The sequence below is a fragment of the Astatotilapia calliptera genome, chromosome 17 (genome assembly GCF_964374335.1).
Source record: "Astatotilapia calliptera chromosome 17, fAstCal68.1, whole genome shotgun sequence".
In the NCBI taxonomy this organism is placed as follows: Eukaryota; Metazoa; Chordata; class Actinopteri; order Cichliformes; family Cichlidae; genus Astatotilapia; species Astatotilapia calliptera.
In genome coordinates, this window is record NC_137438.1 from 3447122 (window position 1) to 3508069 (window position 60948).

Genomic DNA, 60948 nt, shown 5'->3' on the forward strand with positions numbered 1-60948 from the left:
GGGGATTCCCATGATGCATTGAGTTTTTCCTTTCCAGTCACCTTTCTCACTCACTATGTATTAATAGACCTCTCTGCATTGAATCATATCTGTTATTAACCTCTGTCTCTCTTCCGCAGCATGTCTTTTATCCTGTCTTCCTTCTCTCACCCCAACCAATCACAGCAGATGGCCCCGCCCCTCCCTGAGCCTGGTTCTGCTGGAGGTTTCTTCCTGTTAAAAGGGAGTTTTTCCTTCCCACTGTCGCCAAAGTGCTTGTTCATAGGGGGTCATATGATTGTTGGGTTTTTCTCTGTATCTATGAAGCGCCTTGAGGCGTTTTTTGTTGTGATTTGGCGCTATATAAATAAAATTGAATTGAATTGAAAGCCCTCAGCCAAGTGGCGGAGGGCTTTCGCTTTGGTGGCCTCAGAATCTCATCTCTGATTTTTGCAGATGATGTGGTTCTGTTGGCTTCATCGGGTGAGGGCCTCCAGCTCGCACTGGACCGGTTCGCAGCCAAGTGTGAAGCAGCGGGAATGAGGATCAGCACCTCCAAATCTGAGGCCATGGTTCTCAGCCGGAAAAGGGTGGAGTGCCCACTCCGGGTCGGGGATGAGTTCCTGCCCCAAGTGGAGGAGTTCAAGTATCTCGGGGTCTTGTTCGCGAGTGATGGGAGTAGGGAGCCGGAGATCGACAGACGGATTGGGGCTGCAGCTGCAGTAATGCGGACGCTGCACCGGTCCGTCGTGGTGAAGAGGGAGCTGAGTGTAAAAGCGAAGCTCTCAATTTACCGGTCGATCTACGTCCCTACCCTCACCTATGGCCACGAGCTGTGGGTAGTGACCGAAAGAACGAGATCGCGGATACAAGCGGCAGAAATGAGCTTCCTCCAAAGGGTGGCTGGCCTCTCCCTTAGAGATAGGGTGAGAAGTTCGGCCATCCGGGAGGGGCTCAGAGTAGAGCAGCTGCTGCTCCACATCGAAAGGAGTCAGCTGAGGTGGTTCGGGCATCTGACAAGGATGCCTCCTGGGTGAGGTGTTCCAGGCATGTCCCACCGGGAGGAGGCCCCGGGGAAGACCCAGGACACGCTGGAGAGATTATATCTCTCGGCTGGCCTGGGAATGCCTTGGTATTCCCCCGGATAAGCTGGAGGAGGTGACTGGGGAGAGGGAGGTCTGGGCCTCTTTGCTTAGGCTGCTGCCCCCGCGACCCGGCCCTGGACAAAGCGGATGAAGATGGATGGATGGATGGATGGATGGATGGATGAATTGAATTGAATTGAATTGAATTGAACTGAACGGTAATATAGATATATATAATGTCAGTGCTTCCCAGCTTTAAACACTGAATGGTTGTACTCTCTCCCGCACTCCATATTGTTGTTGATCTGACTCGTATGTCATTGTCATGAGACACTCTCACAAACAAAATCACGGTTTAGTAACACAGTAACGCAGTGTGCTAAAGGGAAAGTAACAGTAATCTAATTACTTTTTTGCTATAGTAATCCCTTACTTTACTCATTACTTGAAAAAGTAATCGGATTACAGCATTTCTGCCTATCTCCGCTGTCCACTGGGTAGCCATGGCTCAGGAGGTAGACAGGTCATCAACTAATTGGAAAGTTGGTGGTTCGATCCCTGACTTCTCCAGTCAGCACATGAAGTAGATAGAAAACACAAAGATGTAGAAAAACGTGTGAGATCACAGGTAAATGAGGGATGCTGTATAAAACACTTTGTGTGCCCAAGCACAGTAGAAAAGCACCACATAAAAATCAGCCCGTCATAACCTCTAAACTTGTTTTTCATCGTGTTTGAGAATAGACCAAAGCATGGACAAGCTCATTTTTATTAAATTGCCAGGCCCAGCTCCACTCAGCCCTCTCGGATTCATGGAGGGCTCTGGTGAAATATCGATCTGAGGCCTGAGCTGACCGCTGCACAGATGACAGTAACTAAATGATGAGTCTTTCGATAGAATCCCTGAAGAGGGTATTTAAAACAGATATCTGCTGTCTTCCGGCCACAACTAAGTGCCGGCAATGGCCTCGGGGATGTTAACTCTTATCTATGATGTATCAAGGTGGATTCGTGATTCCTAGCAAAGTGTTATAGCCTGTGTTCTGGCGCCCCAGGTTATATTTTCGCAGACTGTTCGAGCTGCAGACGTGTTCCTCAGATCTGCCTTTTTCCTCCACTCTCCTCCCATCTACCTGTCAAACACTGCAAGCTCCTGCAGTACAAGCCAACACAAATGCCTGGTTGCTGCTGATGGATAGAGACAGCTATAGTGCAAATTCAAATGTGTGAGCACACACTCACACACACACACACTGTTTATAGAGGGTGCAACCAGAGCCCTGGAGCAGATTAACGACTTTACTTACCAATTAGCCCACTCAGCAGTAGAGGAAATGGCTCTAACTGGCCTTCTGCTTCCTTTCTTCTGTGTTTGTGCTTCCCCCTATGTAAGTATGAGCGTGTCGGCTCTGTCTGATCTAATTCTGGAGTGTTCGCCGCTGCTCCCTGACAGCTGCCTGCTGGCCAGTGGCTGTCACATGTTGCCTTCACTTCCTGTTCATGTTAAAGCTCTTCAGAGGCAGAACAGGTCTGGAAGCTGGGGAGGGGGGTTACAAGTTGGATGTATATAAATGTGTTTGTGTGTGCCGTGTGACACACAGTCACACAGCAGTGGATCTTTTCCAGTATTTGATTATTAAATTATTATTGACCCTGCAAGACAGAATCTTTACTTTTTCCACTGGAAGTTTTTCAAAAGCCACATTTGTAGTGACCTAAATAGCAGATCTCACACCTAAGCCAATCATGTGCTAGCTGCTAAAAAATATAGAAGCAGCTTCCTCTTTCAGCATTTCAAAAAGGTGGTTTTTTATTGCAGGTAACCAGTGGTGGGTATATTACTTTTAACAGTAACTTACCACATTACACTGTAACAAAATACATTTAAAAAGTCTTCAGAACCTACTGAGAAAAGCAATTTGTTTGTGTAATGAGCACTAGTGGTGTGCAATACTGCAAATACCAAGTACCGAGTACCAAGTAAATACACAGCCAGTATTACTTGTACTAATACTGATACTATTACTTTTAATTTGTCATGATTTATGAGATGAATCATCATCACTTTGCCAAATCTAAACACAATTTAATGGCATCCATTGGAGTAGGAATGCATGTGGATGTCAGATAGAAAGAAAAAAGTTATTGTGTGAATAGGTGAATGGGCCAAGTTGTATAAAGTGCTTTGAGTGCTCAGATAGAGTAGAAAAGCACTATGTAAGAACCAGTCCAACACATTTACCTGTGATTTTCACTTTCCATAGACATAAGTTAACACATCTTTCAGCTTTTCATGTATTCAAAGACCTGGAATGTAAATGTGCCTGTCTTTACAGCACTTTGAGTTAACGTCTGTTGATTGCACATGTTGACAACATAAAAAGGAAATTACATTCAGATATTTTTAAATATAGTTGTTTCTATTTGGGGTAATTAATTAATTTCCAATAAAATAACTTATTTTAATGTAGTAAATTAAAACAATTCAGTTGGTTGAATATATTCATTGAATTTCTATGTAGAATCAGCTGTAACAACTATGATGAGCAATAACTAATGCAAGTAAGAGCTACCTGGTTATTCTTTGCCTCTCTGTCTCTGACTGTGACAGTGGGCTCTGTCTAATTACTGGGGTCTGTGTGAGGGATTTCCATCTTCCTCTCTTCCTTTCTTTGCTGTTTGTTCTGGGCAAAACCCTCTTTCTCATGGTCTTTTGTGTCTTTATACAAGTCGATGGTGTTTCCACAGTGGAGAATTTCCTTCCAGCATGTATCGTTGTTTCCAGTTTTTTCCTTTCACATCCCTGAAGCATAATGCTTTGCTTTCTCACTCACTGGAGCCTACTGGCGGCTCAGTGCCACTGAGTCGTGTGGCCGCACAACTAAACACAATGAAGCAAACTATGAATACATGGGAGGAGTGGTGTTTGCACAGACATGTCTACTTTCTGATGAGTGGGAAAAAACTACTGAACTTATTGGAAGTAAAGTATTGACCCTATGGTGCTAGTATCGGTCTGATATCATCATTATTTGGCTCAGTCGGCCCACCCCTAATGAGCACCTCTTAGTGGTTCTGCTAGAATAACCGTTAAACTTACTGACTGTGCTACCCATATCAGTAGCATTTCTTTAGAGTCGCAACTTTAAACCTCCTAGGACCTGGCGTCCACATATGTGGACATCACATTTTGGATTATTTAGACCAAAATACTGAATTTTGCTCTACAAGGGCCTGATGTCCACTTACGAGGAGATAATGCTGCCACTGTTCTATCAAAATTCTAACAAATATCCTCATTTGTGGCTCTCATTTTTCTTAGAAACAAAAATCAGGTAAAATAAAAATAACATTTGATAATTCTTTGTTTTTACATTCATCGGGCCCCAATATGCCCAAAGATCAAAGAGAAATTAAAAATGCATGCTCTGGAAGAGTTCGGGTCTTAGGAGGTTAAATGAGCTAAAAGCTCTCTTTCAGAGCTGTAGCGTCATTATTCTCTTCTTCAGTAGGCCGTGCCACAATTGTTATGGAGCTATTTTTAGCTCGCTGGTACTTCTCCAAATATGAAGTACGACAGAAATCTGTATGTTATTCTATAATATCCTGCTTTTGTTTTCTTACACGTTTTACATAATGTGACTGTTTCCGTGACATGCAGGCTATCCTGTCAGAGTTTCATTTTTGTGGGCTTCTGTCACATCATCGTAATCGCAGGAATGCCATAATTGATATCCCACAATACATCTGCAGAGGAGGATATGTTCAGCTCTCTTAATGGTGACAAATTTAAAGGAGACAAACTTTTTGACTACAGAAAAAAAAATCAGATCTGCATTTGTTGAATTAGAGAGCAGGTAGAAGCAAAAAAATAAAAATCCTCTGAGAGCTGCTCTCTCTGTGGTGCAGAGAAGCTTGAAAAGCCACTGATACACTTCCAGTGTAATATAAGCTCAGCCAGAGTTAGCAGTGCTCAGGCAAGTCATGCTTCCCAGTGACTCATATGCTTAATTTTCATTTCAACAGTTTGTAGCGACTGTGTTACACAAACACAGTGGTGTGTTTACTACAATAAAGAAACTCATTAAGACATCTGTGATCATAACAGATGCAAGTTTGTTCTGTGCATATGTTGGCAGCACAAAGGATCAAAAACGACTTCAGAAATTTACAGACTGCACCAATCTGATGTTCATTTCAGAGCTCTCTCTCTCTCTGAGACCCCCCCCCCCCCCCCCCCCCCAGTTTGATTTTAACTAGCTTGTTATCAAGTGGGCGGATATAAAGCTGAGAAAACTGAGGACAGGGGGGGAAGGAAATAAAAGTAATTAAAAGAAGACTAGAGACACTGCTCAAAGAATTGACCACTAGAATAGGAAACAAATTGCATCTGCAACACAATCTGAGCCAAGGACTAATGTAAGAGACATGTAAAGTCTAGCTGGTACCGTGTTCTCATCATATTCGTCTTGAGATACTTGGAGTTTGTGAGTGTTGCAGGTGTAATCACTCTCACACACTGATATTTGCAGAAAAAGTCCTGTGAACAACTAAGTACACCCCATGATTCTGCAGCTTGGAGAACCTCCTTTATTGCAGTAACACAAAGTAAGCCTCTTACATTACTGTGGAAGAATAGTGGCCTATGCTTCAGTTCAGTGAGCTCCATTTATGCATAGGTCTCTGAGGTCAAACAACAGCATTTCAGTCAGACGGCAGTCTGGACTTGGACTGGGCCTTTCCACCACCCTGAGTCTTTTGTGTGTGGGTTCACTGTCCTGTTGTCCTGCTCAGCAGAGCAAAGGGCCTGAACATTGTAACTACATAGATCTAAAACATCATCTTTAGATAAACATTTAAATGTATTTTGTTTTCATAGAGCATTTTAGATTTATAACCACCATAACCGCCACGTAATGCAGAATTAAAATTTCTAGGGTGAAGTTTAGTGTGATGATAAGCAGCTGGATAAGCAAGTTCCAGTTCTAGCTGCACTTGATGAGACGGGTCGGGGGAATGAGTTATCACTACTGCTGACCTTCAAAGTGTTCTGTTTATCGCTCCACTCCAAGGTTCTTACATGTCTCAAGTGTTTTAGTTTACATTAAAAACATCTGCTTGACTCCTGCTAACACTCTGGGTTCTCCTTTCTGTCAGACCAGCACCAACTGCTGCTACCAACTACGATCAAAACCTCATGCCATTCATTTGAGGAAGTGAGTCATTTGAAGAACCTAGTAATTTAATTGGAAACTGCAAATTATTAATTTGAGGGAACAAATTGCTACTTTGTGCACGCAATTATAAAAAATTGTACCCTTGATACCTGATGGGCTGTGTACTTTTCAGCCTCTCTGTCTCGCTTTGATAATTAGCCGAGTGAAAGTGCAAAAAGACACAGCACTTTGATATTAACATGTCTGCAGACTGTGATTTTTTGCTAGGTTTGCACTTCCACTGAGCACTAGATCTATTTATATGATATAAAACTGAGAGTCAGATTTGACTGATATTGCATAAGGTCGGCAAAGAGCTTAGAACAAGCTTGAATCATGCAGCTCTGTTTCTCCTGAGCTCTCTTTCTCTAACCAGTTCCCTGTTTTCTTCCTCCTTTCTGTCCTCCCTGTGGGTATTCTCCTACCTCTCAACGATCCCAGCCGCTCCTGTGCTGTCTGCTTGACAGTGCTCTGTCAAGCCCCAGCATCATCTTCCTCCCCTTTAGTTGCCATAGAAACCGATGGCTGTGGAAAAGTACAAGTGAGTGGATTCTCTGGGTAAAGGACAGCGATATTTGGCCATGCCACACTGCGAGGCAGCTGTGAAAAAGGGTCTGAGGATCCTTGGGGTCTACTGCTGATGTCCAGATAATCAGAAGGTTCTGGAGGTTTTAGAACATTAAAGTATGAAGTAATAACAGTAATAACACTTTAGCCATTCCCTTCCACCCAGACATCCAGGAACAGCGTGTAGTGCAGAAAGTACACGGGCGGTTTAAATGTTTCAGGCACAGTCAGGCTTGTTTTGTATCGGACAACCATTGCATGTCTACAGCTAGGAAACTAGAGCTTAGCAGCCCAATACTCTCCCGTTTTTCTGTCACATGTTTCCACTAAATAAATATGAGTAGGGTAGAACTGCGTATGATCAAGATAAGAAAAAAAATCTGCTAAATTACATTTGCAAAACCAAAAACAATTCTGGAGGGAGATGCAACACAAGCTTGCACATTACAACGTTGCTGTTAAGCTGAGCATTGCAACTGTTTGTATGTGTTTTGCTCGTAGATATAAAAGATGGACATAGGCAACAATTTATTAGTAAGGTTCCATACTGAAGCCTCACCATCTCACAGTCTTGTTTTTATGCTGGCTCTTACTGAGGGGTACTGCAAGCTCAGAGTGGATTTGTCAGTCATCTAAAAGGATTTCTGATCAGTAACAGGGACCATACTTTAACTAATTAACAATTCTGTGTATTCATTTCAAGACTTGAAAAGAGCAATTAAAACATGCATTCTGAGGGCTGGTTGAGCTGACCAGGCAGAGCAGATGACCCACATGCCGTAAGGCTCAAGTGTCATTTATGCCCCCACAAAAATGTGTCCGTCTGCGTATGTTGGACAGCAAACAAAACTTGGTCCAGTGTAGTCCTCCGAAATCCCATCACAGATCGCTGTGAATGGGAGAAACAGGAAAACAACATTAAAATAAATGTCAGCTCTTCTTTCCAGCTGGCTGATGGACCGACACCAGCACAAGTGAGACCAGCACAGACTGGTTCCAGATACTGATAGTATTCATACCAGTGTTAGTACTGGTAGGAATACTACTCTGATATACTTGCATAGTGACTATCTTTCCTCACTCACGATGTGAGCCAAGTTAACATACAACTGACTGTGGTTTGTTGTTCTCTGCCAGACAGTGAATATCCAACTATCGCATTAGTGTGGGGAGCAGTTTGATACACACCCAGGGCACTGCTGGAAAAGTGTAAGCCTGTTATGTCGAATTTCACAGCATAAATAAAGGTTTCGAGCTTTGCCTCCAAAGCTTTTGTAACACAACAAAAGTCATCGCAGTGGTCCCACTCCTCTGCGTTTATCCTTGCACTGCAGGCAGCTGGGTTTTGGGGAGATATGCCGTAAAATCGAAGCTCAAATTTTAGCCGCCTGTCAGTCACTGGTTTGTTGTAAGTTCTCGCTGAAAGGAAAGCAAAGCCTGTTTTTTTTCTTTGTTCAAAGACTCAAAAAGAGTCTTTGAAGAAGCATTAAAGCAGCAAGCAGGAAGGGAAAAGAGCGCAACATAAAGAGCATATGTTATTAACACAGGCAAAAAGGAGGTAGGCAATCATGAGCTAACTGGCTAACAGAGCAGAAATGAACAAATTAAATGGAGAAAAGGGGCTCCTTACTTTTATCGAGTTGCAGCTAGGTGTGACATGTTGCTCTCATTCATAAAAGCTGCTGATGGCAGTGAAGTCTCATCAGTGCCTCACAGGCTACACATTTGTTATGCAACCACACAAGCCTATTTAGGGCATCTTCAGAGGGACGGGATCATCAATAATGAATGGCTTGCCCCTGTTTCAGAATACGCTGGTTTAATTTTGATCACACACTCACAGTCGGAGTGTGCACGTTGTCTGAGAGCTCATTTACCAAACACTGCCTGCATCGCAAGTGTGTAGCAGCCATGCCCAGAGCACACACATGCTGCATTTACAATTTCACAACATATGAAGTTGTGATGTAACTGTCGCTTGTCCTGTTTCCGCGTCTTCATTTCCCCCCCGCCGTTCTACAGGAACGCTGAAATAAACAGAGCACTTCAGTTACAGACAATGAGACGTCACTTTCGCGTATTTGCAGCAGGGTGCGCTTGAAAACAGAAATGTTTGATGCAGCAGCCTAAACAGAATGAGTTTAAAGTCAGATGTTGATAGATGTGCAGAAAAGGCTTCAGAGAGGATGATGAATTATACATGGGGTATATGCGCACTGACTGCATGTCAGTGTGTCTAGGGCTCCCAAATGTTTTAGATTTTCAGAGAAAAATGCCATAACCATTTAGAGTCATTACTGTTTCAAAAAGGTTACAGCATGTGGTGGGGAAAGAAATCAGCTTGCAGCTAGAGAGTTTCAGAATAATTCACGGATGTAAATGTGAGCTGAAATTCATCGATGTCTTGCTGAAGAATTGAGTTTAAAGCAGCATGAAATGGGATTTTTGCTGAAAGAACTTGGAGATGTACGAATGACTCCCACAGACTGGTTCAGGTTCAGTCTTTTACTACAGGATGACTCTTGCATGTGTCAGCGTTAATAAGTGGTGCTCGAGTTCTCTAAATGCTGACTGCAGGAGCCTCGCTCCGTCCTGTCTTCCTTCTTGTTTTGCTTGAAATTGGAAGATACTTTTTTGGTAAAGTTACAAAAATTCAAGTTTCTCATAGCTCGGTGCTTCCAGTATGTGATGATCAACTGAGTGGTGAAACTGTTAAACAATTTAAGAGTCCAGGTTTCTTTTGATTTGTCATTGCAACAGTGGTTCATTGCTGACTAGTTGCAGTTTGGACAAAATTTAAAAGCTGGAGAAAAATGTAAAAAATAAACGGGAAAGCTCAAACTTGAAGATGACAAAACTAAAGATAACTAAGAAAACTGTGGACTCAGCTGGGTCCAGCCCCAAACACATTTCAGTTCAATCCAGTTCAGTTTAATTTATATAGCACCAGATCCCAACAACAGCTGCCTCGAGGTCCTTTATAATGTTAAAGTAAACACGCTAAAATATTAGAAAAACCCCAACAATCAGTCAAACCCTTATGTGCAAGCACTTGGTGACAGTGGGAAGGAAAAACTGTCTTTTAAAAGAAGAAACCTCCACAGAACCAGGCTCAGGGAGGGGAGGCCATCTGCCACGACCGCTTGGAGGTGAGGGGAGGGAGACAGAACAAAAGGCACACTGTGGAAGAGAGCCAGAGATTAATAATAACTGAACTACTTTTAGTAAACACATGTATAAATTCACACATAGAAATGATGCTTTTCTTCATAATAATAAATGCAGAGTGGTATATAAAGATATAGAGAGGGACAAGAGGTGAGTGAGAAAGACAGACTTCTTCAGTTCGGTGCAATTAGACACACTCTGGATTAAAACTGGTAAAATCAAGCAGTTCCGGGTCAGCTGCTCTTGAGCTATAGCTGAATCGTCACTGGCAGCAGCCCTCGCAGTGACAATTACTTTAATTTCACACAGACGGCCTCTTTTTCGCTCACGTACCTCACTCTGCAGTCTGTGAACATTCATAAATGTGACAGTATTGCTGTGAGAAAAATGCATGTACCTGTCTGTGAGAGGGAATATGAAGAGGGGGTATGTAAGTGAAAGAGAGAGAGGAAAAGAAATAAAGTGGGGGAGGAGAGGCAACGATAAAGTGTGTTGGATTACAGGGTGACATTGAAAGAAGCCTCTCTGTCCCTTTTCACTCCATCTTTCTATCCCATGATTCACTCTCTGTGCACTCTTCACTTCCCACACATCATCCATCTCAACATACTGACTCTCGCCCCATCTCAATTTTTCCCCATCAGTGAGGGTCCCCCAGCCATCCAGTGGCATTGCACGAGTACCTGTCAGCACTCGGGAGCGTCAAACATTTTCCCAAGGTGGGCGTGAATGAGATCATTGTCCTTCGACACAGCGGCGTACAGGAGAACGGCCTGGGGAGGGGTGAGGAGAAGGAATGTGGAATGAAAATGAAAGGTGAACTAACAGGAATCGGGAGGGAATGAGACGACAGCGAAGAAGGAAGAGAATTGGAAAATAGGAGAGGATGAAAAGAGGGTAGGAGGAGAAAAACTGCAATGGCGGATAGAAAAGATGATAAGTCTTCAAAGGAGAAGAATAAGGATGGAATAAAGATTAAAACGAATGGTGGCAAGGAAAGGTGAGAAGACGAGAGGAGGGAAAGGAGAGGAAATGAGGAGAAAATGATGAACAATTGGAAAGAAGGTTAGGGGAGCTGAGCAGACAAGAAATAAAACGAGCAACAATGACAGGATGAAAAATAACAGGTATTACTTTGAGGAAGAGAAAATGGGGGGGTGTAAGATTAAAGAATAAAAAGAAAGGTAGAAAAGGGAACATGGATCAGAGATGTGTAGATGGAGTAAAGAGTAAAGACACACACATCAGATCATCTGCTGGTGTGTGGATTGCTGTTTGGCAAGTGGGCCATCACCATCTTGATTTTTCCCCCTTTTTTGGAAATAGACATGAACATATTTGGACGTTTTGGGACAGCTGGTGAATTATCAGCTAGTTACTAAGGTGCAACCATAATACAGTGTAATTAATTCAATTCAGTTTTATCTATATAGCGCCAAATCACAACAACAGTCACCTCAAAGTGCTTTATAATGAACAGTAGACCCTACAATAATAGATACAGAGAAAAACCCAACAATCATATGACCCCCTATGAGCACTTTGGCGACAGTGGGAAGGAAAAACTCCCTTTTAACAGGAAGAAACCTCCAGCAGAACCAGGCTCAGGGAGGGGCGGGGCCATCTGCCGTGATTGGTTGGAGTGAGAGAAGGAAGACAGGATAAAGACATGCTGTGGAAGAGAGACAGAGGTTAATAACAGGTACAGGTAATTGGCATTTAGATGCTGATTAATCCTGTTTCAGTGTCAGTGGATATTTTAGTACCTACAACAAAAGCGCCCTTTGAACATCAGGAACTATGCTTCCCTAAGCCTTTTGGTCCTCTTTCTCTGCCCTCTCCATTGCATCCACCACCAACCTCATCTGAGTTTTCTTGGCTTTCTGGTGAAGGAAACAAACGAGAATCAAAGTAAAACTGCTCTCACCTTCTAAATTGTCCTGTACAAGTGAATCTCCAGTGGGTACTTTAATGGTGAATTTAATAAGGTCACTTTTCTGGAAAAAGACATATGTACTGTACACACAACTCTAGTATTATGGTTCATAATACTATATATTATTAAAGGGTACTATTTGGCTGCTGTTTTTGCAGAGACATTTTAAAAGCCATAGACAGCAGTCTGTTGCTCTGAAAGAACTGCCCTGATTGCTGAAATTTTCTGTCACATAGAGATCTTAGTTTAGGGGGACATTCAGCGAATGGCTTGAGCTGGATTCTTCCATATCTGCAACAGGCCCTGAAGTACTTTGAATTACCATGAACTTTGGAAGTCTCCCAAAGTTCACTGCAGCATTAAAGGAAAGGACACACTAAATATATCTTGTAGGAATGAAATTCAAGTACCTTTGTGACTTGTTGTGGCTACTTTTCCAGAATCACTTTTGTAAGGTCAGACACTGATGTTGGACAAGAAGGCCTGGCTCACAATCTGCTCTAATTCATCCCAAAGGTGTTCTAACAAGTTGAAGTCAGGCCAGTCAAGTTCTTCCACACCAAACTTGCTCATCCGTGTCTTTATGGACCTTGCTTTGTGCACTGGTGCACAGTCATGATGGAACACGAAGGGGCCATCTCCAAACTGGAAGCATGAGAATGTCCAAAATGTTTTGGTATGCTGAACCATTAAGAGCTTATTTCACTGGAACTAAGGTGCAGAGCCAGCGCCACACCATAATTTCCCCTCCACTAAATTTTGAACAAGGCACAATGACTCATCCATCAACGTTCCAGATTTAGAAGCAGAGAAAACATCTCCACTGCTCTAGAGTCCAGTGGTGGTGTGCTGTGGAATATTTGGCTTAGGGAGGAAATTTAACAGCTGGACTTGCACAGGTGGTACCACACTGGATTTCACTGAGTTCCTGAGAGCAAACAATTCTTTCACAAATGTTTGTGGAAGCAGTCTGATAACACTTAAGGACATCAAGAGAAACAATGAACAGTTCACTGCAGCCACTGTCTCTACTGTTCATGCTGTATTTTTGGTCTTTCGTGTTGTTTTCATACTGATCCCATTTCTGTTGAAGTCTGCCTTCACTCCCTTTGTGAAGGGAGTGAAGCCCACTTGTTAACCCAAACAGCATTCAGCCGACACATAGGTCATCCACCTCAAGCGGAGTGCAGCTGGAAACCCATTTTAGCAAGCTTGGGAACAAAGAAAATAATCATTCAAACTGACACACATCAAAAACTATTCTTTTACTTAATTTTATTTCTCAGAAGTTGATACCGTTCATCTGGACGTAGTGGTTTCAGTGGGAGAAACATTAATTTTATTCATTTATTCTTTTTATTTATTGCCACTGTATCAAAATACGATAGGGTTTGGTTTAGGATTACCACCTAAGACTTAGCCTTCAGAAGAAGTTAAAAAAATCATCATTGGACCTGTTACAGCCTCAATTTTCTTCTAAATAACTCTATATAGGTGTATTTAATCTGTAACAGATGGCAAAATCTAGAGCAAATGTAATGGTGTAACACATAATTTACATCATATGTATATACAGTGGCACTCAAAGATAAAGATAATCAACAAGCTTATCTGCACTGTTATGAAATGAAGAAGAAATGAATCTGCTTGATGCCAGTGTTCAGTACCAGGATGCTGATAGTGTCGTCTGAATATTAAACACTCTACCAGGCTGGAACAACAATCACCCATATCAGCATTACAGGCCTGATATCAGATGCAACAGCAAACAAAGAGTTGAATCTGTTTCCACGACGTTCTGTTTGCCTTTGAAAGAAAGACTTTTATTGTTCCACATTATCAGATGACAGCCTGGGAGCTTCAACCAGTTCTGAACTTGCAACAACACGTAAACTTTCAAAAAATACAAAAGCAACTTTTTTCTTGAGCAGTTTTCTATATGACTTAGTCATACTTTATATGACTAAGTTAGTATGGCTTAGTCAACAGGTACTGATACCCACTGAAAATATTATTAGGTTATATATTGTAAGAAGACTCATGTATAATCTTTATGTGCGCATAAACTCTTGCCATTACTCCAAACCTTTAGTATGTATTACGTTAGCTGAGGAGGGAAGATTTAAAATGTATTGGCATGGTGTTGCTAGCACCAGGCTAATAAACCTCTTAATTTCCTACTACTGATTTATGTAGGGATGGGTTATAAGCAACCAGTTTTACAAAACGTTTCAGTGTTTGGAACACCCAAACATCAAGAAAACACAAAGACCCCAATGAACGAGATTTAATATAAAAGGTAAAATATTGAATATAGGACTAAAGCAAAGCCATTTCTGGTTGACTTTTAAGGTGGCTTTATTCTTACTTACAGGATCAGTCTTTTAGTATTGGACAGTCACTGCCATCTTCTATGAAGATGATCTGTGGGGTACCTCAGGGCTCTGTACTCAAAATTCACCTGTTTTCTTTTTATGTTACCTGTTTATGTCATGTGGATCAAGGCAGGTGAACTCAGTCACAGACTTGGAAGGGCAGTTCAGTGCGTTTATTTGAAGAGTGCTATGCAAATACAGTTGTATTATTATTATTGTTGTTGTAAGGTTGCCAGAGTAATGAGTTCAGAAAGTATGATTGGCAAAAAGGAATATTTGTTTATATAGACGTCAACAGAAGTGCTTGATTATTCTGAATATATGAATTCCTGCTTTGTAACTATAAAAAAAAAAAAACTCTTCCCTCTTTTCTGGAGCAGAGTGATCTTGTGGTAAGACTCGACTTAAGCAGTCAAAGAAGTGCAGGAGACTGATGCTGTCCAGTGTAGCAAGTGATTTATTCACCATTCTGTGGCCCAAGAATATTTACAAAGAAACAAATAAGAAACTCAACTCTATAATTAACTCAATTCAAATAAACATAACTGAACTTAAATCAACGGAAATTAAGGTCAAACTGCACACAGCTACACTGACCTGAACCCTTCTTCTGAAACACCTGAGTTCGTCTGCTTAAATAGTCCCCTTAATCAAACACTTTCTCCTCTGGACTATTCCATTCAGTAGGTAGGTGAGATGAACATGATTATATTCATCCTCTACTACTCCTCTTGACTGGCAACATAAACTCTGGTGTAATCAATACATATCACAACATTAAATCTATTTCTTTATAAACCCTTTAAAATCAACTTTATTAAATTATAAGAATTCTTCCCCTCCTGCCCTTGGTCTCTTCCTGTGACCTCAGATGAACCCAGAAGGTATAAAGCAGGAAGTAGAACTACATTTCCTCCTTTTGCTTCTGGAAGACGGGTAGGTAAAGGTAAGTTCAAACAATACAAATTAACAGTTGAAATAAATAACATGTTAACTTAACAAACTTGTATGAATTGATTTAAACCAAGATGTTATATTATATAATCTGTAAAAGTGCAGAACATAAACCCGGGATAGTAGATGTTTGCCTATTGCAGATTACATGTGAAATATGGTTAAATCAAAACAAGAATGTTAACTAAGAATGTAGACAAATGGTCTTCTCACCCACTTTGTCACAGATCTCCAGTGGTGGACGGTCAAATTAAAAGTGACTGTAGCTCAAATTTATTGGTAAACAGGACAAGCTGACATTTCCAACATAGAATTTGTTGTAAAACATTCCTTCACATTTTACATTCCCACTCAAACAATACAACTCAGCGGAATAAGTGCAATTAATATAAGTTGGTGACAAGACTCTATACCATGTTATAACGTGCTTTAATAAGACTCTAAGACTTAAAAGATTACATCATCTTCAGTAAGGTACTGTTTGTGTTGTATCAGCTTATTCTTATTCATATGAAGATATCAGTATTCATTACCATCATATTTTTTTATTAGAGAATCCATAACAAAAGACAACAAACAGTCACTGGAACAAAAGGAAACTTTATCCTGGGGCTGTTTTCTTTCACCACATTGTTTAGCCTTGAAATATACACAAGGTAGTATCAAAAGCATCCGTCTCATTACACACACACACATACACACACATTACAAGCCTACCTGTGTGCTGTGAAAAGCCACAGTCAGACTACTTTTGTATCAGCTTGGGTGCTGATTCACAGTGTGCGTCACCGCTTATTCGCATTCCTGGAGACTGAACAATGTCTGTGTTTATCATGACGATATGTAACACACAGGGGGGCCTCCTGCCAGGAAAAGCAATAAAGATTAGCTGTAATTGGAGAGGATTGAGTGGAAAATGTTGTTGCTTTTTAAGGACAAATGGTTGGGTATTCATACAGATTTGGCAAATGTCAAGTCGACTACTGTTGGTACACCCTAAAATTACCCCTAATCTCCTGTGTCTTGTTCTGTGTTTACATCTTTGAAAAACAAAAAACTCACAGTCCCACCAGGAGTCACAAAAAATAAGATGCGATTTAAGCTAACGTTAAAATCTCCACAGATTTAACAAAGCTTTACGGTGACAGTGGAAGAATTTTCCCAGTCATAAAACAGATCCAGGTCTGAACCACTTTTTGTATCCAAAGTACACTTCTAGCTGCCAACTTTACTAACAAACCTTCCAAGCGCAGTACAAAAAGAACATTTGCTTTCCAACAAGGTGACATCTCAGGGAGCACTTGCAAACAGGCTATGTATCGCTGCAAAAAAGTATTTTCAGCGTGTTAGTGGAGCACCACCGCACGGTAGCAAATACTAATGTTACCTGATAGACTCAAGTAGAAGCAGACTGTTTATATTATGATGCAGACCTGGCCAGTGCATGTGCACGCACTTTCTTTACGAAAACTAACTGATAAGGTAGATTATAGACTGATGAAGGTGGACAACTATGGGTATCTGTAATCATATTACGTTTCTCAGTCATGCTATATTGTAATGTATAACTGTATTCAATTTGACAGGTACTTTACTACTTGTCTTGCAAAGTTTCTTCAGTTATCCGCACACCAGGTGGATAAAAAGGAAAAAAAATCAACAAATATGTTTTTTTTTCTTCCTGTTGCACCACAGTCAGCTGATTTAAGTTAATGTGCAGATGGAGGAACATGATGGAGCGGTCACAGCTTTGTGGAGTGGCGATACGGGCACGCTTATTTTTATTGCACAAAAGGGTAAGAATGCGATCGTGAAACTGTGTCCAGGATGTAAAAAACATAAACCTGCTATTACAACTTCAGCTCTTTTCAAGCATCTGCATAGATCCCATGCTAAGGCAAAGCTAGATGAGAACCCAGAATCATGCAGGTCTGTACATTTTTCTACAGCAGAGTCATTGTGGTGATTTAGTATCAGCTTTGTGTGAAAATGTGTGAAAAATAAAAGATTGTACACGTGTCCTTATTAGGATAGGGATTGTGTTGGTGTGGGGGACTGTAGCCTATTTATATTGCTAACTGCTACTTATGTGACAGTGCGTTTCAGGTCATTTTGCACTGTAACAAGAAAGTAATGTAACAAGTAGTGTAACAAATTCCTAATTTACTGCACTAGATAAGGTCTAATACATTACTTTTTTCCTGTAATAACCCAACACTGGTTGTGACCTACTGTTTTCTGACTTAGGATTTGTTGTTGTTTGTGAAGTAAAGCTAAGGTAATGTTGCCCAAGCCTTCTACTTTTGAGCCTACTTTAAAAACATGTCTGAATTTAAAAAATAAACAAAAAAATAAACAGACAGTTTTGAAAATTAACAGAAATCTCGCTGCAACACAGCCAAGCTAGTAGCCCCCGAAAGACGATGGTGAATTAACCGGTGCACCATTATGAGGACAGTCAAAAGTCATTTCAGTTTGATGGTTGGTTGCATTCATTAAAAACGGGGCTAAATCAAATAGAAAATGAGGCTCAGAGGCACACATAAGACGGGCTGATCTGAAAGATGGTGCATGTTGGCTCTGTGCTCACTGCTCTGCTGCAAAGAAGGAGACCTGCTGATGCCAGACTTATCAAATAATATGAATGAGAGTAATCCCGGTTATGGATGCCTGACGACCACGCTACATGGACTAGTTGGTATCTAACATCAGTGCTCATCTTAGAGCTTTTTCTTCATAACATAGGAGTGTTGTGGCATTTATTGATGACAGCATAGCATGCAGCATAACGCGCACACACACCTTTAACATCTGTTAAAACTGGCACAGATAACGGTATGAGGGGGGTTAAGCAGATTAAAGTGTCTTTTAATCCCATGGTTGGATGCTCACATCTTGCGCACTTTTTGCGAGTGGGAATTCCTCCCACTGAAGTAAACAGCATCACAGCACTCGCACATTTCCTCCTTAGATCTACCACGAGCCACTATTAGTGCTCAAGGTGAAGATATGAAAGTCATATTAGGGAAATCATACCAACTGCTGTGTGTTAGAATAAGATTCTATATAACCAATGCATTAAAGTGCATCTCAAGCACTGAGAGGGATTTTAATGAAGGCAGGACATTGATGGGGCCCAGCTTCACCTTCTTCTTTACCTGATCGTATAGTGTTTGAAACAGAAACATGTCTGTTCACTTGTCTCCAGTTTTGTTTAGAGCAATTTCATGGTTCTTCACGGTGCATGAACCGCAAAAAGTATTTGATTATTTGATTAACAGCTACTGCCAATATATATAAAAATAAATCCTGCCGTTGTAATCATGAAAACGTTGTATCTTTAGTTGCCAAACTGGTTCTGGCCAACATATATTCCCAGATTAATTTACCTGCAAAGTGCTTTGGTGTCTCAGTTTACATTATTCAGAAACTGCCATTTGGCTACTGGCAGAAGATAATCCCAGTATAACAACAACATTATCTCATGCAAAAAAGGAACTGTGCTTTTCACACAAACAAAGGAGGTACGTCATTGGCTGAGACACAGCTGTGCCTGCTGTTGCAGGCCTATCGCTGACCTTGATGGTGCAAGGAAGGTTGAGTCAGCTCAGCTGCTGGACTGCTGTTATCATAGGCAGACACGGTATAACCTGTGTGTGTGTGTGTGTGTGTGTGTGTGTGTGTGTGTGTGTGTGTTTTTTTCCCTGTCAAACAGACTGTTGGTGTATATTTGCATACATGAGTCTAAAGCTTACACCAGCTGCATATTCATTCTGATAAAGGAATGGATACTGTGTGTGTGTGTGTGTGTGTGTGTGTGTGTGTGTGTGTGTGTGTGTGTGTGTGTGTGTGTGTGTGCGTGCGCACCCAACTGGCCTCCTGCCTACATTAGAGGACATAAATGTCACATAAATACATTTGATCGCTGTTTTGTAGACCTCGTGTTTTCGTTACCACTCAGCTAAAAGGGAAGAAAAACACTATAATTTTCAGAAGGATTTACTTCATTCTTCTCACCCATGTACGCACAGTACTGGACAAAACACACACAAAGACGATGCAAAAAACATATTTTGAGAGTTTTGCTATACTATTAAAAATAAAAGAGCACACTCTATAATATGACACTTGCTGTTCAGCTCTACTCCATTCTACTTCTATCAGTTCAATTCAGTTCTCCTATATAAGCAGCCATTTGCAATAACAGTCACCTCAAGGTGCTTTAGGTAAACCTCAACAGTCAAAGCCCTATAAGTAGTCACTGGGAAACAGTGGGAAGGAAAAACTACCTTTTAACAGGATGAAACCTCCAGCAGAGCCAGGTTCAGGGACAAGAGAGGGAGTGTCATGGCCCCGGGTCTTGAACCCCGAGTTTAAAGTTGTATGGGTTTGTGATTTCTTTTGGGTTTTGTGTGTATCGTGTTTTTCTCTTGCTCTCTGTTATTTGTGCTCTTTTCACTGTTCCTCCAGTCCTCTCCTCTCAGTGTAAGCTGCTTCTAGTTTTATTTTGATCATCTCTGATCTTGTGTGCCTTGTATTGCATTTAATTTGTTTTCCACTAGTCTTATTACCTTGTGTTTATGTTGTCTGAGTGCCCCCTGCCCTTTGCCCTTCCTCAGTGCTGTGTGTCTACTTATGACGGTTTTTTGTTGTTCAGATCTGCAAACATTTTGGACTTTCTATATTTCAATATGTCAAAAACCTGCCTGTGTGAAAAAAGCAGCCAACAAAAGAAGAAGAGACAGACAAGACCAAACATGTACCAAGTGATTGTATTTTCTTTATTACTGCAATAGTCCTGAAATGACATGATTTCATATCAGTGTGGTTCAATAAATCTTCATTCATGCAGATTTAGGGATGAAAAGTTTTGTAACGCTCTTTTATTTAAACCAGTCTGTATGATGCAGCGCTTACAAAGGATTTAAATATGTGTGGGGAGAAGGTCAACAGGCTAGTTAACTTCAGTTCATTTGATAAATATCACCATGAGACTCTGGTAAGTCAGTGTGTTGACCTAGATGTGTCAGTAAAAATATCTCACTATGTTTCTCGTTTTTTTTCCCTTCCCCTAACATCCACTCAGTCATGGCCAAGGAGCAGCCCAGGAGCCGAAAAATAAAGCCAGCACCAAAGTGACAAAAGCTGCAGTTCCTCTAGTCACAGCCCATGGCCTCAGCAGCACTTACACGCATATCAGAATCAGAATCAGAAACGTTATTGTCATTGTCATGAGAACAACGAAATTAAGAATGGTCCCCGATCATTGCATCATCCCTAGCAATATCAAAATATAAATAAAACAATAAAATTCAATAAATAAAATAGATAGAATACTTAAAATACTAATAAGATATAACAGTAAAACATTCACATACATTCCCACACACATGCTTCAGACCGTGCATAGATTAACACAAGAGTGGTGTGATGGACATTTTTTTGTAGTATTCAGATGTGTTATTGCAGTTGGATAACAGCTGTGTTTGAGTCTATTAGTCCTTCACAGTTTTGCTTTCTGTGGATAGTTTCCTTCTTCACATTTTGATTGGGGTGATTATTTTGTACTTTTTCCCCCTTAATTGCATAAGGGCCACACTGATTAACCTAATTCAGGAGCCGGTTGGAATCTGCTTTTTCAACTCACTAAACTGAAATACTGATTTTGTAGCCCTCTTACAAAATGGCTTTGATGAGACAGATCTGTGCTGAAGCTAAACTGCAAGTTCTGTGATTTCTGTAACTCCCAAAGGTCGGTTGGTCATAAAAAATTTGATCTCATAAAGTTCGGTTTTACAGCCAACACATCTCTGTGTCTGTAAACCCTCACTCAGGATTTTATGGAGTTTTTTAGCAGGAAGAAGGACCAAGGTGACATTTCTACTCTTATCACCAACTTTCTTCTCTAATCACTGAGAAAGGAGAGCTGAGCCAGCTGACCAGCTCTGCCTCTGCTGGGTGGTTTGGCAACAGGTGCTGCTGTGTGTGGGAGGTCATGTAGGACTAAAGCCAGCAAGTACGGAGAGGGTTGAAGTGCAGAGACAGGTAGCAAAGCCAAATCTACAGACGCTCCAGACTCAACACATACACAGAGTAAAGAACAGTTTGAATTACACCAACACCACCCAGGGCTGGAGCAAAAAAACACCATCTTTTCCTATTTAAGGACACAGTATTTACTTTTTTTAGAGGGCATGTCAACATCTAACAAGGTGCAATGACTGAAAATGCATTTTGGTCCAAATATAAAAGAAACAGGCTTGAAAACAGAGCAGCACGAGTTTGAATAGAAAAAGACCCACAGGTGCATTAACGGTCACCTGACTGTGTTGAATTTTAGAAATTACATTTGTCTGAGTCGATAAAGAAAATCTACTTCCTTCTGGCTTTAATTATTCAATGTGCCGTGTCATTATTCAATTCTAATCTAAAATTCATGCTTTTTTTATTGATCGCATGAAAGGCCACTAAACTGTTGCAAAGCAGCGTGGCTTTTGGGAGTTCCTTTTTGCGACACAGAGAAAAGGTGTATTTGAGTAGCAAACATAAAAGCAGAGATAAAGGCACGGTGTTAAATATTAAAAAATAATAACTCCTTTACACCCTCTGGATTTCCAAAACACTTTGATTTTCAAAAGAAATATTTGGCACCATCACATGCAAGTTACAAAAAAGTGAATCAACAAGAGAATCAAGCTGATGACAGCAACCCAAAAACACCCGCAAAATTAAAAGATGCATTTACTCCATTGTTGTCCTAGCACTTACTTGGCTCGCTCGCCTCAACTTGACTCAGTTTTTAGGGTTTTCCATTAGGTAGTAGTTTTTAGTACTCGGCAGGAGTAGGTACTAGTGGAAAAGGGCTTCAAGTGTTCCTAGTTGAAATTCAAAGAAAGCCATACAGTTTAGAACAAGCTTGGCAGAGGTAGGAAAGGAAAGACTTCAAAGACTCTGGAAGGAAAACTAGTGAGAGATGTCTCTAAAGACACCGGAATAACTGCCAAGACAGTAGTGAGTGACTTTGTAGTGTCACAAAGATGTTCACCAGAACCCAGCACGGGAATGGACTGCCAAAAAATCCACTTCTCCAGATGAGACACCTTTGGGGGAGGCTGAAGTATGCCAAGGACAACCTGGAGAGTCCCGTGACGTCCTGTGGGGTGGATCATTTTGTTTCTTTCCGCAAAATAAAATAAAAGTAAAATATAAGCATGTGAAATAAAATCAAGATGTTTGGAAAAGCAGAGCTCAAAACGTCCTGCTCTGTTGAACAGCACTTTTTAAATGAATTTCACATTTTACACGGAAAGCAGGCTAATGATTCTGTCCTCATCTGTAACCAGCTCACAGTTCTAGTTTGGAGCAATCAATGAAACACTGTATTGAGATGTAAAAGCAAAATAATAAATATTCATTTTGTTGCCGCACATATTTTTCACAGCCTGAATATCACAACTCAAACTGGCAGCACTGAAAAGGCAAATATTGCAAAACTGCAGTTTGTCTGAAAATGCTGGACTCAGCTGTTTCCTCTGCTTTGATGAAACTTGCCTTGATAAGTCACATTTTGAAGTTTGGGCATTGAAGAAATATATCTTGGCCATGGTGCATGCTTCTTTTCAGTTTAGCAACTTTGTGAAGCCTCTGTGTTCTGTCCATGGCTTTCTGACGATGCACAGGTTGACCAGGTTGCTGTTCACTGCTGTAATTATGAGGGACAGAGTACACTGCAAAAGCTGAAGTGCTAGTACCGTATATGGGACGTTAAAATAATGCATAGATGCAAAAACTGTTTGTTTGTTTTGGATCAGGAGGTAACCGTGCGACGTTTTAACGGGGATTGATTGCTTTTGGAGCCAACCTCAAGTAGCCACTAGAGCAACAGCTATTTCAAACACTTCAATGTTGGCTTCACTTCTCAGCCCCAAAGGTTGCTGCTTATTTCTCTTTTATCTTAACCTAACATTCTCTAACAGGAAAATCTGTGATATAACTCAAGCAAAGAGGCTATAAGGAATACAAAGCTGTAGCTATCTGATAAAAACCAACTAAACCCCAAACACGTCACAGTGTCTATGAATCACAGAGAAGCCCAGCGATGATTTTATATTCCACGGCACTTTTGCCTGGAGACATGTTTGCATAACTGAAACTCCAGTCTGTGCCCACACATACACACATGGAATGAAATGGGCAAACTGACAAGCTGAAATACTTTCTCAAAGAGCCAGCTTGCCTTGCTCATTATAATTATTATTTTTTTCTTTCCATTTGGGTCATTTACATAGAAATTATAAAACACACAGTTTATGTACTACTAAACAGATGGTTCAGTATTCCTGGATTCTTTATATGGCTTTACCACACTGCACAGCCGGCTAATAGCTAATCACATGAAGCATAATGGTTTAAAAATGCTCAATAGTTCAAATGAAGGTCTAAAATATGGCAGCATTTATTTTGCGTTCCGACTACAGAATAATGAAACTTAGATTAAACCAACAAAAAAAAAACAGCAACTTGAGTGGAGCACTCGCTGGTGTGCAGTCCATCAGGAATACAGACAAAAGCTCAAACAAGTTGGCTCTGATTGTAACGTGCAGCATGAACAAAGCACCGTATAGCAGTCTTACACCTATCTATCTTCCACCCACACAGCAGGGAGAAAATAAAACAGCTACTGTGTGAACAATCTGCACTCCGTTCTCTCCGCTGATGAGCTGTTTCCCCGTCTGACGAAGCCCGTGGAGTCGGGCTGACGCCAGATGTCCCAGAATAATGGGCCTTTCTTTGTGTACCTGTTATCGCTTCGCCACTTTGAATAACGAAGCAATCTGAGCGGCTGCTACACGAGCCGTGATACGACGTTGATGTAGCACAATAAGAGTGGCAGCTGAGGATGATTATGGCTTTTAGACAGTGGTTAACAACACTTGTGGACCAAACCTTTTTCTATGATCAAGCAAACAAATATCAGAATAAAAGCAAAACAAACCAGGAAATGTTTAGAGCAAGCGTAAAGCAGTAGAGCATTTGACTCTCAGACTGCTTATGAAGAAAAGCACAATACTGCTCGTGAAATGCTGTCACTTGTAAAAACCATGCCATATTTCTGCACACTGTATAAACAGTGAGTTAAAGTATGCTGTGTGCGTCAGATAACAGAGGCACATTAGCAAAATCAAAATGTTATATGAAGGCGGGGCATAGTTACTACATGAGGAAGAAAACTGGTTTGCTGGTCCAGTGGCAGGATGTGTGGCTCATAAATGTATAATCAGAGGTTGCCTGGTCTGCTGACCTCACCTTTTCATAACTGCTGAGCATAAAGAAAAAAAATCCTTAAAAACTAACAATCGAAGGGAAAAATATACTCTATGTATTAAAGTATGAAGGTGTCAGAGGTGTTTCAGACGCCTGCTGTGCAAAGTCTAACAAACATGATGACTGCATGCAAATCCACACTCCTCAATTTGCAAATGAAATGAGATTATTGTATCCATGTTGCATATCTTTGTATAGCTGCAGCATATCATTTAGCTGAACATTATAGTAACCCCAAGATGGACAGTTCCAGTCTGGCCTGTTAATCTGTTCAGGAAGTTGAGCCAAAATCGGGGAGCAGTCCCAGCAGGCGACAGGGTGCACCCTCGTTTCCCCTGGGAAGAGTGGGCTCAAGGAGCGGATGAGCACAGGCACGGAAACTCCAACAAGCTGCACAGCATCCTAGGCCATCGCGGGCAAGAAAACCCAGAAACTAAAACAAAAAAAGAAGAAGAATGAAAAAAAGAGTCCCCCGGTGTGAGCCTATTCATAATCCTTTTTTCATCACCGAGGACCCCTCATTTTTGGACGGGACACAAGAGGCAGCGGTGGAGGTGAGCTGGCACTTAGGCAACTTTTCAGAAGTACTTAAGGTTTTGTGAGGGTACAAAACCCTGTTTACTCTTTCCCTCCTAGGCTCCTGGACGTCTGATTGGCCAACATTTTGTTTTTAGCGTTTACATGTGTTTGAATTTAACATGTACATATGAAAGTTACTGTTGTCTCAGACCCTGAAAGGCAGTGTTAGGCTGAGCCAGTGGAATAGTTAAATTTTGCCGTTTCACTCAAAACTACAGAATTAAAACTGTGCTCCTCCGAGTACAGTCGGAGAATAAAAAAAGCCCACAAAAGAGTATTTCCTGTGTCCTGTCTCATTCCCCATGACCGGGCCACACATGGGAACGGAGATATTTTTTCAAAACTGCACGTGTGGACGGGATATTTTTTTTAAAACGAAAAGGGAAAATCTCAGTTTTCAAAAATACCCGTGTACGTGTGAATGTAGCCTCAGTGACTTGTAGCAAAAACAGGTTACATAATCGTTCGCGACACAAACTAAACAGGTACTGAGTCAAACTACCTTCAGCTAGGAACTGCGATTGAAGCCACAACCAATGGGAGTAAAGAAAACCACTGACTGGCATATATTGATTGGCAACCCTCTAAAAGAATCGGAAGAGTGTGTGACAAGTGACTTACTCTTTTTGTGGACAGGAACCAGTGCCACCACTTCCAGTAAGATAATAGCAAATACAGCTAAAGAACATTATGGAGGAAACAAGTTTACTAATAGACGTAAATTCATCTGGTGGTCAGAAACACAGCTCCACAGCTTTTACTCTCCTGGAACTGTGTTTCCTTACAGAGTTGGTGGCAGGAGCAGACAACGCCCGACTGTCTGCTAAAGTAAAACACAGACAATGTAGCAAATTTGTAACAACTTAAGTGGTCACACCAGTTTAGAATACTAAGTTATACTAAGCTAACCTGAACTATAGCTTAGGTTAAATTAAATCGACTTTCTCAACAAGCGTATAAGCTACTGTACATGAGTGATATGCAGTCTGAGGATCAACGACTGCCCGAGGCACTCATATACTGCAGTTCTCACAAAGTCATTTAGCCTAATCATATAATAGTGGATCCAGGGAAGGTTGCTGGTTACCCGGAATATTCTGCAATTTATGGACACATGAATTCACTACTATAAAATCAACAAGGCCTGACAATTTTTATGCACCATTTGAGTGCCAGTATTGTGGCATACATACAAATGGTCTGCTTAAAGATCCCGGGCCAGAGTGTACCTGCTCCAAATGCAATATATAAGACTCAGCTTTGGAAGGGATCTCGTAAAGAATGTACTTTTAAGACTTGAAGCGTTGTAGGCAGAAAATCCACCACAAACTAAATGCAACAGATAAGGACACACAGACACACTAAGTGATGAGTTTATGCTCTTTTTACATGTTTATACTATAGAAGGGAAGGGGATAAAGACTTCTAGGCATGTCTGCCAGCTGAACTTCATCACAGCATCACCTGAAGCAAGCAGGCTCCATTCAAATGTAACATACAAAATCCTGCACTGTCTTCATCCATCTTAACCTGTGCAGGTGGTCGGACATGAAACCAACCTTTAAACATATATATATTTGTCTGTGAACTTCAAGTCTGGGAAATAGACCTGAATATCTTAGACTTGCTGGCTTAGTTTCTACCTTTAAATCCTATTAGCTGTTCTTTTTTTAACATATAAAGACTTTCAACGAGCTAGTTTAGTGTCTTACTCTCTTCATTCTTAAATTGTTATGCTGCATTGTTTATTGCATTACTTGTGCAACACCTTAAAACTTGTATTATTCATCCAAAAGGGTCTTATGAAATCGCTCACTGTGGAATTAACTTCCATCAGCACCAAAGATGAGCTTCAAGTTTCAGTACAATGTGTGTGATTTTGTTCTGTTTCGTGCCCTTTTGTCACAACTGAAATTATTCATTATTCCCAAATTTGTCTGTGCGGGATACCTGTAGGAAAATACAGAATACAGAGAACTCTGGTGAAGGTATTAAAATGTGACACTGATATACTGATTCAATTTATATCACAGTCAACTTTTAACTTCTGGACTTGACATATAAAGGATAAGCCAGAATCCAGTCACCCAAAATAGTCTTGTTTTGAATCAGCTTCTTGTTTGGAGATATTGAGTGAGCATCTTGATAAATAGGCTGGATACAGAAGAAACCTTTTTTTTTTTTTTTTTTTAATTGTCCTTTCCTGTGAGTAGCCCGGTGGTGGAACAATGGCAGCGGAGTATCCCGAAGGGACCCCACAAGTTTGGATTAGATGCTCTTCCTAAATCACTCGCAGCCACATGCACCTATATGTGGCACGATATTCCTCCATCGTGAAAACCAAGTCCCCCACATCATACTCCAGATCAAAGAGAGCTGCTGATGGTGAGGAATGAGTTAGCGCTCATCCTACATGCCAAGACGGAACTACAGAGGCTTCTTAAGTAATGTTTGAAGAGCAGCTGCCGCGGCTAGTTCAGAGGGGCCGGCTGCCATGTTGGACGGTCTCCAACAACAGCAAGAACTGTAATCGTATCCTTGTTGATCCTTTCTCTGCTTTGTAGGACAGTCTGAACACAGAGCTACAAATGAACACAGAAGCTAACCACTTTTGTTAGGTTAAGAAGAAAACATTGACTGTGATGCACTTATTGTTAGCAGTAAAACTCTGGAATTAACGTGTTACTGGATGGAAATGAACAATGTGATCTCTTTAACTAGAAAGATCATTCTGGATACTTGTTAAACTTTATTCTTTCCTTCAGCAAACTGAGTATTTTCAAAACTGTATCCATAAGTAGTGCCAAACACTGAGTTTGTTACCCTTTTCTATCTCTTCTTGTTCAAAGTTGGTGTTCAGAATAATGTGTAAATTGCCAAAAACAACAACGAAAGTACAAGTTCGGCTCAGAAGCAACAGAACCTTTTAACTTAAGTATTTTTGCTGTTCCAAACTTGTCCTGGTATGACCAGTGGGCTAATGTCACAAACTTACTGATAATTACGCAACCATTCTGCCTGTACTGCTGTTGTCACAGCTTGTAGCACTGATCATCAAGGAAATAAAAACATACTTAGCCTTCACCTTAGAGCCTCTGCTCTGTTTGATAAGAACATTAAGTAGAACAGGTAATGAAGGACATGGTTCACACAGAGTAGTCCAGCATTCCTGTGTTGGAGAGAGTGCTGCCTGTCACATGCACCATGTTTAATGAAATTAACTCTGCTTTGAACAGAGGAGGAGCTGGAGCCACGTGCGCTTTTGACATTACACGCTCAGTTTATCTGAGCAACGACAACTGCCAGTGAAACCCAATTCTCTCTGTGGTTTCTACTTTTAGAGCAGGAAACATGGGGTGAGAGGTTCAGGGGTTGTAAAGCACTGAAAGGCTGGAGACGGACAGAGCAGCAGCTAGTTAAACAGGTCACGGAAAAGTCCCTGCAGGGCTGACATTCATCTGCCGCTACAGGAGAAGAAAGCACAGGAGACAACAGACTGAGTTTGGTTTGGTTTTTTCTTGCTTTTTTGTTTTTTTTAATGGAATGTATCTTGTATCGAGGTATGAAAATAGATCTCACGTTGAAATAAGAAATTGAACAGTGGCTACAAAGGGCACAGCTATAACTGTGTGTAATGATGGCAACAGGAAGGAATGTCAGAGAAGCATCACACCAGTTGCATTAGATAAAGGGCAAAGCTGTGACCCTGTGTGGGAGATGACAACAACACGGAGACATGTGCTGGTCTGCCGGTGATACGCTGGCAAGTGGGGATAGCAGAGGGAAACTGCCAGCTAACAGGAAACGACATGAGCCACAGTGAGATAAAATGTTTCCTGACAGCACGATATTCCTCCATCGTGAAAACCAATCAAGGACATTTCTGAGCCCATTACCCAGCATGTCCCTGTAAATGTTGCCATGTACCACACCGTTTCAAAGTATTATCGGTCTGTTTGCTTTCACATGAAAAGTATGTCATGCCTATTAAAACTTTGCAAACGAGTGTTGTGGTTTTACAAACATTTCTCAGAGGCAGAGCTGCTACAGAGACAGAAAGAATCTCAGTGGTCATGATAAATGTCTGTTAGCACAGCGAATGACGGTGCTTTAGCTTTACTTGGATGGCTGGCTAGCTTAAATTCACAAACTCCTATCAAAATACAGCTAACTGGGAAAACAAAACCTATCAGGTCTAAATGCCACAATATTTTGTTGTGCAACATGGACATTAGAGAAACATTTGTACAACTACAATGCTTGTTGATACATTACTTACTGATAGTAAGTATCACAGTGAACAACTCAAAATCTGGACCTGCAGCACTTTTTTCAATTTCTCCGTCTTTAGTGATTTGAACAAATGGTAAATGGTCTGTATTTGTATAGCGCTTTACTAGTTTTTACTAGTTGATTCTTTCAGTTACAAAGTTTCTAAAAGAATCAAATTCTGATGACCATTAAGTTTTACACGGGCCAAGTAGGTTTAACGTGACACATGAAACCAATTGCAAGTGGAGAAGGTAACATTGCATTTGGGGAGACTATGAATATGGAAATCAAAAGAGCTGGCATTTAAAATAGGTCTTTTTTTATGTATAAATGTCAATAATCTCTGTATGAGTGTCTGTGCAAAGTTTCGTTCAGATCGGCCCGCCCCTGAAGGAGGAGGTAGGGTCCATACAGACATACTACAATCACTATAGTAATACTGTTAACCCAATCATGCTTATGTAGTCACTTAATACGCCAAGTAATAAGGACTTGGATTTCCTATGAACCTGAAATTTCAGAAGTTGGTAAGAAACTTAATATAACTTAAAAGCCACATGAGCTCTCTGCAAAGACTCGCTTGGCCCCTAACAGGACAGTAAAACTCAAAAACAGAAGCTTTACAATCTCTGATTCCACACAACTCTGAGAACGTTGGGACTGTCTGCTGTTTCTTTAAGTTTTCCTTCTCTGTTTCAGCCATGCCAGAAAAGATTTAGCACAACCACTGAACCTGTCTCAGATTGCAGCTCAGATTCTGCAAACTGGTGTTGTAACTCACACACATCCACTTTACTTTGCACTAATAATCTTCTGCTGTTACTAAGCTCTGCTCTGTAACCACTGAAAACCAGCTGAGTGTGATAAGCTAGCATCTTCTTTAGTTTTAAGACTCACATAAAGCAAAGATATCAGACAACTTCTGTATCTATGAATGCAGCAAAAAAACAAAAACAAAATTACGATCGATTTACACCGTAAAACACTCCCATATACTGCCGCTATACAAATGAAGAGCGGAAAATAATGTTTGTATATACTGAGCAGGTATATCAGCTTATAGACTCCCTACAGATCTTCAGTATTGTGAGTTATAACACTGCACAAGCGAAAAAAAATTGTTTTGAAATGAGTCTTTGGTTCAGTTGAAAAATAAAACAATGGACAGTGACACATTCTACTAATAGTGAACTGGTTTGGCTAACCTACGATATCCATCCTAATACATATGCAAGCTTATTTCCAATGGCCTTGTAGGCTATGAACCGCAAAGCCACTCCTTCCTCTTCCATTTATCAACAATGTAACATTTTTATAGAAAATATATATATACACTTCTAATAAATAAGAGATAAACCCATCGCATGGTAGAACACAGCTCTTTTTTTCTCACATGCTTTTTGTCCATGAGTCTTTTGTGAAACAAGTCTCTGTACTGAAAAAGGGCGAGGCGCAGGTCTGTGGAAACCACCGCATGGAAGAGGGGTTCTCCTGGAGAATGGAGGCTCGGTGGGGAAGCGGCAGGGAGAGATGCACCTCGGGTTCAGATTCATCCACCAGCTGAGTTAACCTGCAGATGCAATCAGTTAGTCAGGCTATTGCGCGTGTATGCATTATTTATATCATTATGCTTTTGCATGGAAAAGAAAGAAATAAACACAAATAGCAAAATATACAAAAAGTCATATTTCTGCTGAGTTTTTCTGCTGTCACATAGTCTAACAGTATTAGCATCAGCAAATGCTATAATCTCCAAATAATGTCCTCAGTCTCCTCCTCTGCAGTGCACTTAATTAAGACCACAGAACAGCAAAATCCTGATCTATGGACATTTACTGTGGGGGAAGGATCGCTTTTGAAATCTATTCCTCTTACAAAACCAGTGAATGTGTTTTAACAGCGGTTTGGGTTTAAACTAAAGATAATGCACTCTAATGACTCTTCAGTAAGAGGGTTTGTGCCATATTTGTAATTGATGCGGATTATTTTTCACCGTGAATTGGGAAAAACAAACATCTGTGTTGGTTCAGGCTGGCTTTGAGTGTTTGACTGGACCAAAAGCTGCACGTGCTCCGTCCAGCTGCTCCTACAGAACACCTTAAGACGCATTTGTGGGCTTCACGTCATGTGCGCGCGCACCTTCACGAATACGCCTGCAAAGTCTGCGCATATCTACGCGTAATTTGGCACGCGATGTTTCACTTCAGCTTTACTTAAACTTTAGTGCATGAATCTTTACACCAGTTTAAAGTTAGCTTAAATTTAGATTTAGACAGATGGACTACTATTTTAAATCGCACACGAGTCTTTCGGTTATGTATGGATGAAGTGAATTGTCGGAATTACTTAACTGTAAGTGATTATGTCAGGGGCATCATTTCATTTTACGGTTATCAGAGCGAAAGGTAGGTTTTGGTGAGAAACCCTTTTATAAAATGTCAAACCTGCCGTCGAAGTCTCTTTTCTTGCGAGCGAATTCACCTCCACGAGGGGGGGTACAAGGAGGCCTAAAGCGCGCGGGGGGCTCCTAAACTTTTTTTTTTGTTTCACCAAAATAAATCCTGGTTTCGTGGGATTAGTTGGACCACTGACAGTAAAACACGCGTCCCTGCTCTTGGTTCAAACATCCAGAAGATAAACGCTTTTTAATTTAAAGGGTACCCCCGGGTGGTCCGCGGACCCGGGGGAGCCCCCTCCACCGCTTTCTCCTGTAGCTGTCTTACCGCAAATCGTGCACCAGTGTCTGCGGGACTCGCCGCAGGTCACGCTACGTTCGGAGAGCTGCGCACGGTCTTTTGTCCGGGCATCTGCACCACGAGCAGCTGCTGCTTCTGCCGGGTGGACTTGACGGCCAGGATCGCCTGCCGGTTCTTGTACTGGACCATCTGCAGAGTGATCTCCGCGTTCCAGCCCTCGTCTTGCGGGCACCTGAAGTCGATCTCCTTCCCCTCCGTCATGACCACCGTGAAGTACACGTATTTACCCTTCCGCTCCACGCAGTCCACCGTCTTCATGTTGGCGAAGTGGAGCTCCTTGACTTTGCCCGCGTCCCCGCCGCCGCCGTGATGCTGCTGGTGGTCGTGTTGCTTGGGCGGCAGCAGCAGCACGCCGTCCTCGGTCAGGACGCAGTGTTTCTTCTTCCAGAGCTGCAGCAGCCCGTCGCTCCGTTTCTCCAGCAGACCCTCCTTGAACACTTTCCTCCCGTTTTCCAGCATGTTTACCCGGACGCCTCGGTGCTCCTGCCCTTCGTGGCTGCTTCACGGACTGGACGCGTGTTTTACTCCCAAGCAGGTGAAAGGCATGGGATGCTGCTTGTGACTGCGGCTCCAAGAAGCGCTGGCTGTAGTGAGAAGGCTGCCAGCCTGCCTGTCTGTTTGCGGTGTTTGTGTGTTGTGTGTGTATATGTGTGTGTGTGAGAGAGAGAGAAGTGGGTTGGGGGCGGGAGGGGTCTGAAGAGGTGCACCGCCCCCCTGAGTAACATCCAGCCTCCTGGGATGAGCACAAAGCAGAGTACTGATAACGTCAGTATTTTCAGTTTAGTATGGAAGAAGAGATTGAAAGTCTGCCAGTATGTGCAGACGCATCAGAGGTGCTTTAAGTTGCACTGCGCAGAGCTGAGATTTCGCCTTCATGCATAAACACTGTAACACCGCCTAGACTGAAACGCAGGCAAATTATTGTAGTCAGTCATTCAGATTCACTGCCCTCCAAGTGAATCACAGTGACAGTAAGCACCTGCAGCCTGCTTTACATGCACTCAGTTTTCATTTGCATCACTACTGCTGCCCTTCACTCTCCATTCAATTGACCTTTTGGTTCTTGTGTGGGGTTCTGTGTGCTCATGTTCAGTTTCTATTACAAACCGCACTCCCCGGGGGACATGGTTTCAAATGTTGCACAACTGCGCCATCTGCTGGAACAAGCACTTCATAGGCCACATTCCCAGCGTAGTTTGAAAAGTAATTTCTGGGGCTTGTGTTTTTTTTTTTTTTTTTATTCAGTGTGTTTTGTTGGTAATCATAATGAGTGGGTTATTTATAACACAAAGAAATCACCTGCTTTTCAAGTATGATGGCTTCATTATAACCAGTCCAGTTCTTTTTTGGTCCCTTAAATGACATTTATAAAACTGCTGTGATATTTGTTATTCAGAATTTCTGACACTCTTGGCCAAATCTGTTTTGACAAAAGACATTTTTTCATGTCAATGAGACTTTAACAGGATAAATGAAGGAAATACAAGTCACTTTCCCAAAGAACAGGTATATTCAAGGCAGTAAATGAAGCCGACTCACGTGCATAAGACAGTTTAAATTGGAACGCTTATTTTAAACACAACACTTTGTCAGGACCATTTGTGATATTTTATGATGCACGACTACAAGTTTAAAAATAAGTGTCAGGGCATGCAAATATACTTTGATGGCAACCTAATAACCATGCTGTAGTTTCCGGGTGATAACAAGCAAAGCATTGTGTTGATGTGACAGATTGAAATATTCTACAAACAAAAACTTGATGGGGAGGAGAGAGAGAAAAAGTCAGCCATCACATACATGTTTAACCAATTTATTCATGAACATACACGTACAGTTATTGAGTACATTAGTATTTTGTAGCATAGCATTTTGCCTTGACAACAGCTGCTCAGAAGGACGCCCCCACAGAAATCCAGTCAGTCCATTTCCAATGAACATGATCTGGACACTCCCTGCAAAATGCCAAGTACCCTGGATCTCCACAGTGGACATGATGATGCCCCAATGACAACCAACAGATGGCTGTTCTCACAACCGAGGGGAGAGGAAAGGGGGGGGGGGGGGGGGGGACGCTAAAGGACTGGGGGGAGCAAGGCTGCTGTTACATTTCAGTTCCTCTCCTGGCTTTAAGTATTGCTCCGACAACCTTTTCCAAGGCATTCTGGGTAACAAAGGAAGCAGGTTTGGGTGGGCAGGGTGGTGGGTCATGAGCCAACACAATGGCCTTATCACACTCCCCCATTTCTTTCACAGTGATAAAAATGAACCGTGACCTCAGCTACTGGGCTCAGGTTCACATGCGACATGAATTGGTTACATGATGGGGGTGAACAAACCGAAGAGGGAAAAAGTGAGGTGAGCCCAATCTTGACACTCCACCCCTCCCCTTGTCATCCACCGTGCTACATCTGCCCAACACTGTTCCTATAAAGCTTCCCTGAATGGGACTAGTGTGCCTCCCTCGACAACAACGGTAATGCACTTTAAACCAAATAGCACAACTTGAACTCTGCAGAGCGGGGCTACAGCAGCACCCCCTCTCACATCCCCCCAGGTATGGGGTGGGAGGAGTCAAAGGGCTGCTCACATTGAATAATTGGACAGGACACCACTGGTACACCACACAAGTAACAAAGTGCTATAGAAAAAGACGACAGCCACACTACTGCGAGCCTTCGAGGAGCCTGAAGCGTGAGGTTACTACGCCATCCTGACAAACTGTCTCACCCCACCTTCCAGAGTTTTCTTAAGATAAGGAATGTTCGAGAGTCGGCTGTAGAGAGCCACAGGAGCGAAGAAGTCACTGCAAACGTCAGTTTTGATATCATTTTAACAGTCCGTCCGGAGGAAGAATGGCAGACCCTTTAAGAGGTTCACTAATGGGGCCAGCCAGTCCGTTTACCGGAATGTTTAAGCGGAAAGCAGTGGAGCACAGGTGGCACAGGAATTCCCAAAGAAATTGTGGGGGAGTGGGAAAAAGAAAAGTCAGGTGAGGGGGTGGCAACTGTGGATCCCACAGAATAAACTGGACTGGACACTCAGGTGCAGCTAACACATCCATCCTGTCTGGAAATGCTACAGTGCTTTGTGAGTTCTCTTTTAAGTGCTCAAGTCCCCGCTAAGAGTTTAGAAAACAAAAGCTAAAATAAATCACTGGGACGACCTGGAATTTAGCTTGGAGGAGAGGATATATAGATTGGTGTCGCCGCAATGCCAGTCTAAACCACAGCTGTTGTCTAAGAGCAAATACAACAAAAGACTTCACAAGAACCCAAACTAGTTTAGCAGTGAAGAAACAAGTTCATGCTTTTTGAGGGAGGTTATCTTCCTGCAGTCTAACTATTGTACAGAGAAGGAAGAGAGGGGAAAACAGGTCTAGTAAAATACTATGTATATCGAGCCACACTGCTCCCAGTATATTACCATGAGTTTTTGTAACAAAAATCTTGAAACCTTTTTTTCTCCAAGTTCTCTACCAAGAAAAATACAAAACATTATAAGGCGGTAAGTAACTATTTTTTTATTTTTTTTATTTATATATTTCTTCTTTTGAGAAGCTGTTACAGTGCAGTTGATCCTCGAGGCAGCCGGGTCAGGCTTCACTGCTGCTTGCACTCAGCTGGGGGGGCTGCATCCTTCTGTAAGAAACAGGATGGTGGGTGTTAAGATGAAGGCCGCTCCATACGGACTCATTCAAACGGCACGTACGCAGTCACGCCACTCCACCACTCAAGCAGCTACAAACTCAAACTTCTCACCTCAGCTATTTTTAAATGCAACAGAAATGACAAGGATGTGATGACTGACACATTCACATTAGACAGACAGCAGTATGAAAATACTTTTTGTTAAACAGTATTGATGCAAATAAACATCAGGCCAGGGATTCTTTAGGGTGCTGGTGAGACCATTTGAAAGTGACATGACTTTCAGAGGATCGAGTGCACTCCCGTGGGAAGCTCCAGCAGCAGGTTAGCTTAGCAGTAGGCTGGCTCTGCTAAGCTAACATTTTTTTCTAATTATCATATGCAACTTGTGACCTTTAAGTGCTTCATATAAATCTTTCCCCATATGTCTTTGTATCAGCATGAGGCAAAATAGTGACAAACCTTAGATGGCCATTTCAAGTTTTTCTTCTGGAGTGTAAGTGTAAGAGCACTCATGATGAAAGCTAAGCTGACCACAGGTGTGAGGGAGATAAAGTGCTTAAATGGATAAAATAAAGCCCGATGTGGATGGCTTGGAGTTTTATAGTGCCCTGAGCGAGCTGTAGGTATTGCAAGTTTCTTTTACACAGCTAGGAGGTTCCTGTCATTTTTACTTTACTGCAGTCGTGACTGGGAAACTTCAGGGGGCTGTGCGCTCATGTCTGAGTAAGGACCACTTCCCCACCCACCAGCCTCTACTGCACAAAAACCATCAGCTGCCAGCATCCCCAACATGCCAGCCTAACATGCTAGTTTCAGCAATATTACGGTTCCTGCTTTAACGCACATTAGTTGGCATCTACCAGGAGCATGTCAATCTTATGCAACTCTTAAAGCACCCTCAGACATCTTTCAGCACTCGCATGTTACTAAGCACTTCAGAAATCAGTGTGAAGGGTTTCCAACATCATAGAATACACTTTGATTCTCTTATTGTCAGCTGTGCCAAAGGATTAAAGGATTATTCTGTTCCATTTATCAGCACATTCATCCAGTAAACACATTTCTACTCGTCTACTTGATGCATTCTGAGCAACCAGGAATGACAGGTAAAGGTAATTCCTCATGAGATAAACAGTTTGCTCATTTTTCTGAGACTTAAATGTTGCCGTTTGAGAACGCCGAAATGTATCTTGGTGCCTTAGGAAATGACAACTTTCAGATCTCTCTGAAACATTAACGACATGATAGATCTCATTTTAAGACGAGCTGGTGGATCTTCTTGATGGGGTGTGTCAACAGAACAATCTGCTGTCCTCAGTTTGACTTATGGTGAGGAAAGAAACTCGCTCAGTAATCTTCAACAAATGCAGACAAATACTGGAGTTTCGAGGCCTCCATCACTGTGTGAGATAATCTCATAATGAGTCCTGTGGAGGACAAAATAATAATGATTGTTCACTAAAACAAAAAAAGAAATCAGACATTTCTGTGTAACTTGTTGATTAGAGGCTGATATACCAACATCCAACCAGCTAACTGCCAGAGATTCAGTGACTGAAAATTTAGCTTCAGAATCTCCGCTGGTTAATTAAATTAACAATGGCTGGGGTATTTTTTTTTTTTTAAACCAGCAAAGTTGAATAATGGGACTCCGTATCCACAGTACAAACTTGGGAGAGACCCAAACATCTGCCATAGGAGCCCATTTTCCATTAGCCCTTTCAAAATAACAAATGTCGACACTTTAAACATAAACTCAAGGACTTCAGATCAAATCAATTAGCTGCCAAATAAATGAAACACTGGGGCAACTTAAGGTTTAAAACCACAGAGGATCATTAAGCCCCCGGCACACTCAGGGTGGGACATCCTTGGACATTACACACTTGCAGAGGTGATGATGGCACGCTGCAGCTGTTCAAGGCTGCTCTTCATGGCCTGATGCCACACACATTACTACAGAGTGAGGTCGTTGCTGCCACCGTTCAACACATGTGGCTTTAATGAGCGACTCAAAGTACACATTCAAAAAACGAATGCCCTGTCTGTAACCAACACCACTGCTGCAGCATCTGAGCTTCTTTCTCCATATACTACCAGAACTCCAGTTTCTAATGGATCGTAACAGGCCCTTTAGAATTAAAAGCACTTTTGGGGACATTTGAGAGCCATTTAACCAGACATTAAGACATCACAGCAGCCCTGTATTGGGGGCATGTAGATGAACAGAGGTCATGAAGGAAAACAAAGGACGTTCATGGACGAACAGACCAATGACATTTAAATGGGAACTCACACATAAACAAAAAGGACATTTTTGCCAAACAAATCATCACCCTGATGAACTAGCCTGTGTTTGTGCATGGGAAGAGTTCAACATGGTGGGGACAAAACAAAGAAGGTTGGGCTCGCTTCAACATACAGAAATGATACAGGTGCAAATGCAGAGCTCTAATATGGGTTAAACTTCATGAAAGAAAAAATAAAAAAGCCAAACCAGTGAGTTAGTAAGTCAGGATAGTGTTAACACAGCAGCCGAGGAAGGGTGGAGAGAGACAAAGATGGAAAAGCCATAACCCAAAATCAAAAGGTGTGGGGGTGGAGGGTGGTGGGGGTGTGATGGTGGAAAAGCTGACAATTAATGAGCTGTACCTACCAGGATAGGGTTATTTTTCTACAGTCACCACTTAAACCTAGTGAGGAAAAATTTAAAGAGTAGCTGACAAAATATGCCAAAGTGACAGGTGATGAAGACACATCAATGAATAGGAGGAAAAAAAAAGAAAAAGCCAAACTCGCAGAATACAGAATGTCAGATGTTTTAGTTGAGCAAAGCAGCAGCAGAGCTCATGCTTGTTTACATGCTGTGGTGTCAAACTCAGCTTCTTCAGTTTGGCCTGAGACTAGTAACTTTGAATTACACCAAATGAGTCAACACGCAAGGTCATGCAGGTAACCCCTCAAAAACCCAACCGTACAAATATGACTACCTACAAAAGGACACTTTGAGTCCATTGATCACAGACGTTCATGCATCTTGCTGCCGTTTCCAGTGCTTTTGTTTACTCAGTTTTTTCCAGCTGCATTACCTTCATCAAGAAGGATGCAGAGAATCTCAGTGAACAAAGAGCCCCGCAGGAGACAACCTGTTATTTTGTGTCTCGGGGGGACTAGGCCAAATCTCATCAGATTTGCACTTCATTTGGTGTGTGCATGCCCACTTCTATTCAAATGGTTAAAGATGGGCACAGAATTTCTGGCCCATTAAAAGCTGCTGACCATGACGGGTGGTTCAAGCAATGTTAAACTGATAAATACTGTATAATGTTGTCTTTACATTCCATGCATTTTCAAGTTTATTTCTAATGCAGTGAATGTTTGCTGACAGGTGATGAAGGACCCCTGGCTCTCAGTCACAATACTTTACAAAGTGGTCTGGCTCATTGAGTAACCTGCTGAGTAACCATAATGTAGTAAAGATACATAGTAGTAATTGGACTGTCACAATAAACACAGCTGGTGTGTTCAGGTTACAGTAAATTTGGAATCCTGGGACGTAGGCAGCCTCGGCAGCTCTGGGTGAGGGGGGAGAAAAGCACCTACTTTAACTTGATTGATGACTTTAATATTGCAGTCATTTGTGACTTAAATTAATGTTTTATATCCAGTCTAAGGTTTAGACCAGGGGTCGGCAACCTTTCTGATGGCGAGTGCCATTTAAAAATTCCTCAGAAGTCAGTGTGCCATATGATTGCATTAAGAATAAATTTAATAACACTCTATGAAGTTACACAATAAAAACAAAAAAAGACACTTTTTATCCATAACAGCAAATGAACTGTACAACAGAAAATACAAACGCTATTTATGGTCTCCTCACAACAACAAGAAAAATAAACTGGGCCAATTTGGCATGTTTGTTAATACAGAGACATGTTAATGTGATCTCTGGTCTCCCACTCAGACACACAGGTCTCCGGGTGTCCAGCGGACAGCTACCTGAGGACACTCATGTGAGAGAAAATCTGCTCACACAGATATGTAGAGCCAAATACTGTCAATAAGGCCTCTGCAATGTTCTGAAGACAGTCAAGCTTGTCAGGTAGTGATGTCCAGCAGGTGAACATGCAGCTCCATGAACACTCACAGCTGTGGATTCCAGCTGCTTCGATGTTGCATTAACTGGCATTACCTCAGCCAGTTAATGCGAGACAAATCCAGCTGCTCATTAAAGATTTCTGGTTTGTTCAGAAAAGAAAACATTGGTCCAAACGCCTGAAAGTCCCAAAAATGCATTGTGTCTCGAGTCTACGGATGTATCCGTGTATCTCCGTGGTGCTGATGCTGTGCTGAGCGGACAGCTCCTGAAGCTTTTGAAGTGTCGGAATGTGGAAAGCTAACAACGTCCCTCTAAGTTATTTTTAGACAAATACAAGTTGAATCTGGTAGTTGGGGTTGTTAGCTAAGATACCGTCATTAAGAAGCGACACAACTAATGTGTCTATGCGAGCTAATTTGCGATGTGCCCCGCTGGCCCAGCCATTTATTTTTTGATGCACCTTCTCAGATTAATTCACTGCGTGTCGTGCTCAGGGCTGGACTGGGACACAAAATCGTTTTAATTAGAGACCGGCCCACCAGGTATTAAAGCCATAAAGCCTTTGAATGAAAACAAATGCTGCTGTGACAGTGATGTACAGTCTTGTTGGTATATGTATGATTTCTATACATTTTACATCAGATAAACACTTTGGTTGTAAGCTTCAGATAATTATTTAATAACAGCGAGACATTTTAAATGAGAATAAGAAAGTATTTCTTTGTGCCCCCCTTTCCCTGTTAATGCCCTACCTGCCCCCTGGCAAAACTTTCCTAGATCCGCCCCTGCACAGTTACCAGCTGTCAGCTACTTAGAAAAGGATCCTGGTGTTATTTGTCTCTCAGAAACAGCTCATAACTTCAACTCATTCATGAGAGAGAATGAGAGAAGAAGCAGCTGAAGTGTAACGACAGAATAAATCCAGCTTTGTGTCTTTTTCATTGTAGCTGAAGTCCGGGACAAACTGCGTCTCTTCTCAGCTCAACACGAAACGCGTAATAATTTCTCTGAATGCAGGACGATTCTGTCTTTTTACGGGACGGTTGGCAACTCTACTAACTAACCTTATGAATAAAACAAAGTTCACTATCAGTAACATCACAGCACCCACCCAGCTGTATAGAAACTCCATCATGCTAGCTAGCATGCAGTACGAGTTATTGTAACTGACTGTAAAAAGTCAGCACAACAAAAATAAACTGCACCTAAACTTGGTTTATATCTGACCCAGATAGACTGCAGGTCATAATTTCAGTTCACCTGACACTCAGACCGGCGGCCGCCTCGGGTCTCTCCTCCTCCTGCCTCTCCTTCCCTCATCCACCTGCTGGCCTCCACCAAAAATCTGGCCAGTCCAGCTATGGTCGTGCCATCAGTAAACCCTTCGCGTGCCGTGCCTAGGGTTGCCGACCCCTGGTTTAGACTAAGATTGACGTGGTTTCCAGATGAATTTGTTCATTAGGTGATGAAGTAAAGATAAATGAATGAAGATAAATTGCTTACTGGCAGATAGATTTTGATACGTTTCTGGGCAGTTACCATAAAATGAGGTAAAATCGTGTCCAAATGTGGCAGAAAGCCTATTGGCTAAAATTCTGTACAAACTTGAAGGACTTTTTTTTCCTTGTGTCCTTTTGTTTCTGGCATACTGTATCTGTGTTACTTTAGCTTTAACAACAACAACATGCAGCATTCAAATTTCAACAACTTGTAAAAGTCAAGCGGAAAATGGAGCGCTGAAAAGACAAAATATCAACTGGATGCATTTTCTGTCTTAACCAGAGAACCAAACCAAGGTCACAACAGAACAGAAGCTGAAGCAAATTAAAGCTGGTGTAAAATGAGATGCATTTGTTGACAGTATGTATTCTGTATGTTGAAATCAGCTGTTCTCCACCTGCAGCTCAGGATCCTCAGGTGACAGAAAATTATGCAGAAAGATTCTGAACGCAGTGACTCGTGAAGCTATCCATCGCCTTAAGTAAGAAAATCCTGAGCCATCAAAGTTGAGAACTGCTGAGTAAGGTCTTTTCTCACAGCACCAGAGATCTTTACAGACATGTTCTCTCACCTTGGGATCATAGTCGGGGTCGTTCTCCTCGTCAGCCTCCTCTTCACCTTCCTGAACACACAGCACAGGGCAACTTCAGTCTACAACTTCCAAAATGTAAGCTTTAGTGGCCTGTGGTAGTTTTTTGGTGGTTTTACCTCATCATCTGCCTCCTCTCCCTCTTCATCATACTGTAAAAGAAAAACATTTGTTAAGAGCCAGGATCATGCCAAATTAAAATGCTTATCTAAGTTGAATTAATTCTTACAACTCAATCACTTTGTAACCCCACCCAAGATATCAAATGCCCACACTCACATCATCGTCATCATCCTCTATGGCCTCTCCTGTGAAATACAGCACCGCTCGGGGTACGATACGTTCGCGGATGAAGTGGCCAATTTCAAAGTCAGCAGCCAGAATGGCTTCCGAATCCTCATCCTGAAATCAGACAGTTTATTCATGCATTTCCTGAACAAAGTGAGAAAGCAACCAGAGCTGCCCCTGATTCAGCATTTCTATACAAATGGCATCTGAAGTGCGTTTCCTCCTTGGAGGGAAGAATGGGTACAAAACTGATTACAAATCCTCTGGCCTGTCAGGCACTAAGGTTTGCCTTTAAGATGTGCCAAGATGCAGTTAGTGTGTGATAAAATTTGAATTTTGTCAAAATCAAAAGTTGAGAAAACAGTTTGTTGCCAAACTGTAGTGGCTTTGCTTCTAGTATTACTCAATATTAAGATTCACAGACCAGCCCCTCTGGCAACCTTGACTGTAGTTACTTATCTGGGTCACCAAATCATGTTTTTAAGTCACTACATGATGTTTGAGGTTAATGGAAGTGTGCGTCTCATATAAAGAAGTTCAAGTTAATATCAAAAGACATCCCAGGTGAAATGGTGTGTAAAAGCACCAACTTACCAACTCGCCATTTTCTGGGACTGCAAAGAAAGCACAGATCAAAATGAAACAATGCAAACAAACTCAGACTGGAGCAAACTCTGTATAGCAACGGTCAACTTCTCTGCCATGTCACTCTTACCCTCTGGTGGGGTGAAGAAGTTGAAAAAGGAGTCGTTGGGGACCGTTTTGGTGACCGTCCTGACCGTGCCACGGCCCTTGTGCTTTTGTTTCTTTTTGATTGTTTTCAATGTGACGTTCTTGCCCTTTGTCCATTCAATCGTGCAGCTGTTGTCAAAAACAAGGAGCAATGGAAACAAGGTCAGGAGGCAGCATTTGAAGTGTCAAATCTAAAAAACATCTGGGATGTACGAATTATCCAGTAAGGACTTTCAATTATCCTCTGCCTCTCTGGTTGGAGAGCAATACTGGTGGCCACCAGTGCTCACCCACAACCTCCAAGTTAATACGAGTTTGGTATACATTTGATTTATAAATTGTGACCTTGAGGTCACAGAGTTCAGACTCATCTCAGATATTTGGTCGGTGCACCTATGGTATGACTTTCAAAGTCCTATGTCAGTTCACAAGCTGCCACGTTGCCCACTCAACAGCACCACTCCATCAGCCTGTAACAGCTGAGGTGCAAAACTGAAGAAATGATAAGCTCTTTGGCAGCATTTCATTATGTGCATCAAAAGTTGCTTAGAAAACAAAAACCTGAAAAGAAAAAAAAGAATCGCCGACACTCACCCTGTGCAGCTCATGATCTCTGGCCCATCGAAGGAGAAGGGGTCGTTCTCATCGGGCTCTGACCTCATCTTGTAGGTTTTTGTCAACACTGTGTTTGTGAAGAAGTCGTTTGGCTCAAACTGGAACTCTAATGTGAAGCTCTGGTGAACACAAGAGGCTGATGAGCAAACAGTCAGACTGGTTTTAGCCATTTAAAGTATGAGAAGCACACTTACCATTGGCTGTCCTGGATCTGAGAATTTTACTTTAATGTCTTGTAAATGCTTAAGGATGGGTTCATCATGTTCCTGAGGGGAGGGAAGAAGTGGTTTAGAAGCAAACACAGAAAACCACACGAGCCAGCCTATACAGCTATTGGCCAGGAGGTGGAAGCAAACCCTGATTATTGAATTAGAGAAGTAGTCGCTGTCTGTGACCCATTTTCTGTGTGCGTAAACATACCTGCAGCATGTCACTGAGCAGATCCACATTTTTGAAAACCGTTAACCAGAATTCAGGAATGCCTTTGGGGTCTTCTTTTTCCTCATCCTTCTTCTCTTCCTCCAACTTGGCCTTCTCCTTCATCTCATCCTGGTTAAAAGAGGTTTTCTTTTAAGTATTTGTATGTGTGTTTGGTGAATAAACAAACCAAAACATTTTATGCCCCGTCCACATATACAACCACACAGCACTGAACAGTAATGACCAAAAGGGGATGTTAAAAAAAAAAAAAAAAAAAAACCTAGCTTCACATGCAGCACCATAGTACAGATTTAATCCACTCTGAAAAGCAGTTGTCTGAAATCAGTGATGGTTGGATGCTGTGCTGTCACTTTGGGAAGACAATTTGGTCCACGTATGAAATGTGAAAGCAGAAAAATGCAGAAAGCCAAGTATTTGTACAGTAAGCATGCAGGTGTATTTGTCATTTGTCCCTGCTTACGTACCGTCAGCTCTTCCTCTTCATCCGCTTTCCATTCACATTCCTCATCTGTGGGCTCATAAGCTGCTTTCACTATGTCACTTCTCTGTGAGGAAACGAGAGAACCATCTGAATTACATATTTACACATGCATTTATTTTATACTGCAAGTTATACCACAGCAAATCAGTTCTTACAAAATAAACAAATCCTGCATTCTGTGAGTTGTATGAGAACAAGCGATCTCTGGATTCAAATGGCAAAGTAGTCATTTCAAACAGTGTTACTTTACAGGAAAAGGTGCCTTTAACACTGCATTAGTGACATCAGAAACACCCAGAACAGCAGCTTGAAAGCAGTCCTCACTGCAAAGGTGAAGGATCGTGCTAGGGCTGCCCAATTAATCGAATTTTAATCACGATTACGATCTGGGCTTTTAACGATCATTAAAAATGACTGAGCCGATTATTAGCCCCTCCCTCATTTATCCGCGACACCTTAAAGGCCGGTCCGTGAAAATATTGTCGGGCATAAACCGTCCGTGGCGCAAAAAAGGTTGGAGACCGCTGATTAAGAGGACCCGAGGGAAGCTCGGAAAGCTAAGCAGAAGTTATTTGGAGAGTGACTGCCGTTGGTTGAAAAGAGAGTTTAAAAAAAAAAAAACTTCAGTGGTGTTGCACACTATTTTATATTATTTTTTTAAAGTCATTGTTAACCCTTTAAAGCCGGTCAGAGCAGCACGCTCAGTTTTGTGTAACTATTTTTAAATCCCTGTAGAACCTGAACCGTGTAAGCTAGCGCAATAATTTGTTTTGCATATGAAACCGGAGGAGTTGTACTTACATCTGATGCCATCAGCTTGTCCTCGGTCACGGTTTCGTTCCACATATAGCTTTGCATAAAAAGCTCTTGCAGGAACAAAAACATAATATTCCAGAAACAGGCTTTGCCGTTCCTATCAGCTGTTCGTAACACTTCCCACAGTGAAATGATGCACTTGCTGTTTTCTTTGCAAATTTGCATCATAGGATTGTTTTTTGTTTTTCCTGCAGTATATAAAAATTGCTGTATCTCCAAAATAAAACTATGAAGACACTCAAAATAAATTTCCTGTTGTTGTAAACTATTTTTTGCAACTTTATTGTATTTAAAGTTTTGAGGGATAAACCTCTTAAATTTCTCCAAGTAGAAATATATGTAAACAAAACAAAAGCGATTTTCAATTTTTTTAGTTTATTGCACTTTTTTGCAATTTATGTAATTACTATGGACTTAATGCATACATATTATTAAAATATGGGCTATAACAGTTGTATTGATGTATAGCAACTTGAAATGCTCCCACAAATGGCACTACAGCATGTAAAAAAAATAAATAAAAATAATATAAGCTCTGGTGGACTTGGTTCTATAGTAGGTCTTAAAGGGTTAAATAAATATCGTCAAATAATCGTGATCTCAATTTCAGTGAAAATAATCGTGATTATCATTTTTGCCATAATCGAGCAGCCCTAGATCGTGCACTTATGTTACACGCAGTACAACAGTGTGATCCAAATCCATAAAGGGGCTTTTTACAACCTCTTCTTTCATCACCTTCTGATGCAACACAAAGCAAACCTTTCAACACAAGTCAGCTTAAAGCATTTACTTGACTATCAGTTAACATTTAAGAGGAACTATTTTTATAGTTGAGAAAACAACTCATTTCATTTCCCAGAAAAATTCTGGTCCCAGATTATCAAAGGTTTGCAGCATATCTGAGAAAAGCTGCTTTCTTGGCTCCACCACAGATGGAAGAATGATGAAAGAGCTATGGTTACTATAGATACACTGACACACATGGAGTGTGCTCAAACAGCAGACCAGAGCCATACGTTTTCTATGCAAGCTCCAAGTTCCCTGAGCTGCTTCTAAATCCTGATGTAGCTTCACAGATTCAAGAAAGTGTGCACTCGAGACAAATGATGCTCAAGGAGAAAGCGTCAAACACATCAGTATCAATGCAGGTCTAAACCTACTCATGTCCAGTTACAACGTGAGAGCTGCAAGTCTTGTTCAAATCGAGCGCTTTGGCCCTCAGGAAGCGCTCAGCAGATTCTTGTATTTAATCAATGTTTAGGTAAATGTATATGCAACCTGTAGGCTTATGAGAGTTTCTTCTGAAGAGCAGAATTTGTGATTCAACCGTTCTTCAAAAAAACAAAAATAAATAAATACATTCTAAAAAGAGTTTTTAAATTGTCATTTATGTCCTAAGTCTCTGTAAAGGAAAGAGCCATACAAAATTAGGCTTCTGGTCTTACTGTGAGTGACTAAAGAGTGGCTGCATCACACTGGAACACATAATACGCAGTAAGTTTTACTTTGTGGTGACAAACCATGACTTCTTTACAAAGTATACACAAGACCAAAAACATACTTTGTCGAAGAGGGGCTGGTAGAGGGCAGCATACTTTCTTTCCAGCTCATGTACTTCCTCGTAGAACTTCGCTTCAATGTGGGCACATTTGACCTGCAGGTTCTTGAGAGCATTGACACGTCTCTTTACGACCTTTGGTAAACTGAGGGAGGACACATGAACAGAAGACATGAGGACAATCCTGGTTATTGAAAAGTAATATTTAAACTCCAAATAAAAAATGTAAGTATAAATATATATATACTTGATTGTCATTCGTTTTCTAGCCCTTACAAAAAAAATTTAAGTCACAGGGGGGAAAAAGTGATTGAGGCAAAGAGCGGCCCCCTCTTCAGAAGTTAATCTGCAGAGAGCTTTAGAGAATGGCAACAAAGTGCAGACATACTCTCCCCAGAGGATCCATAGTGAGTCAGGATGGCCTTCCAAGAAAACATTTTAAAAACAGTAAAAAAAACTATGCTGAGAACTGCTTTTATTCAGATTTGCTTCATTTAACACCAGCGTCGGTTTCTTTTGCAGATTTACTTGGTGGACACTTGGGGAACTTGTGGCCTGGGTCTTGCTGTAGATGAGAGAGGGGTTCCTCCTCATGTCTTACAAGGTCACTTCCATGTTTGCTTTTAATGACAGACAGTTTATATTTTTAAAACGCAAACTGAAATGAATATGAAACCATTTCATCACATCCATGCTTCTCATTTCCAACTCATCGCAGACTTATTTTGTAGGATGCTACCGATTCCATTCAGCTAGCTTTCAATATAGTGCATTTATCTGATGGTGGAATAAATTCTCCTGTAATGCAAATCTGCTCTTTCTGCTTGTTCTTTCACATCAGACCCCATGTTTCTGCTTTTGAAGGTGCACATCTCTGCAGTCCCATTTGGACACCCTGCAACTTTAACATCCTAATTACATCTTTAGAATCTGTTGAATGATCAGTTAACCAGACTCAGAAGTGCAGAGAGACTGCACCCAGTCAAGTTTCTCTGCAGTGTGGTAAATTAGAGATGCCTGCACTAGTCTGGCAGGGGAATGCGTGTTTGAGTCCCAAGTGCTGGGATGCAACCGGTGAGTTTGGTGGTGACTGCCAAACACTTGACATGTTGATTAAAGAGCTGCTTGCTGATGGTTTTGCTGAAGAGAGGAGCAGTGGGTGGCTCAGCCCTGTAGCCAAGATGCACAGCGACGCTCACAACCTAGCATCTCAGAAGCCCCAACCACTGACTGAACTGTCGCCGTTTCAGCAAGCATCCTTCAGTGTGGTTTTTGTTAAAAGTATCTCCTCCACTTGGATTGTTTTCGTTTTAACTATGACTCACGTCAGCTGCGATTACATTTCCTGGACTCAGGCAACAAATTGATCCATGTTAACTCAAGTGACTACACAAAATAAAGTCTTTGTGCAGCTATTCGCCCACTAAAGCAGCCCTCATTATTTACAACTGATGCCAGTACTATGCCCTGAAATGCGGTGCCCCACTGTCCTTTTTCCACAACATCATTGTATGCATTTATTTTAAAGGCTCTCTGGTATGCTGTTTTATGAAGGACACCAGGTGCTCACAGCCACTTACACTGAGAAAGCAGAGCTAGACTTTGGATTTTGCATTTTAAAACGAACAGACAATTTTGTCTTGTTTGAACTTCTGTTTAATGTTTCACTGCCTACAGTCTGGAAGTGGTCTGTAAGACATTAAATGGGTTTTCCTATTACCATACATCTCACCTTTATGTGCCTCAGCATACCCAATTTAAAACCAGCTGTCCTTACAAAGTGATGTTTGAAACTCAACATGCGTTCTTCCTTCATCGCATCCGAGACGATAATAGCTGACCTCGCCAGGGGCTGAGGCTTCCCACTTCAATGTAAGAAGCCCACCTGCTTCACACTGAAACCCGGTTGTATTTCTTGAGCCATGTAGTGTCACACCGGTAGATGCTCATCAACTCATGACTCGCTGGTTTTGACTGCACCGTTGGTGTTGACCTCAACTTCAAAGTCATTTGCATTTCTACTCAACAAGGTGTCGTCACCATTTCAGATACTCATCAGTATGCTGAAGCATGTAGATTGTAGGTGGATGTTTTTGATTGTCTATTTGCAAGGAAGTGATTGCTGTAACTGATGGAAAGCCCACAGCAACAGTTGCCAACAGCCAGACTTTAAAAAAAAAAAAAAAAAAAAAAAAAAAAAAGCAGGATCTACTGAACAAAATTTAGTGAATACCACTCTTGCATAAAAACCTTAATATAAAAACAAAAACAAAGTCTGTACATTATTCTCAATTCAGAGCTGCCTGTGTGCTGCTCAGGCAAGACAAATGAGCCATCCCTCACCTCTCCATGTACCCTGATGGTGAGCCATTCAAACCATCCAGCCTCTCCTGCAGCGCAGCCAGGATCTGTGGATTCTGCATCATCTGGACAGTCAGCTGACGAGCTGAAGAGAAACATACAGTGAAAAGAAATCTATGAGCAGAACTTGAGCATCATCTCAGAACTGATGTTGAGCGGGATTCACTTAAAACTACACTCAAATATACTGATTTATAATTGAAACCCAAATCAGGAGCTGCACAATAACAATTTCACGATTGTTTTTGTAACCATTCCATCACTGCTCGGTGGAGTGCTCTTAAGTACTTTGCTTGTTGTATGCTTTAAAGTGTGGAAACAGAGGTTGATGTCTGGTTATGTGCATTACGAATGTTGCATATACATATATGCTCAGCAGTCAAAGAGTGCTCTTTGTGCAGCCAGACAGGTGACAGATGGTACAACCCAAGTGTCCGACACATTGCTCACACCTATCAAAGCTCAGTCAGATTGCTGCTGGCAGGTGAGAAGATTAAAAAGACTGGAAGTCACTTTTCTCTGCTGGCACATCCTGGACATTTTCCTTGTGTTACAAGCCAAAAATCAGCGAGCTGTCTGGGATGCTGCACCGAGTCAAATAAATAAGCTTCTCTGAATTTAGACAAAATCAGCTCCTTAAGCAGATGCTTTAATGTAGAATTCTGTAGTAGACCAAAAACACAAGAAGGGGGCTGTTATGAAGTGACAAAACAAATGTTGCTCCCCTTGTGACAAGGGGTCACCACAGCAGGCAGTGCCACATGTTTTTATTTGGTATAGTTTAACCCTGGATAACCTTTCTGAAGAAACCTGAAAGTGGATTTGTGTCTCTGACTGAAACTGAACCACTGAGCTGTGTGTAAACCACCACATTAGATTGTTTTAGAAAAGCATCACTACACCTTTACAAACTGATCCCCCTGTAGTCTTCAACTGTTACATTTGAGGTTTTAAAGCTATACACACTTAAACCGGGTCACTGAGGGGGATTTGAATTATGTTAAAACCCATTTGCAGCACTGTCAGAATTAAGTTAACTAGCAGCTGTAGCACATTCCTCAAGTTATGTAAATGCAGGGGCAGGTTGAGCAACTATAACTGCCCATGTTGTTAAACTGACACCAAAAAAAACAAAAAACAAAACCTCAAGTCAAAGTCTATCGGCTCAGCTTACTGGAACGACTGTAGGTAGGGCTGCTCGATATAACGATATATATCGGATGACGATATAAAAACATCTATCGTTTCATTTTACGCTATCGTTTGTTTCGTGGTGTTGCAAAATAAACTGTTTACGGTAATGTTTTTTCATGGTTCTGATGTCCCTGTAGTGCCTATATTCATTTCTTAAAGTTCTCTCTTTCTCTTATATTTAATATAACCACACTACGGACGGACAAGCGCCTGTTTTTATGCATCGTCGATGCAACAACGACGGTAACACCATCGCGTGTCCGCTTGTTTATTTTCCACATAAACCTTTCACAATAAAGCTCAAGATCCTGTTGAGACTTTTCAAAATAAACTGAATCACGTGAAAGATGCAGAATGTTTACGGATGAGAAGTAAAAAAGAGCCGCCAGGTGCTAAAAAATAAACCTTAGACTCAAACGTTAGAACAGGCTTCTCCCCGCAGCACGCCGTGTAATAAATACTCAAAGAAAACGGCGTCGTTACAACTCATGTCTAAAAATGTATAGTTTCATGCATCGCCTAAAACACTCGACTCCAGCTACGCGCAGCTGGAAACACTTCACGCAAGTCGAGCTGCCCGAGATTCACAGAATTTACAGAAAATGTTACATTTTTGTGATTTATATCGTTATCGGACGACAGATGTTTTATATCGGGAGATGAGATTTTGGTCATATCGCACAACTGTAGTAGTAACTGAATTTCAACCAAGGTGCCGCTACTACACAACCAGCAATAAAAACTTGTTTTTAATCATTACCAAATCTACCAACCACAGGAACTGCTCTATAGTGCATCCACACACTACAGAAACTGTACTACACCACAGTACCTGTGCAACTGAAGCTACAGCATTACTGAAACCCTACAATAAAGCAGAGGAGTATCTGCAGGGCGTGGGGTGCTTCATGTAATTAATAGATTTACATTCATCTCAAACATCAGTTAAAAATCTCAAATGTTCAGAGCTTGTGATTCCCAAGTTACAGGTGTTCCACAACAGCCCTCATGTGTGAAATCTCAAAAGATTTCTTAATGAGGGTCTACACTGCATGTTAACGCCAGCAGGCTGCAACCATGTATTACTCATGCATTTATAATCCTCCCCCAGCTTCTAGGTCTTGTGTACAGACTTCCTTAAAGTGTGGCCGCTGTGACAGATCAGACGTAGGCAGCCAGAATCAGTCTTCTTTCAAGTCTGGCTTTTAAAACACTGCTCAAACTAGCTATAAAAAGATAGGCCCAAGCAGCAATCTATATCTAGCCACAATAAGCCAGGAGTAGGCCAATATGTGAGGAGTCGTCAGAACCATTGAGGATCAAAGAATACATAAACAGCATCGAGATCCCAAAATAAAACGGATCAGTGCTCCCAGCTCTCAACTGTTAAGTCTATTATGCTGTATTCAAGTTTATGTGCCACTTTGTTCACCCACTGATACTGAGTGTTTGAATTGCCATCTTCTCAATGTTATCAGTTGGCTATTGATATTCCTTTGGCACTGGCTAAATAGCTTTTTTTGAGGGGGGGCACATGTGACCCCACATTCCCCCACTTCTACATTTCACCTAAACCACAGAATATGCGCAATTCAACTCTAGACTGTAAGTATACTGAGACTGCCTTACCTTTGCTGTTTTCATCTTCTCCCGTCTCCTCCTCTTCCACTTCCTCAACATCCTCCATATCTGCTGGGTCCATCTCAGCCTGATCTTTGCTGCTCAAGGAGAGAGGGGAAGGACAGAGGGTGGAAATGTTAGCCAAAACAAAGCAGTACTTATGAAGGAACATTTAAGATTGGCCAAACACTCCTGCCATCTTTTGGCTGATCACTGACCACTATGCCAGCAATGAAGAGCCAACTGCCATGCTGACACACCTTGCCCAAGATCATCCTGATACTGAGTGAGGGCCAGCAGTGATGCGGTGCAGCTCGAAAAATTCACTAGTAAACAAAACTGGAGTCTGCCTTTACCCATGATGCTGCTCAAAGCAGTGAAACATGATGCCCAACTTCAAGATGCAGCACTATCACAGTTCAATACCGAACATAACACAGCTTCACTAGCCCGTCTCATCCTTCCATCAGGCTGCAGACTATTGTGAAAAATCAATGCCCAAGAGTGGAAGAATTTAAGAGTCAAAGAGACAGCTTCCATCCGATTGGGCCATTGTTACAGAGCCATACATGTTTTAAAGGTGGCCTGTAAAACACTCATTTAAAGGGGGAAAAAAAGTAACCCTAGGTGTTGGAGAGGTGTGTGGAGGAGCTCCTACTGCACTGCACCCTTAGATTTAACCTGAGGGGCACTTTCTGAATCTGAAAACTCAGTACCAGAAACTGCAGTTCCTCCAATGACCACATGAAGCTGGCTCCAAAAACAACTACTGTAGGCTTCATGTTAAAAAGTCCCATTTCATATCATAATGAGTGTGCAACTATAAATCACTGCCTCTTTTGCAACAACGACACAGGAATTTTAGAATAAAAGGCTGGGGTGTGGATGCTTTGACAGGTGTCCCACCTGCAGCAAACCCTTTGTCAGGCTTTACCGCAACTAATCTGGACCTCTCCATGGTTCTGCTTTTGGTATATTCAAGGTTTACCTTATAAGCACAAAAAATGTCACTTTCAACTTAGAAAAGAAAAAAAAAACAAAAAAAAAAACGAGTTGACAGAGAGGCCCAATGTTTAATTTTAGTTATCAACACCACATAATGTACTTACTTGTCGATGTCTGCCATATTAACCGAGTCTCAAGTGATGCTAGAAAGAAAGAACAGAACCAGTTAGCTTAGAAATCCTGGATTACATGTTATTGTTACCAGAGGGGTGCACTACACAGGCTTTTTGCAAAATTGTTCAGCCTAAAGGCAAAGCTGCATCTATCCTAACCAGGTTAGGAGATGGCAACTTATTAACACAACCTGCTCAAAATGACTAGTTTCAGTTTAAAAACTGGCTCTAAGAGCCAGAGTAAATCATTTAATGACAATAGAAATTTCATACGCACAAAGGTGTAGTGCAATTTGTATAAGTACCAGAGGGCACCGAAGACACATGCATGAGGTTACGCATGATTGAGCTAGAGCACACTTTATGTTATACAACTTCTGTTCTCACAGTGGAAAGTTCAGGAGTAATGACCACAACCAAAATGCGGCTCTTATCAGTAGTTCATCCGTCTGTTGAGCCTCATCTCTACCTTTACACATCTTTTTCTAGTAAGCAGTTAAAGGGTGAATACCACCACTCTGAACAATTTTATGTAATATACTTAAAAACAAAAAGCCTGGCATGTCCACTAATATTAAGAACTTGCAGAAAGGAAAGGTATCTGCGGGGGCATTGAGGATATTAATGTGCATTCATGTTTTTAATTAGTACACTAAGATTTCTGTTGAACACCGTTTACAACCAACTTCTAAGCTAATATAAAGATACTGGTTTAAATTTAACAGTCCTTCATTGTGTTGTTAAACAGCTACTGGAATGTTACTGAGCACCTCCACAGTAAAAAAAATAAATAGAAAAATTTCTGCAATAAGCGCCCCACAATGTTGTTAGAGAACGCTAATAATAAACCACAAAAACTCGAGTTACTTCATATCAAGTCCCTTTCCCTTCTTATTACCACAAAACTAAAATGATATAGTTTTTATTGTATAATTTTAAAAATGTAAAACTGCAGCCTCACCATTTTGATGCAAATGAAACTAAACTGGCTGTATAAGTAATGCTACTCCTGAAAATAGTGCACACACAGCACTACCCTCCACTCCAGAGGAAATGCATGAAAAATGCATATAAAAGGAACCCTAGGCTGCAGTCAACACAGCACTGACAGCATCTCACGAAAGATCAAAGCAGAGCCTTATGAGGCATTCACACACTGATTAAAAACAAAAGACTGAAAATGACTTTAGTGCATATGAATGTCATCTTTCCCTCATTAGTCCTTTGCCGATCAGTACAGCAGTCTGTTTAGCACTGTGGCTACTATTACCTGCTATGATCGATATTCAAATAAACTTTACTAATCTCTAATAACACGCCCATCCCCAAATAATTAAGTAAATAAATAATTAACTTCTTTTTCCAAAGAATTTTTATTAAACACTCAGGATTTGTCTAAATCCATCACATGCTTATTTTAAGAGTCCCATCCCAGTCTACATGGGATCAACCCTGGCTGTTAGTCAGTCACCCCCTTGCCACTCAGCCAAGGCCACCTTCCCCTGAGAGACTGATTAGGGTGGCGGGTCCTTGATGCAATTCAGTTGCCTCTCCCTACAGACATATTCCAACTCCACCAGCTGGGAGTTTAGCTGCTTGACAGCAGTCCCTTTTCTACTCCTGTAGCCTGGTACAGTTTGGTTTAGCACTACAGGAACCAGTTCTCCACCAGCTCTAGGATGCGACTTGCATGCAATTGCTGCTAAAACCCATAAAGGATGGACCCAAGACTCACTGAAGAGGCAGCTGAGTGCCATGGAGGAACACATGAGCCAAAGTATTTTTTTCCCCATTAAGAAAAAAAAAAACAATTATTCAATTTTTTAAAAGTCTAATGGACTTTGACTACCACTACTTTATCATGACAATGTTACAAGACACATTTTATATGAATCATCACTGACCTAGCAACACATGAATGACACGACGGCATTTCAGCAGAGTGCAGATGATGGTAAAAAGGTCCATAATCCTTTTCCTGACTGCCATGTTCTTGCTGCTGTCCCAACTCATTAACTACATTCAACTGTCATCCCAGGGGCAAATCTGTCCCTTGTTAGCCTGTAACACTAGCAGCTGCAGGGCTTCAAGAACTAAAGCCCAGGAGCTTATAATCTATTACACTTAACTTTTGACAAATTAGAATCGAAACCAAAAATCTATGTAGGTCTTTCAACAGAGCAAGAAAATTATTTCAACAAAGCAGCATATCATAACTGTTTATCTCAGGTGGGCTATATTCAGCCGATACGCCAAGATTATTCAGCTGCAGAGCTGATGTGACACTTTTAGTTTGGAAAAGTCACATGACAGATCAATGTGTTTCTTCCCTCTTGCAGAGGATAACTGATTTAGGGAGAAGCCTGCCTTGTTGGCTGGTTTGTGACTTTAATTACATCCCATTTCTCAAATGAAACCTGCAGTCTGCCACTTTTGGAATAGCAAGAAACGTTTTTAGGCTTTCACTTTTTAAGTTTACACTGACAAATGAATAAATCTGAAAGTGTCTAGGAATAATAAAAGCACATGTGCTTTGTTACTCTAGGATGACACCCACCATCCCTACCACCTCTCTATTTCTCCAAATTATTGATAAGTACTGGAGGAAGCTCTTAGGACAAAAAAAGAAAAGAAAAAAAACTTCCACTGTGCAGAATGAGATGACAGTGTTTTTAGTTGGGGTAGTTGACTTATAATGCACGAAACAAAGACTTGGGTATATTACGCACAGGATAATACCAGCCTGGAGCATTTTCTATCAAATTGCCGAGGCCAACCTGTGTCAATATCAACAGCATGCCTCATTGTTTAAGTCCCTAAAATACCTCAACTTGTTTTTTCATTGTGAAAAGTGATAACAACATCAGCGCTTCCAGAGCTATATGTGGCGATTCATTTGAACAAAAAAGATTTAAGCTGCTCCCACTTTGTATGGTGTGTAATTGCCATTAAAAATGAAAAAAAAGACAACTTAAACCCACCTACGTCTTCCCTAGAGAAGACTAATTGCAACACGGAGCAGCTAATTGATTACATTCTCCTAAAAACATCAAACTGGCCCAAAGACAGACCCTTACTCAAGATAGCCATTTCTTCTATCCCTGCCCAGCGACCACGTGTTGCATGCTGAAGTCATGTCGACCCATTCATGACTAACAAAAAGCCCCGGGTGGATGCCTGCCTGCTGAAACCACATTTCGGCTTCATTTGGCAGCCAACCTGTTGAAACGTTTACTCATTTTACCCACATAAAACAAGCCGGACTCCGGCTAGTGTACAGACCAACTTTAGCCGGCCTGCCTCAGTCTAGTATCAAAGAGCTCTTGTGTGTGCGCTGCTAGTTAAAGCTAGCTTGCGTGCTGCTAGCTCGATGCGCACTACTCGGGGAGAGCAAGTGGGAGGAACAGCTTCGACAGACACGGTGCTGTAACTAGAAAATATGGGCCAGTTAGGAAGTGGTGTCAACGCTCCAGCACCACGTTTTAACCAGCTTCCCCTTATGTAATAGAACCGACTATCCAATTCAACCAAACGCCGCGTGCCGTTATCAGTAAAGCTCAGTCTCGTGAACAGTCCCCCGTCCCCCTCCATCTCCACCCACCCATCCTCCACAAAAATAAAAATAAGGTCAAGTCCAAAATTACAAGAAAGGAGACACGTGTCAACAAATGTCGAAAAACGCCGACAAGTGCCGGACTTAGCCAGCGTTTTGTCCTCTCTGCGAATGCAATGACTGGTCAAACAGTCCGGTGGAAGCGGACGAACATAAACGCTGTTTTATTGTTTTTTTTTCCCAAATCGCGTGTAACGTTAACACACATCATGGTGGAGCCAGTCTCAATGGCTGCTGCCACTGTCTGACTTGACTAGCATTAGCAAAAGCAGCGCTGTCACCCTCTTGCCACCGTTCGCTCATACAGTGGGACTGAAATTCAACTTCGGGGACGACGACCAAGTTTGGGGCGTTAGCGCCGAAGCCATTCCCAACTCCCGTCTCTTACCTTCGCTGTCTAGCCGGAGGCTGGTTTGGTTAGCGGCGCTACGCAGTGAAGCGGTCTCGGGGAAGAAAGAGACTCCGCTCCGATGGCGGTAAAAGGGAGAGAGATCCCGCCGCCTGCGCTCATATACATCCGACGTCATCACGTAAACCGGCAATCACCGAGGCAACGCTGTGCATGGGAGGGGCGGCGGTGAGGTTGCCCCTAGGGGGGGAAAGCAGAGGATGAGGAAACATCGTTCCAGTCCTCCTTATAGTCTTCTAATCATCTGGTTGCTGCTCTTCATCACCTCATTCATTCATTATCGTCACAACTCTCTCTTAATCAGCGTCTTAAACTTCTTCACCATGTCATTTCCAGTCATTATCTTATACCACGATTGTCATGATCGCAGCTACCAGCTCCATTGCCTTCATCGTGCAAGCAGTCGTCTTCATCATCACTGCCTGGGGAACTGATTACACTCATCATCAAATCAAAATTTATTTATATAGCACATATTAAAAACAACAGTGTTGACCATAGTGCTTCACTGTCAATAAAAACATGAGACAGTTAAAACAAACAATAGAAGAGGACAACAAACAATAGGTAACAACGCAACAAGCTAAAACAGCCAACTAGACAGAATCAAAAGCCAAAGTAAAAAAATAAGTTTTAAGACGTAATTTAAAAGACTGGATAGACTCGGCAGTGCGAATATGAACGGGGAGGTTATTCTAGAGTCTGGGTGCCACGGACGTCATGGACGTTGTGACGCTCGTCCTTTTGCCATAATCTTCATTCTCAGTTTCCCCAGCAAGATTCGTGCTCCCCCTGTTATTAGCATCAAAATCACCATGTCTTCACCAGCATCCTCAGCCACTTTGACTACAACAAACCACACTTTGGGACCTTTTGTTGGCGGTATCTATTTTAGTCATAAAAACTCTCAGACTTCAATGCTAATGTGTGTTTCAGCTGTTCTAGCTATGTTTTAGCTTTTCTGTGAAGCACTTTGTGGTTTTTATCTTGAAAGGTGTTATGCAAATAAAATGTTACTTACTTTTTACTTTACTTACATGGTGACCCAACAACGTACTCACACTTTATGGTGGTTTGCTTAAAAATGAACTGTGTGTACACCGCTGTTACACTGAACAATAGCACACCCAAAAAAGTTTTTTTTATAGATTGAGGACTTAAAATCTGAGATAGGTAATGGTTAGCAATGGTTAGCACTCTTGCCTGGCAGCAAGTAGGTGCTGGGTTCAAATCCACCATCTGGCCAGGGCCTTCCTGTGTGGAGTTTGCATGTTCCCCTTTGTCTGTGTGAGTTCTCCCTCTGGGTGCTCTGGTTCCTCCCACAGTCTAAAGGCATGCAGTTAGTGGGGTTAGGTCCAGTGGTGATTCTGTCCATCAATGTCCCACCATATAAGCGAAAATTTATCAGGTGGTTTTTGAGGGAAAGTGTATGCCGCCGGTTAAAAAAAAATAGCCTACACACATTTGAGTGATGACATATCTCAAAACAGAGACAGCCGGATAGAAAACCTCTTCCTAGTGACCCGGAATGAAGCCAGAAGCAAAGACTGGAAGGATTTCACTGTGATTCATCCATCAGGCAGCACCGGACTCAGTGTTACTAACACCAGGCACACTGCTTGGCTTCTACCCTCCTCTGAGCAATACCTGGCACCAGCCCAGAGGTCGGATCTCTCTCATTCCACACTTTCCCAGAAGACAAAGCCTTCCCACATGTGTCTTTGATGGCACAAAACTCAAAAGTGAATATTTCCCTGAGTCATGCCAGCCAGAAGCACAGGAACAGAAAGCAGATAAAAACAGTGAGAGGAATTGTTTTCCAGCTTTCACATTATAGGTCCACGTGAGAGCTGCCAGGTAAACCCCACTTTGAAACACGTGTATTTTTATTGTCAAAACCTACCAAAAGCCTTTTCCCCCCAAGGACACCTATATCCATTTCTGTTATATTAATTCATTTTTATTTCTAGTGTTACTTTTTTCTTGCAAGTTTTGTGCTTTGCTTGTGTTTTCTGTTTCTTCTCTCTTTTCAGTGACTTCCTTCATCTTTTGAAAAGTCACTTACATTATGCATCTTCTGCGCTTTTCCTTCCTGGCTCTGTGTCTGTCCCTGTGTCTCTGTTTTTGTCTTCTTGTGTGTCCTTCTATTTTTCTGCCCTGCCGACTGCTTTCCCCCCAGTTTGTTGTCTTGTGTTTCTGAGTTACTGCTGAAGACTTTTCTTTTTCCTGTTTTGTGCAGTGTCTTAAGTTACTAGTTTTATACAAACAGTTCACACCAGGGGCCTTAAAGTTGCTCTCTGAATGGAATGTAATCACCATTAATGTTAGCAATTACTTCTGCCAGAGAGGTTGTGTTTTTGGTAGTGTTTGTGTGCATGTGTTTCATTCTGTCTGCAAATGTGGGATTTCAAAAAGTTCTAAATTAATTCTGGTAAACTTTGTAGAGTGGGGTGATGTTAAAACTCCATTAAAATTTGCTTTACATCCACCAAGGCCTTCAAGGGCAGCGTAACTATTCATTGGTCAAAAATTGACAAAAAACCTTAAACTTAGAAACTATGAGTGTTTGACTTCTTATCTCTCCTTCAAGGTCAGCAGATTAATCCGAAGGTCAAAATGATTCTATACAAATTAGATGTAAAGCTATTTAATTCTTACTCCCATAGTTTGTAATTACAACATATAGGCATAAGGCATATAGGGAATATAGTGGGAATTTAAATATCACATTACTTTGGACCTCTTACCTCTACTTCAAGGTCAAATAAAGTCAAACTTTCATGAAATGCCTTTTATTTTTAAAACATTAGACATGATTTACATCCAAATATCATGTCACCTTTGACCTCTGACCTCACTTTTACATTTCTGGCTTCCTGTCATGTTGATCCCAAAATGTGTCATATCTTTAAAGAGAACCTTGACTAGAGAATGAGCTGCTTAGAAATATACTGTAGTATCATTTTATGGGTAAGGGTTAACCCTAACCCTAGGGACAGTTATTCATGTCCAGTTATTTACAAATCAATATTAAGTTCCTACTCCTACATAATGTTTATATACGAAATATTCTACTATTGCCTTAAAAGTAAATAAAGCCGAGCGAGTGAGCTTTGAGCTTTGATGTCAAAAAAATGGTCATCATTAAAAACTGTAGTCAACCAACCAACAGGGGCTGACCCGCTGGCTACCCATGATGTCTTATTCCATTGCACTGTTAGCAGCATTTCTATAAACAATAATTACATTTCATTATATTTTTATTCATCCATTTTATGTTGTACAGGAATGATTATTCACTAACATTTGAATATATCACCACATGCTCTTTTAGCTGGAGTGTGGATATGGGACTCCAGACTGCAAATCTGCTCCAACAAATGGGAGCTTCGCCTGCTGCAAAGAAACTGCCCTGTTCTTGTCATCGTTTTTCACACCACTGACTGTTATCTGGTGACATATCCACCAGTCAATAAGACCCAAACCATTTTTTAGCATTTTTTTCCCAGTCAGTAGGAATATAGTATTGTGAAAAAGCCAGCCATCATTTCTTCATATCCTGCTTCCAATGAGACTTTATTTTTATGTCATTAGCAGCCTGATGCAAAAACACATAATTTGTTCCCATTTCTTCAGTTAAATCTTTT

General features: G+C 41.5%; 2 protein-coding genes across 3 annotated transcripts; both read right to left on the bottom strand.

Annotated features, from left to right (window-relative positions):
* Positions 1-32217: 32217 nt before the first annotated feature.
* phlda1 (pleckstrin homology-like domain, family A, member 1) lies at positions 32218-32670 on the bottom strand. The gene has a single exon (XM_026147782.2). The coding sequence runs from the start codon at positions 32668-32670 to the stop codon at positions 32218-32220; it is 453 nt and encodes a 150-aa protein (XP_026003567.1).
* Positions 32671-35711: 3041 nt separating this feature from the next.
* nap1l1 (nucleosome assembly protein 1-like 1) lies at positions 35712-57415 on the bottom strand. 2 transcript variants are annotated; one of them, XM_026147772.2, is made up of 16 exons: positions 57281-57415; positions 53271-53309; positions 52171-52259; positions 49330-49432; positions 46990-47131; positions 44593-44673; positions 44108-44236; positions 43882-43953; positions 43667-43806; positions 43056-43201; positions 42935-42954; positions 42332-42454; positions 42172-42204; positions 42035-42085; positions 38521-38557; positions 35712-35852 (listed from the first exon to the last, which is right to left on the bottom strand). In XM_026147772.2, the coding sequence occupies exons 2-15, from the start codon at positions 53285-53287 to the stop codon at positions 38552-38554; spliced, it is 1152 nt and encodes a 383-aa protein (XP_026003557.1). In that variant the 5' UTR covers positions 53288-53309; positions 57281-57415; the 3' UTR covers positions 35712-35852; positions 38521-38551. The 2 variants fall into 2 exon arrangements, with proteins under 2 accessions (XP_026003557.1, XP_026003556.1); XM_026147771.2 differs by lacking the exon at positions 38521-38557.
* Positions 57416-60948: the final 3533 nt, after the last annotated feature.

Bases quoted from the DNA above. Each gene is read 5' to 3' on its own strand.
- phlda1 (XM_026147782.2), bottom strand. From the start codon at position 32,670: ATGCTGGAAAACGGGAGGAAAGTGTTCAAGGAGGGTCTGCTGGAGAAA.
- nap1l1 (XM_026147771.2), bottom strand. The intron at 42,455-42,934 runs GTAAGTTGGTGC...GTCTGATTTCAG, and splicing joins TCCCAGAAAATGGCGAGTTG to GATGAGGATTCGGAAGCCAT. The intron at 35,853-42,034 runs GTGAGAGAACAT...TGTTTCTTACAG, and splicing joins ACCCCGACTATGATCCCAAG to AAGGATGCAGCCCCCCCAGC.